General features: G+C 33.4%; 6 protein-coding genes and 1 pseudogene across 8 annotated transcripts; 2 read left to right on the forward strand and 5 right to left on the reverse strand.

Annotated features, from left to right (window-relative positions):
* Positions 1 to 14,077: 14,077 nt before the first annotated feature.
* LOC18047510 (aluminum-activated malate transporter 8) lies at positions 14,078 to 16,353 on the forward strand. Its single transcript, XM_006444034.1, has 6 exons — positions 14,078 to 14,348; positions 14,466 to 14,606; positions 14,718 to 14,990; positions 15,139 to 15,248; positions 15,398 to 15,541; positions 16,021 to 16,353. Exons 1-6 carry the CDS (start codon positions 14,078 to 14,080, stop codon positions 16,351 to 16,353), a joined length of 1,272 nt encoding a protein of 423 aa, XP_006444097.1.
* A 3,346-nt stretch (positions 16,354 to 19,699) lies between these two features.
* Positions 19,700 to 23,447, reverse strand: LOC18047512 (protein trichome birefringence-like 10). Of its 2 annotated transcripts, none has more exons than XM_006444036.2 (4): positions 22,828 to 23,447; positions 22,025 to 22,414; positions 21,185 to 21,343; positions 19,700 to 20,643 (listed from the first exon to the last, which is right to left on the reverse strand). In XM_006444036.2, exons 1-4 carry the CDS (start codon positions 23,325 to 23,327, stop codon positions 20,271 to 20,273), a joined length of 1,422 nt encoding a protein of 473 aa, XP_006444099.1. In that variant the 5' UTR covers positions 23,328 to 23,447; the 3' UTR covers positions 19,700 to 20,270. The 2 variants fall into 2 exon arrangements, with proteins under 2 accessions (XP_006444099.1, XP_024045676.1); XM_024189908.1 differs by having other exon boundaries at positions 19,700 to 20,652.
* Positions 23,448 to 26,788: 3,341 nt separating this feature from the next.
* Positions 26,789 to 28,003, forward strand: LOC18049784 (annotated as a pseudogene).
* A 12,269-nt stretch (positions 28,004 to 40,272) lies between these two features.
* On the reverse strand, positions 40,273 to 43,526 carry LOC18049786 (oligopeptide transporter 1). The gene is made up of 6 exons (XM_006444039.2): positions 43,484 to 43,526; positions 42,798 to 43,240; positions 42,583 to 42,680; positions 41,774 to 42,349; positions 41,225 to 41,489; positions 40,273 to 41,076 (listed from the first exon to the last, which is right to left on the reverse strand). The coding sequence occupies exons 1-6, from the start codon at positions 43,524 to 43,526 to the stop codon at positions 40,273 to 40,275; spliced, it is 2,229 nt and encodes a 742-aa protein (XP_006444102.2).
* A 7,027-nt stretch (positions 43,527 to 50,553) lies between these two features.
* On the reverse strand, positions 50,554 to 54,544 carry LOC18049787 (F-box protein At2g27310). Of its 2 annotated transcripts, XM_024186924.1 has the most exons (3): positions 54,286 to 54,544; positions 52,048 to 53,117; positions 50,554 to 50,920 (listed from the first exon to the last, which is right to left on the reverse strand). In XM_024186924.1, the coding sequence occupies exons 2-3, from the start codon at positions 53,109 to 53,111 to the stop codon at positions 50,875 to 50,877; spliced, it is 1,110 nt and encodes a 369-aa protein (XP_024042692.1). In that variant the 5' UTR covers positions 53,112 to 53,117; positions 54,286 to 54,544; the 3' UTR covers positions 50,554 to 50,874. The 2 variants fall into 2 exon arrangements, with proteins under 2 accessions (XP_024042692.1, XP_006444103.1); XM_006444040.2 differs by lacking the exon at positions 50,554 to 50,920 and having other exon boundaries at positions 51,859 to 53,117; positions 54,286 to 54,510.
* Positions 54,545 to 56,509: 1,965 nt separating this feature from the next.
* Positions 56,510 to 57,126, reverse strand: LOC18049788 (outer envelope membrane protein 7). Its single transcript, XM_006444041.2, has one exon. It carries the CDS (start codon positions 56,923 to 56,925, stop codon positions 56,698 to 56,700), a length of 228 nt encoding a protein of 75 aa, XP_006444104.1. The 5' UTR covers positions 56,926 to 57,126; the 3' UTR covers positions 56,510 to 56,697.
* Positions 57,127 to 57,593: 467 nt separating this feature from the next.
* On the reverse strand, positions 57,594 to 60,314 carry LOC18049789 (small nuclear ribonucleoprotein SmD1a). Its single transcript, XM_006444042.2, has 4 exons — positions 60,193 to 60,314; positions 60,007 to 60,083; positions 58,234 to 58,425; positions 57,594 to 58,121 (listed from the first exon to the last, which is right to left on the reverse strand). The coding sequence occupies exons 1-4, from the start codon at positions 60,204 to 60,206 to the stop codon at positions 58,060 to 58,062; spliced, it is 345 nt and encodes a 114-aa protein (XP_006444105.1). The 5' UTR covers positions 60,207 to 60,314; the 3' UTR covers positions 57,594 to 58,059.
* Positions 60,315 to 66,237: the final 5,923 nt, after the last annotated feature.

Consider the following 66,237-nt stretch of genomic DNA (forward strand, 5'->3'; position numbering starts at 1 on the left):
TCTTTCTGAACATAACCTTTTACTACCAATCTTTCACGATATCGCTCCACTTATTCATTGCCATAACTCTTGATCTTGTTGACCCATTTATTACCAATTGATTTTTTTTTTATATGGCTGTGGTACAAGTTCTCATGTCTTATTCTTGTGTAAAGCTTCAATTTCTTCTTGCATTACTATCATCCACAAAGTAACATCTGAGCTGCTTAAAGTTTCATAGAAAGTTGATGGCTTTCCATCCTCTATTAGAAAACAATATGCAACATTGATCTTTGTGACATCATCCAAGTGCCACACTGGTAGTCAGCCCTCACGAGTTGACTGATGAACTTCTAGGGTTTCGGACTGGACTGGACTGATACTTACTCTTCGTGCTTTGATGCTATTTCAGAAGAATTTGAATATTCTGTTTTTAGATCATTTTCAACATATACCGACAATCTCTGACCTTTTTTTTACAGTGCTATCATCATTATCTCTATTTTGCAATTAATCTTCTACAAAAATAACATTTATGCTGATACGATCTTGTAGGCCGTGGGGTCTCACAAACGATACCCATTTGCTCCATCAACATATCGTAAGAAAATACACCTCTTGAATTTTAGATCTAACTTTGGTCTTTCTTGCGTATTGTACATCACACACACACACACACACAAGACATCCAAATGCATGTAGATGAGAGTAATCAGCTAGTTTTTCAGTCTATATTTCCATTGGTGTCTTCAACTCAATTGCTGTTAATGAAGACCAATTAACCACGTAATAAAAAGTTTTGGTTGTTTATGTCCAGAATGAGTTGGGTAGACTAGTAGTCCTCAACATAACTCTTATTCTTTCTGTAAGAGTCTTATTCATCCGGTCTGTCACTTCATTCTGCTGGGGAGTATATGCTACCGTGAACTGTCTTTGAATACCTTATTGCTAATAGAAAACAAGAAACTCGCCGTCTATATACTCTCCACTATTATCTATGCTTAAGCACTTTATCACTTTATCAGAATAAACCAAGTCTGAAATGCATTTACTTATGGTAACAAATTTACTAAACTTCAAACTATACTGCTTACTTGTAACACAATGCTAATGAACTGGTAAGTTCACCGATTTGAGCCCCATAAATAACTTTCGCTCAGAGAGAATCTTCAAATCTTGTTCCGACATGTGGCCAAGTTTTAAGTGCCACATCATCACTGATTCTTCTTTATTTGACGCGACACACGCATCAACTTCCTGTAATGTTTCCCTTTTAAGCATGAATAAATTAGCTTCGATCTTTTCCGCCTTCAATAATACAAGCGCGCCTCTAGCAATCTTAATTATCTCATTTTCAACATGGATTTTACACCCAAGCACAAGAAGGACACCAAAAAATTACGTGATTGGGTTTTTAGTCTATGTTCACGAGCGAAAACAGAAAGAAAATTTTTACTAGTGAAATGAGGATTACAAGTATTGTAATATTTTTTTTGCTCACTACCCAGAACATGAATACACCAATTCTCTCACTTACTAATTACTTGAGAGCTTTATAATTTTTATGCTCTTAAAATTCTTATGCTTTTAGCTCTCTCTCAAAATGGGATTGCTTCTTTTAAATTTTTGGATGCCGAAACCAAATGAGGAGCTTCCTTTTATAGCCAAAATTGGCTATTAAAGTATTATTTTTCTTGTTAAATTTTACTGCAGCACCATCATTTTTCTTACATTTAGGCTTCTTTTAAGCCGAAATGTAAAAGCCGTGTGCCACCAATTTTGCTTCTTTTAAGTTGTTGGAGCCCTCTTTGATTTTTTTTTTTTTTTGTCCAAAAAGAGCTACTTCTAGAATTTGGCAGCCACTTTTCTTGACATATGATTTATTGGCTAACTTCAACCCATACCTTACATCATAAGGTCGTAGTTTAGAGTTGCTTTTTTATTATGTAATTATTCTTAATTAACGTATTGAGCTATTTTTACTTAAAATGTTGACAATAACGATAAAAATGGTAATTAACAAATATAGTTATTTCTTCCATAAATATTAATATGTTTTATTTAATGTGAATATTCATATTTTATTTTAGTGTTTTACAATTGAGTATCCATAAGATGACTATAAATTGAGAGCAAAATAATTTCATATAAATTAATTAAGTACTCTTTATATTTCTTAAAGTAAATACTTTAGCAGGCCAATTAGATACCAAGTAATGAAACGATAGATTGGAGTTTGAATTTTGTACCATGCTTACTATATTGGTGTTGTTCTAATGCATAAGTTTGATTATATCCTAAATGTCGTGGCATGCGATATGTTATTTATTGAGTAATTAATAATTTTTGACAATCTTTAAGTAAATTGATTGTATTATCCTACAATCAAATTGATGAATATCAAATCATTTGAGATGAATTTTGGGATGTGTAAAACTCCCAATTTTATCATATGAATATCAAATCAATTGATGAATAGCAAAACTCACCCCCCCCCCCCCCCCCCCCCAATTTATCACGTTGCCTAGATTTTGATATTACAAAAGATAAGCGGGCAAACATTGCCTAGATTTGGAGATTACCATATGATAAGTGAGCAGGCAAAAGGTGTTAAAAAAAATAAAAGATACAGTCAAAAGTAAGACCAAAACTCGATATTAAAATTGATTGTTTCTTCAAGTGAAATTTCTAAGTGTAAAATATAATTTATGTCAATATAAAGTGCTGCTTAGGTGCGGGCATATGGATGGAGCTAAAAAAAGAAAAAGAAAAACATTAATTTTTTATTTTTATTTTTTAGTATATTGGAGTTCATATTATCTTTTCTCTTTTGACAAATTGGACCCAACGGTGGAATGGATAGCGCACCATAAATGCACCCCCTGGATCCGACCCGAACAATTCTTTCCTGACTCCAAGATCCGCAAGCTATCTAATCAATATACGAAACGCTAATAACACATGATAGTAGACGAACGCACACATTAATACATTATCATTAATTTATTATTGAATCTTGGAGCCGACCTAAGAAGAATTACAAGAGTAAAAGACAATGAAAAAGCTAAAAAAATCAATTTAAAATTAAATTAAAAGAATACACTAACTGCAAAACCAAGAGAAGAGTATATATATGCCGGTCGTTTTTTTTTATTATTTTTTTTTAAGAAAATAATTTGTAATAGAATGATTGATACACTTAACTACATGATCTTGCTATAGCCACAGCGTGGACTAGTAGACGTGTACAAATATGGACCACAAAAAACACTATATACATAATGAGAAGGAAAAATCTGATTTCAATAGTTTTGGCGATACAATTACGTGCATTTCTCCACGTCATATATTTGAAATACCTTTGGCTGTAAGTTTGAATTTTGAGAAATATGCTTTACCGTGTGATGAGAAATTCACGAATGTTGATTCTGATTTTCTTTCATTGTTTTCTTAATTTCTTCAGATTTTGGGCTGTTTGGTTAGTGACATAACCAAATGAACATGAGAGATTAAAACATACATTTGAAGCGGCTTTGATTAATTAACTGTCTTGGTACGTATTTGCAATCGAATGAATTAATATCTGTAGAATGGAATAAATGACATCCTTGACCTTGAGTTCTATTTACATGAACAAAATTTTGCTGATAACGCATATTGTGACATAATAAAAATTTATAACATTTAAAAACAAAATGAAAATGTATGCAATTGCAGCTATTATTCGCCAATGAGTTATTTATTTATGGGAAATTATCCACCGTCTACTCATTTTTTTTAATTTTTTCAAATTTATTGGAATCCACCTGAAATTACATTTATTTTCACTCGTCCACTTCCGTTTGGAGACCGTTAAGAAAACTAACGGAATATTGTATAAATGACTTTTTTACCATCAAATGTAAAAGATAATTTATTCATCGACCATCTTTTTTGTATTGTTTCTTTATTTTTATTTTTGAAAAATTTGTAACCCACCCCCAAATAAATTGACATTTTGCACCGCATCCCCAACAAATTTGACTTGTTGCACCACGCCCCCAATTCCGTTAATTTTTCAGTTATTTCTAACGGCTCTGTCTAACTTTTGATTGAATGACAAAAATGCCCCTCTATGTAAAAAAACAAAATTTTTAGCTCATTTAATTTATTTATGGAAAATTATCTACCGTCCACTTATTTTTTTTAATTTTTTTTAAAATACACAATTTTTTTTTTGTTGGAATCCACCTGAAGTTACATTTATTTTTACTCGTCCACTTCCGTTTGGAGACCGTTAAAAAAACTAACGGAATATTGTATAAATGATTTTTTTACCCTCAAATGTAAAAGATAAATTATCCACCGACCACCTTTTTTTTGTATTGTTTCAAAAAAGACACAATTCTTTATTTTTATTTTTTATTGAACTCCACTTGAAGTTATATGATTTTGCACTTGTCCACTATTGTGTCGTTGTGAAATGATAATTTTACCCTTATGATGTTAGCAAAGTCTAACGGTGTCATAACGAGAGTGGATCATGAAAAAAATGTTAACTTCAGGTGATGCGCTGCAAAAAAATAAAAAATAAAATAAGATTTGTGTATTTTTTAAAACGGTAAAAATGCGGGTGGACGGTAGATAATTTTCCTTTATTTATAGTTGTTATCTTTTAACTAAGTATTTGTTGAGGAGCCGAGGAATCTTGTAATATATTTTTGTACTTTCGATTAATTCATGTTAGATTAAACACCGATCTTTAATTTTCTCATGTGAGAGCTCTCAAATCTTAATCCACTCATCACTAGCTGATCATATATCTCGATCTAATTAGTATAAGAGAAAAAAAGGAAAAAAAACAAGAGAGAGGGTGTGGCTAGGAAGATAGAGCCAGCAGAAATTAACTGCATGCCATATGCTGCCTAAGTAAAGAACTCATCGGGGTAAGTCAAAGTGAAAGAATAGCAAACCTTTATGACATGTCTATTATGCTTTCTATATATATTTTTTTTTCCTTATCACTGGTTACTTTGGTTTGAAAAAAATAAAAATAAAAGGGTTTAACTCTAGCTGGGTAAACGAACTCTCTGTATGTCATTGTCCTTATCATGCATTATTGCAAATTTGCAACTATATATTAATATCACTCGCTGAGAGCCTAACACTTATTTCATTGGTAATTTTGTTTTGCTGGACGCCAAACTTAGAACAATCTTTTTGTGACTTTTAAATTTGAAACCAAAATATTCTCAAAATCCAAAAACATGAGCGGCTCTGCACCGCTAAACAACAAAGCTATTGCCTGATCTTGACATGAACACGAAAGCATCACTTTGCTGTTAAAAAAAAACAAAAAACAAAAAGGGAATATTTCCTTAGTCTGATAAACCCCGATTTGCAGTGCTCCATTTACCTTTTGGTGCCAATTGGCATGTTTACATACTTGTGTAACACTAAAGGGGATGATTGGAATTGTCTGCATTAGAAACACTGCTACATTTTGGATGGATCAAATCCCCTATTGATCCCAAAATTTGCTTTAGCAAATGTAGATTAGTGTTAAAAATGAATTATCTGATAACACTTTCAATGATCTTCGTCCTTTTTTTTTGTCCCTTCTTGTAGTCTCTTCTTATATATTAAATCTACTTAAAAAAGTTGGGTTAATTATTGATTGTCGACATCAAAATTTAAAACTGAATTTTAGCCACTTATTTAATAAGGAGACATTAAGAGAGGAACAAAAGTTAAAAAAAATAAGGAGAGAATATCTTACCCTTCATGTCACCCCCTAGAGTCCCAGACACTAATCACTCCTTCACCAATGGTATCAAAATTAAGATGCATTGCTGGGCCGAGTAATAGAATTTACTGCTTATAATGGGTTTGAGCCCAATAAAATGAGGCAGGCTCATCTTTGGCAGTCAATCTTGTTTAACGAAAGACCGCAGGCTGTGGACCGCATTTCAGAAGCTCGCATGGTCTCATCGATATTGAACTCAAACTCATTTTCTTCTGTCAGAACCCAACACGTGACGAAATTTTATCATAATTACTTGATGTGATGTCGCCATTTTATTAAATGTGAACAACGGGTGAGACAAATTGAACTGTGAAATCAAATAGGCTGATGAGTGCTTGCGACGGTTAGTTCCTCTTGTCCTATTGTTTTGATATTTGTGTAATCTTAATTTAATATTAAAATATTAATAACTTTTAATTTTATTTTAATATTATTATCTTATGCCAAACGAATTTATCTTAATATCCTCATACCTTAATATTATTTATTTTTTGAAATAGAATATTTTTTAAATTATATTTTTTTAAAAAAAAGAAGGCCTAACTAGAGATTGAATTTCCGATGAGGTTAATGTAAAATCCTCTGTTAAATAATCTATCACTACCCTCATTTCTGTAGGCTAGAAAAGAAATTGATGAAAAAAAATGAAGAAAATGTTGTAGTGGACAGGAGAAAAAGAAGAAAAACACTTGGAGAGAGGGAGAGGATGAGGATATTAAGATAAATTCATTTAGCATAAAGATAATAATATTAAAATAAAATTAAAAGTTATTAATATTTTAATATTAAATTAAGATTACACAAATATCAAAACCGTAGGATACGTGGCGAGAGAAGAAGTTAGAAGAAGCTATCGACTGTCGCTAGCACTCCTATTGCATCAGTAAAATTTAGAATGACGAGACACCAATAAAAACTAATTTCTTAAAGATTCATATTATTAAAAAAAATTTCCCATGGTGGTTTTTTGCAATATTAACTTATTAAGGGTGCAAAATTTTTTCAATATATTTTATGTTTTGTCTCTAGGGTTTGGTCAATTGGGTTTTAAATAATTTTATTTAATTAGTCATCTGAGTCAAAATCGTGAAGGAGATAAATATTAAAAAATTGATTTGAGTTTACCCATCCCTTTATTTTTTAAAAATTATATATATAACTAAATAAAAGGGAAAAAAGAAACTTATTAAGCGTGCAAGATATTTTGCCTGATTTCATAATTGAACGATAGATTAAGAAGTGGTGCTTTTATAGTCTTATTCATTTTAGGTAAGGCACATAATTAATTTCAAACTCGCAAAAAACTTCCTAATTGAGCAACAAAAGTGAGTGCCAGAAACAATTGTCTAACTTAGCTAAAACGATTGGATTTTTCTGTGGCTAGCTCTAATGCTTAAAGCACCAAAATCCCACTCTCTTTTATTTGCAACCTAAGGGACGTGTAGTTTAATTTATTTATACCATAGTGGTCTCTCCACTTATTGTCATCTGTCTTCTCTTCTATCAATTTATCAAACTTTATCGTGTTTGTGACTTTGTGCTCTCTTTGTTAAATTCTATTATCCATTTGTTGCTCACTTCTGCAAAAACTGGCTTGATCGCACTTGAAGCTACAATTTAAATGTCCCATCATAGTTTTTTATTATACTGTCTCATATTTTTCCAATTGGTCAAAACAAACTCCAGAGTCTCATAAGGCCCACTATATTAGTAGTAGTTTTTTATTATTTTATTTAAAAAAAAAAGGAGATTGTCAATTTTCTCATACTGTAATTAGTATATACTATTTATTCCTTTGTTGTTTTTATAATAGTCAAGAATCTCCTAACAGTATAAGTTTACAATATTATCTTAATTTTTAAATATATTTATATATTTATTATAAATTAAGTAAACCATATGAATAGAAACTAAATAAAAAATTAAAATAAATTAAGTAAATCATATGAATAGAAACTAAATAAAAAAAATTTAAGTATTAAAAACAAGAAAAATATGTTTGATGTGAACGAAGAATTAATAATAAAAATTTTTCTTGCACTTTTTTATTTTATAAACATTTTCTTCTAATAAATATTTTATAAGATTTTAAAATTTAATGTAAAAAGTGCGAAAAAAATATTTTATTATTTATTCTATAATAATTTTTTATTTATCATTCAAGTTTTCTTATAATAAATTTTTATCATTTTATAATAATTTTATTATATATTTATTATAAGAAAATGTTTATAAAATAAAAAATACAGGAAAAATATTTTTATTATTAAATTTTCACATCAAAACATATATTTCTCATTTTTAATACGTAATTTTTTTATTTTAATTTTCATTCATATGATTTATTTAATCTAGAATAAATATAAACAAAATTTATTTAAAAATAAGAGTAATATTGTAAACTTATACTGTCAGGAGAGTTATTGGCTATTATAAAAACACAAGAGACAAATAGTATATATTAATTTCAGTAGGAGAGAAATTGACAAACTCTTTTTTTAAAAAAAAAAAAGAAGAAGAAGAAAATATCATCTAACAGCACCAAATTATCTAATTCCAAAACCAAAATGTATGCCCCTTCAACTCATTCAAAGTCAAAAGGCTTCGAAAATTTGCTAAGATTTTAACCCACCAACCATGGCATTAGTGCTCAATATTAAACTTTTCTTACGGCAAGGATTAGAATGGTGTGCAGGTGAGGCAATTAAAATGGAGGATAAATTGAAAAGAAGCTGGTCGAATCAAATGGTGCCATGTCGGGATCATAGACTCTCAATTGCCCTTGTTCTAAATATAAGGCCTCAAATGGATCTTTAGAAATTAACTGTGCTTTAATGGATAGTCATGATATCCTCCACCCTTAATGGTTCATGATATCTTGTCATCCCCGAAAATGGAGGGAAGAGACAAAAATATTTGAATTCGATATTGACATGAATTTTATAGTGATCTTTATACAAGTTGTGATTGGTAGCGAACAAGAATATATTTTTAATTGAATCTTATTTGTACCATAAACATTATGTGCCACAACACTTTAAAAAGATGAGCACTAGATTCAATCAAAAAATTAAATCATAATTTTATTCGTAATTGGTGTTAGGTTCCTAACATAAGTCAATTGTCAAATTTTCCTTGAAATTAAAAAGAAATAGGAAAAAAATCAGTCAACAATAAGTCAAACGGGAAGCCAAGTAATCATAAGAGGAGCACGTGCCTCTCCAAGAGACTGTCCATCTCTAATGGCCAACTGACTAATTTAAGCGAAAATATTAAAGAAAAGGACAAGTCTGAAGTGAAAACTATTAATGAATGAAACGGAGAAAATAAATTTCAATGAGTGCAAATATTCAATTTTTACAAGTGTTAGAAATAAAAAAAGAAAATAACGTAGTTAACATAATCTGGAAATAACAATTAACAAATAGAGATGAAGTAAATTATTAACTTATTTTGTTGATTGATAATGAGCATTTTTTAATCAATAATTAGGATAGAGAAAATCAATCATTTTGATTTATTGTTTTATTTTTAATCTTTTTTATTTTTCATTATTGTTTGATTCTGCCTCCTCCTCCCTGAAGCGCTAGCCAGGGAAACTTTGATAGTTTCTAAATAACGAAGGATTTGACACCGTAACACTGGAGTTTGAGATTTGTATTCAAGATTTTATATTATTAGCACTTGGGACTTGGGAGTGCGTAGAAATGAAAGAAGCATTGAGAAAGATTTAGTTATGGAAGATTCAAGAGCCGGTGATGGTGATGCTATAAACAAGTTCCTCACTTTTATGTATCAGTATGATAGCCACACAAAAGCAGTAACACATTTTAACTTTTAATTTCCTTATTCCATCATTGCATGCAAGTTAATTTATGCAACACTAACCACAAATTCACATGGTTTTAATGCAGTAGAATATTTGGCGAACGAAAAAAATGGTATAGTGATAGCGCCGCGCACTTATTCCTGACCAAAAGCGAAGACTCAGCAGAAATTGTTAAACATAAACATAATGATAATGGTTCAGGAATTTGATGGCGGTGGTCGATTGGAAGCTGTGGACCCTCCCTATTAGCTTGCCTTGATTATTCTAATGGAGCTCTGCTCCGGCACTGTGGGATCCAGTGGCAGTGGATGAATCGTCGTCATCCACTGCACGACAGATAATTTGATGTGATAGAAGCGGGACCCAACAAGAAAGGCCAATCAGAATTGCGCATACGAAATTAAAAACTAGATGGCAAGGACAAACAAATGCGTACGGACGACTTCCGTGGCACGGATTTTTGAGATATTTTATTGGAGGATAGATAGATAGATAGATAGATAGATAGATAGATACACGGATTCCAGAAGCGTAAGCTACTGCTGATCGTGGCTTTTTAGGTATGTTTGGTTATTGCTTAGACACGCCTTTCGTCATCATCAAATCAATAGCTTTCTGATATCCGCAGTACGTGTGTATATCACCGTTAAGGCAGCTTCCGCGAACGACAATGTTGGTGAAATCAACGGTCCAGATAAACGAACAAACATAACCACATCATTTTCTTTTGGACTCCTACCTCTAGGAAGATTTAAATATGGAAAATGCTACTTTTTCCGAGACAAACCTCGGGTCAAACTTTGAATTAAATCAAAATCACTCCATTTTGATTTTATTTTTTTTTGCTTGAAACGTAGTCGTTTCAGCTTAGTGAAAACAAAAAAAAATGCAGCTGTTTTTCTTCCTCTTCCTCTTCGATTCCTTTTTGCTTCCATGAAACGTAGTCGTTTCAGCCTAGTGAAAGCAAACCTAGGTTTATGCATTTTCTTCTAAATCTGAAGCCCTATAAGTTCGTTTGTAGTTTGTATTGGAGCTGTAAAATGCAGAGCAATTGCAAGACAAATTATAGACCAGTTCAACATAAATTGCAGACTAATTCAGCACAAATTGCAGAAGTCACTTGCACAACAATTCATCACAAAATGCAGAGCAATTGAAAACAAAATGCAGACAAATCTGTACACAGTTTCTGGACCAAAATCTCATTTTCATCATCATTCATCCTCAACACTAGGCATTAAGCACCCAAATCAAGTGTGGAAAGGAAAAATGAATATCAATTGCAATTTAACACACTTATTTTCTTAACATTTTATTTCAACCGAAAATTAAATAAAATGGAAATGACAATAGCTATCAAAATTCAGCACTTGCAAAGCAATTAAATTTAGCACTTGCAGAGCAATTATATTAAGCACTTGCACTAGATCAACCAAATTGCAGCACTAAAGATCGAAGACGTTTGGGTTTGTTTTGCCTGGGTCAAACGGCAACGTTTGCTTTCGGTTGATTGAAACGGCTGGTGAAACGAAGAGGAGAGGAAGACGAAAACGAAGACATTTGCTTTTGTTTGGCTGAAACGACTACGTTTTATGGAAGTAAAAAGGAAAAAAAAAAAGAAACCAAAACGGCGTCATTTTAGTTTAATTTGAGGTTTGACCCAGGATAAATAGCAAAACTCTTTAAATATTCGATGTTGATGTGCATAAAATATTATTTTTAAGTAGAAAGAGAAAATTGATCGATCAAGTTACGTATCCCACCAAATTCTACAGCAAAAACCTAATATCTTTTTTTAGTGCAGCCTCAAAGCTCGGAAGTTGGAAATGACCAGAGACCTTAATACATAGAATATGTACAACGTATTCAAATTCTTCATTAATATTTGATTAATTACTTACTTTTTGGGTATTTATTTGTTAATTTAATTTAATAAATTCATTGCTGCTGGCTTCTTTGGTAATTGGTATTGTAGATTTTAGAGAGAATGCAAATGAACTTGTGGGTTTCGCGTCAACGGGGCTTTGGTCAATGTCACTTGAGCACAGTGATCATGACGTGCACTGAAAATAAAATAAAGTATAATGCACTAACAAATTAAGGAGTGTCATAAACCAAATAAATACAATTCGATTGGTGCATCTGGATGCATATTAATTAAATTATCGTTTCTAGTTATAAAATTCTTCTCCTTGCTTTTTCTTTTCTTTTTTTTTCCTCCTTTGAATTTCAAAACGCATGCTTGTGATCCACCACCAAAAACCGCGTGGTAGTTAATTTGCCTTTTAAGTTAGTGCTTGGAAATTACGTGAATGGTACAATTTTCGTACACTACAAAAGCAACAAATCATCCACCCTAATATATAAAGTGACTTCCACATAATGAATTTCAAAATCTGCATTGCCTATGACTATGAGCTATGACTTCATTGGTGTTTGGACATTTATATATTAGGGTTGACATGTTTCTATTGAGCCGACGTATATTTATGTTCTCAAAAATCAATTGGGGCAGAAGCATGCTTACCACCTACAGCGATTTATTTTTCAGGCCAGGCTTGGGGATGATGAATTTTGAGTTGGTACAGCCCTTATAATTTGTGATAATATGATTTCCTCTCCACAAGCACGCAGGGTCTATCCTGGTTGGACCGAGATTGAACCAATTTTTCTGTTCTCAAATTAGCCAGGATCGAGCTTCCAATTTTTCTCAATTTGTTATTCTGGATGATTTTATTTTTCGATCTTCATCTTCTCATTGTTTTTGTGAAGATCAGCGTTTTGATGATAGTTTTCTTAGAATTGTCTATATATATATAGACAATTAAGAAATTATATAAAATGCACAATAGAAAACGAAAATGGAGCACATGATTTTTTTTTAGAAAATAAAAATGTACGCAGGAAAAAAATGTGCGTATATGTATATGTACATATACAATTAAAGTTTAAGTAAGAAATGACCAAAAAAGGTTCAAATGAAGGTAAATTTGCCTTTAAATTAATGATGACGTTAGATATCTATTTAACAGAATTAAAAAACAATAGGGACATGCTAATTATATGCATTAACTAAGTCATTGGAACACAATGGTTTGTATTTGGTTCCTAAAGGGGCACTCGACTCCGACCGATTGTGTTGTAATGAGTTATTTAAACCTACCAAATACTCAATAATCGTAATATCGTTTGGTCAAGAAGAGAATTCCATCCTGCCTATTTTCTTTAGATACAAAAAATGAAAGGAATAATTTCAAAGAACAATTTTGAGTTAGGTATGAGAAGAATAAAAGTAAAGATAAAGACAAGTAAAATCAGTGGACTTTTAAGATCGATTATCGATCAATATTAAGATTACTTGAATCAATCAAATTCTTAGACATTATAATGGCAGTATTTAATTTCCTTTTCATATTTTCAATTCTATATAATTGAGCCCTTATGCTTAACTGCTTATGATGAATAAGAGTGAAATTTATATTCTTCACATGAAAATAAATTTCAAGTATTTAATTATTACAGAAATATAGTCAATATAATCACGTAGCAGACAATATAAAGTGGCATAGACCTCAACATCCTCCACTATGGATAAGTGGACTCATTTTCCATTTAATCATCACTAAACTATGCAGTTTCAATCCAGTTAGTCTTGTAAAATATACTCCACTTACACAGTTATTTTCAACACTCAACTCGTTTTCAGACCAGTTTAATTTGAAGTAACAATTAATACATAAATGGGAGCAGCAAATTATATATAGCCGAAAACTGTAATTATGTAATCCCTCCAATTATTAGCCACAAAATTCATATATGTATAGAAGAATAATATAGATAGAACGGTCTTCAAGCACATGATTGCATGACACCCTAGCATGTATACTAAAACAATCGCTAAGCTTTCTGAAAATTAGAGTTAATTCCTGAGTCAAGGCACGGTCTCTTATAAGGGCTATGTAACTTGCTAATTGTTGCATGAATTAAGGCCAATTATATTAGAGGCGAAGATACGAAGAATTAGCTAGTCATACCAATTTATTTAAAGAGCCATTCTCAGCTTACTGTAGATGTCTAGTGATCGGTTGTCATACTTGGATGGGAAAAGACCATTGTCTATATCAGGAGGCACACTCATGCCATGCAAGCGTGTTCCACTAGAGCCACTTCATCAATAGTCGTCTCGATCACAAAATTAAATTAAAATAAAAAATTTTATTATGCAACATAAAAATTGCACAAGCAAACACCTGGTACTTCGTCTTCCATTACTTTACGCCAATTCGGTAATTATAAGTGCAAAAGGTCTATGTCCACTTTAGACATCAACGCAATTACTACAACATTCTCATGGGATGATTATATATATAGGTTAGCCCTCAGCCTAACTTCTCAAGAAGAAAGTGAAATTTAGCTCAAAGCAAACGGAAAAGAGTAGAGAGATCTTTTTTTTTTTTTTTTTTTTTTTCTTATAATATACCGATATGGGTTCGACTGTGATTGCTATTCCCGATAGAGAGGATGTGGCTCCTAAAGAGAAGAAGAAATTTCGAGACTTTTTTCTTCCTATTATTAGCTTTGTTAGAGAAGTAGACAGCAAATATGACTTGAGAAAATTGATTCATAGTATCAAAGTTGGAGTTGCTCTTGTTTCGGTTTCTCTTCTCTATCTGGTTGATCCTCTCTATAAGCAAGTTGGTGAAAATGCCATGTGGGCTATAATGACCGTCGTGGTCATCTTTGAGTTCTATGCAGGTTTGTTTAAGTTACACATTCGTTTTATGAGGGAATTTAAATATTAGTGCTGATCCGAGCTCTGCATGCGCTAATCTCTTAATCAATATTTCAAATTTGTTTTATAATACACTATAGGTGCTACACTTAGCAAAGGCTTAAATCGAGGAATCGGAACTATATTAGGAGGTGGATTGGGGTGCTTAGCAGCAGCTTTTGCTCAAGATGTTGGTGGGATTGGCAACAGCATTGTCGTTGGCATTTCTGTTTTCATAAGTGGTAAATATTATTCCTATAATCTTTACACACATAATTAACCGAGGCCCAACAGCATCTAATTAACTTAATTTATATAACACGTGCAAATTAATTATGATTGTTATATTTCAGGTGCAGCAGCAACGTATATGCGATTGGTTCCGAGAATAAAGAAAAGATATGAGTACGGAACCATGATATTTATCCTCACTTTCAATCTGGTGGTGGTATCCGGCTTGCGAGCTGAAGAGGTCATGCAATTAGCCCGCGAACGTCTCACAACAATTGTTATGGGTTTTGTTATCTGCATTTTCATCAGTTTACTTGTTTTCCCCATATGGGCTGGTGATGAACTTCATGACTCTTTAACCTCAAAATTCGAACACCTCGCTCGCTCCATTGAAGGTATGTAAATTTCTTCGATAATAATCAGTCAAAAAGAGATCCAGCTTAATATTCAATCAAAAATATTGATTTGTGGAATATTATAAGTTAATTATAATTGAAAGGGTTACTATATATAATTAATAATTCAAGAAGTTATTTGTTGTAGGATGCTTGGAGGAGTACTTCAAAGTTGACACCGAGAAAGAAAACCGGCCCGGTTTTAGTTTAAGCTCTTGTAAGTCAGTACTCCATTCAAAGGCAAAGGATGAATCACTGGTAAATTAACTATTCTTTTCACCCACTTCATTGCTACTCCTTAAAAACCCACTATAATTCATTATTAATAAACTTTAAGCCACTTTTGCGTACATTTGGATATCAAAACCAACTCCATGATTATTAAAAAGCTATCATGCATTTCTCAGGCAAATTTTGCGAGATGGGAACCCTGGCATGGGAAATTTAGATTGTCTTACCCTTGGAAGAAATATCTAAAAATCGGAGAGGTTCTTCGTGATATGGCTGCAAATGTTCTTTCCGTTAAAGGCTGTCTTCAATCTCCTAGACAGGTATTATTATTATTATTATTATTATTATTATTATTTGTTAGGTTAGGTACTGCTTAGTCCTATATTTTAAAAAATATTTAAAGCATCTTTGTTATTATTTCTGTTACACCTTTGCACTTATTTTTTATTACTTTTACAATGATTCTTTTATAACAATCTTAGGACATAAATAAAAAGAAAAAATATTTGTTTACCAAATTAACTTTAAAAAAAAGTTATATAAACTTTTATTTTACTTTTAGGGTCAATTTGGTAAATTAATAATTTTCTTTTTTAATATGCCTCTATAATTGTTGTATGGATATTATTACAAAAATAAAGAAAAAATAAGGTCGAAGTGTACAACAAGAGTATTTTGGGATATGTTTGAAATATAAGATACTAAATAAGCATTTATTCCTTTATTTATTTATTTTTTTCATAACCAAATGTCACAAGTTCATTAATTTATTTTTGTACGTACCATTGCATGTCGTCAGTCTTTACAAAACCTGAGAGCATCAATCAAAGAACCGTGTGAAATAGTAGGGTCATCACTTGCATGGGCACTAAGAGAGCTTGGGGAGAGCATCAAGAAAATGAATAAATGTGAGACAGCGGGTTTGATAATGCCAAAGCTGAAGTCAATCAGACACGAACTAAACCTAATCATTACTCCATCTGCACTAGCAAGCGTGGAGAAGAGTACTGATGCCCTCGAACTTGCAAGCTTTGTATTTTCGTTGATGGAGATGGTTGATAAAGTGGAAGAATTGACTAAGGAGGTTGAAGAACTTGGAGGCCTTGCTGGCTTTCATGCTAACAGTAAATAGCGAGTTTTGCTAAGATATATATATATATAGCATATATATTTTATATATGTATAGATTCAAGAGAAGCATATGCCAATTTTTGGCTCCTTTGAAACGTAGATACATGTATGTTTCAAGAAAGTAAAAGTTTCTTGGGATGAATGTTGAACTTAAAAATGTGATGGTATGTAATGTATTGAAACAAATGGAAAAAATATGTCCTCAATTGAAAAATATTGAAAATTTATTGCATCCCGTAAATATAAATATATTAGCAATGATTGAACAGTCGAAGCCTCCAAGCACCACGTACAATAATTAGAAAGCAACCTCTTTAAGAAAAATAAACAAATAGCCTTTAAACGACTTCTTGTCCAATTGAAATTAAGAGATATTACATGGAATAATAACTCTGAGGCCAAGAAAAACAATATTAAATTGACAACAGAACAAGAAAATTATGTAGACTGAGTCAAATGACCATTTCGATCCACCAATATCCTATTGCAAAGCAAAGAGTAATGCTTAGTTTTGCCCCTCAATTCAGATGCAAAGCAGCTACATAAAATAAAACCATTTGCTGCTAGAAGGGTGACTTCTAGTACTTACATAATCGGAATTATCATCCATAGCTGATGATGCAGAAATATAAAAGATTGGTAAATAAGAGAAGCCAAATTTTTTAGTAATAAATATTTTATTGAAAATTTTTTAAATGAATAAAATTAGAGTTTTGAATCCTTTTTATACTAAATTTATCAAAGTAGGCAAATTTAAACTATTATTTTATAGTAATATTCTTCTAATCTAAATAAGAAAGACAAAATAAAAGGAACCCAAATCCGAAATCTAAAACAAAAATAAAAATCCTGTAAAGTTATATGAAAATAAGAAAATAACTAAAAACTGCAAGGTGACCAGTAAATGAATGGAATTTCCAACTCGACCATAGGACAAAATAGAATAAGCATTTATGGGTTTGATATGTCTCTCCAAGTTTCGAAACAGTACATTAGACGTCCAAAATGGACAAAATTCTACTTCCTAAAAGTACCATGATCATCAAAGACTACCATCCTAAATAAATTGTGACTCTAAATTTATATATATATATATATTAAAAAAAATCACAGATTTAAAACTATAAATTAAAATTTTTATCTAATTATTTCTATTTTATAAAATATGCTCTTTGATAGACTCCAATCACTTTCTATTTTATACCTAGCTTATGACTCAAAATACATGAAGCAATGATACAGACGTTTCACATGCTTTACATGAAGAGAAACCATAGTAGTTTTCAAAAGAACAGCTACCTAATTTGTTCCATATGAATTTAATTTAACAACTACAAACAATAGAACAGGAACATTTCAACAAAAGACAAATAACTAAAGACAAATCACAAAAAGCATACTTGAAACTTATGTTTGATGGAAAAACCAAAGCCAAAAATCTGCATAAAAGTCAACACAAACTTCATTTCTATCTAAAACATAGAAAAGAGATGGATTTGCTTAAAAAATTAGCAGTGATTATGGTTGGAATGTTGTTTATATTCTGCAGAACTGTTACGAGTGTTCCCAATACAACCGTGACAAACGTTCTCTGCAACTCGGGAGAGTACACACACGGAGATCCTTTCGCCATAAGTTTAGCTTATGTTCTTGCAGATTTGGAGACTGTAACATCAGCAAGCAAAGATTATGATTACTACAACATATCACCTTATCCTAATGCATTTGCCTATGGTCATGCTGCTTGTAACAAAAATCTAACAAGTCCAGATTGCACTTCCTGTCTTGGTGCGGCCAAAACAGCAATGCTTGGTTCCTGTCCAAGCAGGATAGGATCTCGTTCAGTGCTCCACGATTGTAAAATTAGGTATGAGCAATATCCCTTTGAGGATTAAAAGGCCTACTGCTTAATCGATCTCAAGTCTTAATAGATCTGCACTTTTATCTTGTAAGTTTGTGGCTTTAGCACAAAGTGTGTGCAAATATACAAACTTATCTTTTTTAAGTGAAACGATTCCTGTTTTTGTTTAGACGCCACCTCGTCTTTGCTCTTTCCTTGTTTTATCCAATTACAGATACATGAAGGTCTCAGTACATTAATTGGTGGTTCCACAATTCTGAATTATGATCCACTACGTGTTAAATCAAAGCAACTTTGGATTAACGGGCTAATTCTCACAATGTAAAAGGAACACGTGTTCTAATCAGAGCATATGTAAAAGGATTAAGAATGTTGTTTCCGTAAGGTGAATCTTGATCTTTTCGCTGTTAGTTGTCCATGTCTTCTTAATACATCTCTATCCAATTCCATTTTTAAGTGTGCGGGTTGTGTCTATGCTTCAATTAAAATTGACCCCGCATGACTGATAATCCATCAACCCACAAGACGCTATGCGTGGGTGACTTGCAGGGCACTCTGTTCGTTTAGTGCTGAGACCATTTATTTTTCAATTTTGCTTGATTGGCATATAAAATGTTTCTCCATTTGGGTTGGGAAAATGTATCATCCTCTATTTGCTAAACATTCAGCAAATCTTGGAACAGAGATGCGACCTGTAGAGCACTAACTTTTTTGGGCATCTTTGTTACCACACCATTAATTGACATGAACAATGTTTCTATCTAATTTGAGGATAAACATATCCATTTGGTCATCTTCCCTAGCATTTCAGAAAATAACTTGCAAATTATCAACATTTTTGCGTTTATAGAATTGTGTATCTTAACCAACATAGAATTTATTGATTCGAAGATTGCTCTATCTTATGATATTTTATTTTGTAATCACTAATAATAATATTACGGAGTAAAAGATGTATCGAGTCCGGAGTCTTCACAGCTATATTTCGAGTAATAAACTGAAAATGAGAGTTTGTACAACTGTTTGTGAAAATGTCACAGAGAAATAGAACAAAGCCTCTGTTTCAGGGCTTCATATCTGAAAGAGTAATTAATTACCGATTCTTCTTCGAGCGAGTAGACTCTCGCTTGAGAAAAAGCGCGTAAAAAAGCTCATTCTAGGAATCGGGGACACCAGGCAAGCACCGGTGGCTGCAACCTTGAATAAGGATAAGCCTTGGGCCACCATCAGGATTCCGGTTGTACAAAGATGCAGACCCGTCTTTTCTCCGAGCTGTCATGCTTGTAACATTCAGCAAATCCAAATTCTTCGCCGTTAACTCATTTAAACGATTTTGAAAACACATCAGAGAACTCCAAATGAATTGGAATCCTTTTCTTGTCAAAACCAAAAGTGAAATCTAGTTTGATTTGAATTAAAGTGGCATTTATAGAATGAATTGATTGAGAATGTAATCATAATTTTTTAAATAACAAAAGAGCACACATTATATACGAAATGAAGTTCAGCTTGCATTTTACAGCGAATGGTGATATGTTGTTTGACACCTAAGAGAAGAATTTTCAACAATTGACAAATATAATCCAGACACTTAATGATGTTGAACTAAGATTTAAAAAAAAAAAAAAGATTCTATCGAGTATCCAGAATTTTCCATGTACATAAAAATTCAGTGACCATATCAAGGACTCTCAAACGTCCTTCAAATTTTTTTTTTTCTTTTTCCCCAAAAATTTACACATAATGGGAGCAGTAGTGTGACCATATCTCTCCACCATCGACTTTACATCTGCCTGTAAACTAGCTGTAAACAAACCCTTACTACGGTGATGGTCTGTTTCTGATAAATGCATGTGAATTCACCGAAATCTGGGATTCGCAGCAAATATTGTTTTGCTGCAAAACCCTACAAATTTGGAGCGGAACCTGAAAGGCCGAGTGGATGAACAAGAGACATCAATTAGAGAGAAGCCATCACCATCACTCATCAGCCTTATAAAAGTTAATTTTGCCCTTTGGATTCGAAGAATATGAGCCATTTTCTTGTAAATTTAACATTAGAGCGGCGCCTGAGGATGTTCGACTGAATTTTGTGCATGGGAAGTCTCCTGCTTGAGAAAAAGTGCATAAAGAAGCTCATTCCACGAATCAGGAATGCCAGGCAAGCACCAGTGGCTGCAATCTTGTCGGTGGAGTGGTGCTGGACCTCTCTTGGGGCCTAAAAGGTAAACAGAAGAATGGCCATCTTTCCTACGGGATGTCATGTCTGTGACATTCAACAAACCCAAGTTCATAGCTTGTGACTCATTCCTGTGCTTCAATAATGCATTGGCTACTATTTTGAAATGAATTCCAGGTGGAGCAGGTAATGGGCCCAAGTCAGGGAGCTTTTCCAGGTGACAGGAACCACCAGAATTCCAATTCCCATTTCTGTAACATCTAACTAATATTTTTAATGATCAATCATGGTTTCACATAATATAGCAGAGTTGGTGCCCAGTCTTAACTAATAATAAGTAATTAACCATCTAACATACATACACACTGCAGAGGTCATAACCGACACTCCATTCATTTTCCCTTGTGAGGTGATTAAATTTGGATTTCTAGAACCTTACTAGGCAAATCTTTAAAGGTTGTATTATTGTTAACAGCTTATATATAATCTGATGTTTCCAGCTAAATAAATAAATAAATAAATAAAATTATTCCAGAAAATGTTCAGAACCTCTTGATTTAATTTAAATGGTAAAGAAGAAAACTGAAACAGTATTGCCTCATTGTTATATTGTCTACTTCAAGGCATTGTGTTTAGAAGAAAGATGATATCATGTGCTGATGATAAAAGCAGTGTAAATGCCAGGATATGCATAAATAAAATCATGAAGGAGCTTTAAAGCTCAATGAGACAATAAGGAAAACTTATTTTGGACATTTTGGACAAAAGGAAAAGAAGAGAGTTGAGCTGAACCTGAAGTGCACAGGAGCATAGGTCCGAAAGAGAACTTGGGTCTTGTCCATATTAACCTGACTGCCAATCCAATGAATCAATGTCTCAATTGCTTTCTGGAATGCAGTTTCAACACTCATCTTCTTCTTTAGCTCCCCCCTTTCTTCAAAATAACAACCCCTAAACAACAGGAATCCAAAGATCAGGCATCATATTATACATAGAAAAATGGTAGGTCTCCCATCAATATATTCTAAGAAATTACTGAACTAAGCAGCATTCAGTTTGTCACATGCGAGGGATGCACAAGAAAACATAAGCAGTATTATTTGCAGTATTCACACCCTGATAACATTTTCATATTGTGAGTTGCTTAAAAGTAATTCTTTCAAATGAGTTATCAAGGAAAATTTGCCAGATAGAAGCCAGAGAAAGTGACCTTAAGGTGTTCTGTACATGATCAAGATAAAACAAGCATATATTTTGCGCCATGTGTAATATATTGGCAATTAAGATATATCTTTTCTATTCCCACCACAAATAGTCATCGTCATAATATAACTCCTTAAAAAAAATCCTAGATAGCATAATGTTAATACTAAGGATCCTATCATGAACTTAAGATTAATTTGCAGCTCAAATATTCATCAGTAAAAAATGTGAAACATATGTTCTCCTCCCCCAACGCTCAACGTTCACCTTTAGCTTTCTAACTACCAGAAAAGCTACTAATAAGAATTCTACATTTGATGGTGAGGAAACTATGAATATCCATATGTCAATATGTATAAGACAAACCAGCTCTCACGAAAGGAAAAGAAAAGGAAAAAAACAGAAAGCCGTAATATAGATAATGCATACTCTCTTATAGTCTTCTCAAAATTCCACCAGTGCCCTGTGTTAAAAATCAGTACGTCTGCATCTCTCCATTTACGAGAACTCCAGTCCAATTGATCCACTTTCAAAGTCAGCCTCACCTCTTTTGGAGCCTTGGCTGGAGGTCGGCTCTGAACCACTAAAAATGGAGACCTGTAGTATTCAACTGTGCAATTATAGTCCTTGAACAAGAAAACCAAAGAACCTTTGTGCTTCGTGATCGGTTCCCCATTCACCTCATAAATTGAAGACTTGTTGGTAACAGCAGAGGCTAGCATGCAAAGTAGGGACTCCCATTGGTTCCTTCCAATTGAGTCACCAACAAATGCAAGCCTCCTGTTTCGTAGCTTTTGCAGCATATTCCTTGCATCAAATCTGTTCTCAACACAAAAGGAAGACAATCAAATTGGATGCAAGTTCATAACACAAGCACAGTTCTACACATTAGGAGTAGTGAAGGCTAAAAGTTTCGTGCAATGTGTCAATACAGGGGAGACGCTCAAACTGCAATATTCCAAATCAATTCAATAGAAATCGAAATATGCATCAATCAGCATAAAGGAGAACAGCATTCAAAGAAATAAACCCAGCAAGAGTGCTTAACATAGCTGCAAAAATCACTCTATTATTAAAATGGTAACAGAATTCTTCAAGAACTTGCATAATCATAAGTCCGAATTATATGGCACATGTACAAAATAACATTTCCATAAAGGGCAGAAATTGACTCGTACACTTTCCCAGCAACCAACAGAAACCAAACATACAACGACAAAAGATAAACAAACCTGGGCAAGTTACAGGCTTTAGGTTGCCAACGCCACTTGGTGTAAAAATTATCAGGCCTGCCATTCTCTAAACAACGAAACCCTTCATCGAGGAACAAACAATCTGAGCTCCGATACAGTGGATAGTTATCATCCCAAACCCAGTTACCATCAAACACATCACAGAGCCCAGCACCTTCATCGAGAAATCCTGGCCGTTCATTCACACCCAAACCCAATGGTTCTTCTGCTGCTGCTGCTGCTGATGATGATGATGATGAAGGAGAAGAAGAAAATGGGACAGCTAGTCCAAGCCAAGAAGGATCATGATAATGCAAGCGTCGAGTAACAGTCCGGTAATCCAGGTAAAAGAAACAGCCAATGAATATAGCAGCCACCAAGATGAAACCAAGAATCCCCAAAGAAGGCTCAAGAGGGTTCAAGCGCTTGAATTTCTTCCAGAAATCCAAGTGGGTCATTGTGTCTGATTCCTGTGCTACTGGACTTGTGTTCTTTCTCATTTTTTCAAAAAAATAAAATATATTTTTGATAATTGAAAGGGTAGAAAAAAAACTCCTTCATTCAAAGTTCGAATAAAAGGTAAGAAGAGAATAGAGAAAATGCCATGTGGGGACTAAAAAGCCAAAAAGAAAGAAAGAAAGAAAGAAAGAAAGCATTAATGGCCAGAGCTAATGTAAGTTAAGCTAATAAAAAAATTAAAAGTAAAATAATTTATAAGTTCTGATTTTTCTAGTTGGCTGAGAAAGAAAGAAAGAAAGTTATTTGTTAATCAGTCACATTCGAGCATGAAATGCATTTAGTCATTCTTAAATCTTAATTGCCTTTTGACACTCGACACGGAGAGACAATGGTTGCAAGCACTGCTGGTTTTGACAATATGAATTCTTTTGGGTGATAATTCTGAGAAAGGAAGTAATTATTAAAGCGAATTGATTACAAATGTGAATTTGAATGGGAATGTGCTTGTTACTGTTAGTCGTGCGGTCATGGGATGAGAAAATGGAGGCCCCGACAAATATACTGCAGTCAGACAAAAGTAGGGCACGAATTCCTTACAAATAATATATAACTTACAATAATTTAAAAGTAATGATTTAATCAAAAATAATAACGTGTAAAATAATTACGAGATAGAAATACCTTAAAATAAAATTTCTTCTTTTTTTAATATCTATAATATTTTTTTTCTCCTCATTATCGTATAAACTGATGTCGACGTGATTTATTATTTGATATATGACATCACCATTTTTGCATTTGCTGAATTGGGTTTTTTTTTTTTTTTTTGGTGTTGTTTTTAAATACTTTTCCATGTTTGCATCAAAATGTTAATTACGGGTTGACACATGCAATGATATCATGGCGGAAATTTTTCTTGATATTGAATTTTGTTTCCATTGTATAAACAAAAAAACAAAAAAAAAAAAAAAACTTAATCATTCAACATCGTTTCGGATTTTTGTTTTGTTTTGTTTTGACATTTTATGGTGACATGTTAGAGATAAGATTAGTTGGTTAATTTGACTTGAGAACAATTTAGTGCCTTCCACATGCCCCCACCTTAATATTTGTTGACAAATGACAGCCGCTATTCTGGCTGTGACAATTTTGATCAATTTTAATCGGGAGGCGACAATTGAAAACGGATTAGAAGAGACGATTTTTTCCCCATTTTAAATACAACATATAATTAAATTAGTTCTGTTTTAGCACGCATTAATTTGATTAAATAGGATGCAATAGGAATATTCCCTAAAAAAAATGAACGAAAGGTAAGAGTCCTCCACATTCCACAACCGTGGGTTAGCTGACACGTATAGGAATACCTAGTCAGTGAAATAGAGCAATTTTCAAAAGGTTTTTGCTACCTTACATGCAATGTAAGGTACAGCCTCTCACAAGGCCGGTGGGTCTAAGTAGGATCCACAACTGAATTTGTGAGAGGCTGTACCTTACATTACATGTAAGGTAGCAGCTCCCTTTTCAAAAAGATCACCCGACGCTTGGCTGAGCAGTTAGCATCCGTCTTTCTCTCACTCTTTCTTTCTTTTCTTTTTTTTTTTTGGCCGTTTTTCAGTTAATATATGACCACTCATGCATCTAATTTGTTTGCCTAAATCTAAAACAATTTCTTTACAATTTTATTTTCTTTCATTTGTAGATTAACTAATTTCATTTTTTTAACTATTTTTAAACCACAAATTTCAAGTCAAATGATTCTCATTCATAAACTTATCAATAAAATAACTTTTTATTGAGTGCTGGAAAGGGAATAAATAAGAAACTATGATTTCAAGAGTGAGAAAGCTGCTTAAAGATTAAGAAATAAAAAAAAAAGAATGTTAATTTAAAGTATGGTTTTAGAATCAAAGTAAATATTACATGAAAAGGAGTTTTAAGAGGAGTTTTAGAATCAAAGTAAATATTGGGGGGGGGGGGGGGGGGGGGGGCAATAATCCAACTCGAAGTTAAAATGCCCAGTCTATTTGCTCGTAGCGTTACACTTAGCAAAACAGTAGAGTTTCTAACACCCATCTTTTAAACTCTTAAGAAATCCCAATTTACACTTTTATCTCTTTTTTAATGAAATTATAATAAAAGACATAAAATGATAATAAAATTTCAATTAAATCACAATCATTTATAATAAATTTTCTAACCATATTTTTTCATAAATAAAATTATTGTTATTAGATTATTTATTTCTTCATTGTTTCAAAATTATTTTGATTTTGTCGACAAAGTTATCTGTATCATATATCAGGATTAAAAAATAGTTAGGTCCATGATTTGTAAATACATTTTAGTTTAATTAAAATTCATAATTATCCTTTTTATGTAATTTACAGTAACCATAGAACCATGATAACCAAAATCGGGTGATACAAGGATATTGCAGGGGTGCGAAAAGTATCACTCTTAGTGAAATTCCAATCAGTTGGATCTGGCTGAAAAGTCCAGACAACAAGATATGAGCTATCCAAGATTTGGGCTACTCAGACAATGGACCACTAACTGCATGGCATATTAAATACTCCACTAAATAATTCACAAAATAGCATTATTTCCTAAGGCGGGGTTAATTAAACTCATCAAAATACAAAATATACCCAATTTTTTATTAAAAAAATTTATTACACAGTTACCAATTGTGTAAATTACTGTGAAGTGCAACACAACAAGTTAAATGAAATAATTCACTCTTGCATCCATTTCATATATATAATTACTTTAATAAAATTTTCATTGAAATTAGAGAATTTTGATAAATATTTTATCCTTTTTTTCAACAAAATTTGTCTGCAAAAAGAAATCCAAAGCCAATTGTAATAAAGGCTACATCTAAACTTGACTGATCAGTCTCTGTATTCGATGTTTATTTTTTTTATTTAATTTTGTAATTTGAAAGGTCAAAATTAAAACTTTGAGAGAGAAAGCTTTATTCCTAATATTTCTTTAATTTGTATAATTTATTTATTTTTTGTTTGACGCCATTTTTATTTGCATATTTGAATCAATTTTTGTTTGACTACTAAAATAATAACCACACAAATCAAGCAAGTTGATTCAACAGATCGTAAATAAAATTTTGATTTCATGTTCTTGATTAATGGGTTTGTAAATAATTGTAATGAGTTTATTTAAAATTATTATTAACATAGGAAATTGATTTTAGAAGGTTAGTTTTGGTATTTAGGTGAATGTGAAGAGTATAAATTTAATTTTTTAATTTTAATAATAAGTATAATAAGTAAATGAGTTTAAAGAATATTATAGTGGATTCAAATAAGACATTAGCAGTTCTTAACTTACATGCTTTCATTCTAACAGTATCCTTCGTCATCAACCATGCCCCTCTGGGAGAAATCTTGCTGATTGATTCACACTTTCCCCATCTTCCTTCCCGTTCCACCGGAAAATTTATTTTCAATGCAGTGGAATTAATCTGAAGGGAAAAAAAATGGTTGGGTCACAATCAGAGAGAGAAGACAAGGTCTCATTGGAGCTCTCTGAAGAAATTCTTCAGAGCATGGAAGTGGGCATGTCTTTTAGAGATTATATGGAAGAATTAGTTCCATGGATTTTAATAAATAGTCGAGTTATTTGGTGACTGCTAGTGATGATGAATCTATACGTCTGTATGATGTCACTGCTGCCACATGTTTGAAGACAATTAATAGCAAAAAATATGGCGTGGATCTTGTTTGTTTTACTTCTCATCCTACAACAGTCATATACTCCTCAAAGAATGGTTGGGATGAATCTCTACGGCTTCTTTCCTTGCACGATAACAAGTACTCGCGTTACTTCAAAGGTCACCATGACAGGGTTGTTTTACTTAGCCTGTGCTCATCTAAAGATTGCTTTATCTCCGGTTCTCTTGATCGAACTGTTCTGCTCTGGGATCAACGGGCTGAGAAATGCCAGGGTCTTTTGCGTGTTCAAGGAAGGCCTGCTGCAGCATACGATGATCAAGGGCTTGTGTTTGGAGTTGCCTTTGGAAATACATAAGAATGTTTGATGCTCGCAAGTATGAGAAGGGTCCTTTGGACATCTTCTCTGTTGGTGGAGATATATCAGATGCTAATGTCGTAAAGTTCAGCAATGATGGGAGACTTATGCTTCTGACCACTATGGAAGGACATATTCATGTGCTTGACTCATTCCGAGGCACACTTCTATCCACTTATAATGTGAAGCCAGTTTCTCGCAATTCCACATTGGAGGCATCTTTCAGCCCTGAGGGAATGTTTGTTATATCAGGTTCTGGTGATGGTAGTGTACACGCTTGGAGCGTAAGGAGTGGGAAAGAGGTTGCAAGCTGGATGAGTTTTGATACGGAGCCTCCTGTCATAAAATGGGCACCTGGAAGTCTCATGTTTGTTACTGGGTCATCTGAGCTATCATTTTGGATTCCTGATCTGTCTAAACTGGGAGCTTACGTTGGAAGGAACCGGGGGTGCATGGATTGAACTACTAAGATGTTACGCTCTATTGAAGCGCTTCCTAACCACCCTGGGAAAGGTTCCTTTCAGTTTGCCCTCTTCATATTTCTTTGGCAGGCAACAACATGAGCAATCACCTCAACTATAAGGCCTCGCCTGGGCACTGCCTAGGCAGCTTTTTGAGAAAACTAGGAACTTTATTTGTCATTGACATTTGTAACATGATAAGTTATTGATCGCTTTGTGTTGTGTATATTACCGAAAAGAGTATTTCTAGCTTCAACCATGAGTCCGTGATATCAGAATTGATTCTCAGAAATTTGCCTCTTCTTTAGCATTTTTGTTAACTCAAAGAGCCTGCTCTGGCTGGGAAAAAAGATAAACCATGCCCCTCTTATCGCTCTCTCTTTTTCTCTTTTCTTTTTCTCACTTTCTAGCATTTTTATTTACACGCAATAATTTTCTCACAACCAATTATCAGTCTCTCATTCCTAGTCATTGTTACCCCACATATACTTCCTGATTACCTGCTCTTTAAAACCGAAACCAAATAAATAAATAAATAAGTGCCGGACAGAATCAATGTGAATAACATTAATACTGCGTTTATTAAACTGGAATCAGAATGAGCTGAAATCATAATAGATAGGAATGAGAATGGGTTGAAATGGAAATATGGAATGAAAATCAGAATAAATTGTTTACTTGAACTGTAAGAATCGAAATCGGAATGAACTGGATTGTCATAAATGTGTTTAAGTTGTCTTGAAATCGGAATCAGAATAAGTTAGATTGTAACAAATTACTACAAAGTACTTAATGAACTATTGTCATAATTATTATGTTATATTTTAATTATAGTCATTATTCATTCAAAAATTATTATTTTTATTAATTATTGTCAATAATATATTGATATATCAATTAATTGTAAAAATTATTAATTAATTAATTAATTATAATAATATAATTATTAATTATTAATAATTATTATAAATATATATTAATTAATAATATTAATATATTAATCATTGTGATTATTTATTCAAAAACTATAATTATTAATATAATATTGTTAATAATGTACTAATATATTAATTAATAATAATATACAAATTAATTATAATAATTATATTAATGATTCTTATGATAGTATATTAATTAATTAATAATAATGATATATTAATTATTGTGATTATTTATTCAAAAACTATAATTATTAATATATTGTTGTTAATAGTGTATTAATATATTAATTAATAGTAATAATTATATTAATAATTATAACAGTATATCAATTAATTAATAAAAATATTATACGAATTAATTATAATAATTATATGAATGATTATGATGATAGTATATTTATTAATTAATTATAATAATAAAAATATATTAATTATTGTGATTATTTATTCAAAAATTACAATTACTAATAATTATTATTAATAATGTATCAATTTATTAATTAACTATAATATACTAATTAATTAATTATAATAATATATTAATTAATTATATATTTGGCTTTTTTATTTTTGATATTTATATATTTAATTTAAAAGCGGGACATTTTAGGAATATTCGAATGTCAGTGGGGGCAAAATGAAAACTCTAAGGAATGAGAGTAGAGATGGCAAAACCCCGGGCCGGGTCCGGGTATTGCCATGACCGGACCCTGCCCGGATGCAACCGGTCCGGGTCCGGGTTCGGGCCGGGTTTTAATCTGGGTACCCGAATTTTATATTTTTTTAATATTTTATGTGTATATATTTTTTATTTTTTGGTAATTTTATAAATTTTAAATTTATTTCAATAAAATTTGACATGAAAATATAAACTTTAAGTGTTTAAAACTTTATATATGTATAATAAATAAGTCAAATAAATATAAAATATTTAAAATAATATATATTTTATAATTTTTTTAATAAAATCCGGGTTCCGGGTTTATCAAGTGATGCCCAAGACCGACCCGGCTTCATACCCGGACCGGGTATTACCCGGCCCGCAATGCCCGGGTACGGTCCGGGTCCGGGCCGGGCGGGTATTTTTGCCACCTCTAAATGAGAGATTGATTCTCACCTCTCCCATGGGAATCAATATCTCATTTTCCATCTCCAAATAATGGTGGACCCTACGATTCCGATTCCTGCTCCATTTTTACGAAGTAAATGTTAATTATTCTGATTCCCAAATTTGTAAAGTAAACGCAGCATGATTCTGCATTTATTTTTGTTTTTTGGAAAAGTTTCTGACAACCTATAAAGAATCATGCATGACTCAATATTACAAACCAATAGAAAGAAAAGAACCATAAATATTAAATTTTACGCATGATGTTTTGAGAATTCATCTTACCAATTACCAAGAAGAAACTTTACCAAGTTCCTTAAGGAAAAGAAAAAATAGGTTGCTATTGTATTCCAGAAAAAGAAAATTGTGAAAAGAAAAAAATTGAAATAATTAGTAAAGTAGTCATTTGATTTTTTGTTTGAATGTTATATGAATGAGGTTGAACTGATGCAAGGTTATATATAATTTCAAGGTTTGCTTTCTTTATTCGTGCTAATTTCTTTGGATTCTTATTAATTAATAAGGAATCTTCCGTTATAAACTTTAAACTGTAATTTATATTTTGAGGCATTATTTTTTTTTGTGTTAACTTATGAATTACGTCTGTTGCTTTCGTATTAAGATTTATACATAATTTATTAATTATGGTTATTAATTTTCAGGCAGAATTTAGTTTTTGGTATATGATTGAATTAGATGGTGCAATATATTAATTTTTGGTATTTTCATTAATTTAAGATTTGAATAGCATTTACTTTATTTTATTAATTTAAGATTTGAATAGCATTTACTTTATTTTTACTGCAATATTTTTTTATATACATTTCGGCAACCCCAAATCAAAATCATGGTTCCGGCCTAGTAGTCTCACGGAATCCCCCACCCTCAAAACAAAGAATTCATGAATGTACAGTAAAATTATATCGTCACCCCACTTTTAGCCAATCGCATGTACAATGAGTTGATGCCACGCTGAACCGTTCAATTCATCATATTTTTGAGTTTGGCCAAGTTTCATAGGTAGCGATTAAAGGAGAAGAGATGACGAATACGCATGCTTTGTGCAATTGGTATAGGAGTTTAGAGAAACGACAATGCTCAAATGCCAAATATGTTCTATCGCTTTATTTTTCACAACCTGAGGAACGTGATGCATTAATGAAAACTAAATCAGCAATGAATATTATTGGGTTGAACATTACTATAATCTGATCACAAGCAATTTTAGCATCGAGTTTAACGTACAAATTGCCTTCATGTGGGGTTCTACTAGCCCCATTCCGTACAAACCTGTGTGGGCTTAATCCTCTTCGTCCGAGAGGAAGTTTATACACAGTTAATATAACAATGTTCTATTATTATTTGTATTTTTTTTTCATGTTTTACACATTGCATTTAATGGTAATATTCATGTATAGTTCACATTATAAATAATTTTACAAGTTGCAACATTTACAAAATGGACTAAAATTTCTCGTGTGATTAATTGTTAATGAATTAATTTGTAAGTAGTGAAGAAATAAATCTTAGCTATGCATGAGCAGTAATAGCCACAAAACTCAATGTCTAAAATATTATAAAATAAGCGTCTACAAAGTACAATCATCAACAATTTTATAATATAATCAACTTTCCATATTGTATAAACAAACAGATAATTTTAGGGTGTGGCCAAGTTACATCGTAATAGGGATGGACCGGGTGGTCATGGGTTGTATTGAATTAGGTTTTAATTCGGTAATGAAAAAATCAATCAAATCTAACCAAATAAGCATGTCCAATCCAACCCAATTCAACATGACATTATGTTTGAATAGCTATTAACTTCCTTTTAGTAAAGATTTGAGTTTGACTGCTAAATTTAGAACATTGAAAAATGAATCAATGGCAGATTTAATAGAGAGAAATCGAAAAGAGCATATTTTATAAAAGAATAAAAAAAGGTTCAAAATTAGATTTAGCAATTTAAAGTTTAACAATTGACAGTTGACATTAATTTTTTTTAATGAATTATATTATTATTGGGTTGAGTGAGGTTATGTGGGTTCATATTAATGAACTCAACTCAACCCAACATTAAGAGGATTGAATAAAATTAACTTAATTAACTCATATAAATTTAACTGGTTTGAGTTGGATTAAGGACCCATTTGAGATTGTTTTTGAGAGATTTAAAAGTGATTTTAAAAATTTAAAAGCTAATTTTGATATGTGGTAAAAAAAAATCAAAATCACTTTTGTTAAATCAGTCCCTCTTACCGTTAATTTTAAAAAGTTGGGAAGAAGTAGCTTTTAGATTTTGATTTTGAGAATCAATTTTGTCCTTTAATATAATTCCATAAATATTCTTACAATTATTGCCTAAACTCAAAATTGTCCTTATTTAAATTAAAAATAAAATCAATATTTTAATTATTTTTATTATAATTCACTCATTCCTTTCATTTACCCTATTTCTTCATTATATTTAACATTACATCAAAAGTTCTCTATGGCAATATAGTCTAAATTTTATTTTTAGTTAAAATTATTATAATACACAATTAAAACCAATATACTATATATTTTATTTTTTGTTGAAATTATTATAATACACAATTAAAACCAATAAACTATATATTTTATTTTTAGTTAAAATTATTATAATACACAATTAAAAATATTGTATGTATATGTTTTTATATGTGTAAGTAAATTTCACCTTACATTATGTGCATTTTAGTCATTTGTTTTCTCACAATTGTTTAACAGTAAAATTTACCAAACATCAATAACTTCTTTCAAAACTCATAATACTTTTGAAAATAAATTTTACCAAACACTTAACTGATTCTCTTTACAGCTGATTATTTCTACAGCACAACTAACTGTAATTATTTTAAAAAATTACAACATTCCCAAACTAACCCTAAGTTGAGTTGAGTTGAATGGGTTAGATTAGGTTTACCCATCCCTACATCACACCCAAAAACAATAATTCAAAAATGATATCCAAACAAATTGTATCTGAGTTTGCAAGTGCCACTTCTGGGTTGTGTACGTGACAATATTGTAATGCAAACTTAAATTGTCCATAGTTTTAATAGATTCATCTAAATTACTTATATCACATGAAGGGACTCTAGCACTATTTTTTCGCCTTGGATATATATGGACTTCTTTTTGTTTCCGCGAGGGGGGGGGGGGGGGGATTGTTATTAATAAGAATTAATTACTACCAGCAATTTAACATATATTGAAAACATACAAACTGGAGAATTAAAAGAAATTACTCCCTTAGTAGATGTGGTGAGAGCACACATGGTTACTTGGAAAATTTCTTTATTGTTTATTACAGTAAATTTCTCTATAGTAATACTCTATATGAAAATAACCTCTATGTAGTCGTAAAAAATTATAATCTCAATTTGAACTAGTTATAGATAAGAATAAACTTCATATCATTATAAGTTATAATTTTTCTAAATCTGGTTTTAAGAAATTTACCTCCACATAGTAATAATCATATGCATATTATAAAATATATATGCTTTGTTACATAAAATGTTTAGAAGAAGTGAAATATTTTTTCTAAAATTATTTGAAACAATGATTTATTCTTTAGATTTGTTACCAAATCATTGTATAATATTTATAGAATTTACATTTAGAGGAAAATATTAAATAAAAATACAAAAACATTGAGACATTTAAGATGACTTGTGTATTCCAAACGCTACATAAATATATGTACTAATTTTTTGAAACTATGTCTTTCTCTTTTTTCAACATCTATATATTGGAATTGACATTAATTATCAATGTAGTCATGTTTTAACTTTTTTTTTCTTTTTAAAAAGCTAAGGGGAGGTGGGCAAGCTAAAATACAATTTTTACCCCCCTTACCACCCCCAAGAATCGAACCCAAATTTTAGTAGAGGCTATAACTGCACTGCAACTAACCTGACCACGCCCTTAGGGGCTAGTCATATTTTAACTTCATATTACTTGCGCTAAGGACAATATCGAGACAATAGTTTTGTGACTATATATCTATTGTGCTATCACCTCCTCATAATAATAAAATTAGTTGGTCACAATATTATGACTGTAGAGAGATTTTATTGTATATCTTTCTCAATGAAACTCAAGTGTTATCTGTCTTACCCTGTGCCTGTCCATTCTTGTGTGAAAAAATACAATGTGCATCTTGTAGTTGTACTTGGAAAGTTCATGGATCTTCGTCGTTAATTAAAGTGCGTAATGTAGTAATTGTGAGACTCATCACTTGTTCTACCCGATGAAGCTGATCAGGCTTCTCCTCTAAAGTTTGATCTTTTATCTAATTGATACAACTCGCAAAACAACCCACTTCAGATTTTAAAAGGGGTTGTGTACTAATTGCCCCCGAAGCAATCATAACTGCTCAAACAGGAAAGAAAAATAGCATTTTGATTTATCTGCTAATAAGCTTTTTAAACAAAATCCAGTCACAATTGAAATTTGAACAAAGGACAATTAAAATCCAAACGGATGTTGCTTAAGTATATCACTTGGGTTTTATCTTGTTATTATGATTTCAATTCCATGTGTGCCAATTGCCAAAATATAAATTTTTGATAGTGTGCATTTTAAGAAGGGATATCACGAGATAAAAAGTGGGAGTTTTATTAGAGCAATACGTGCATTAGATTCCGATTGCGTCATATTCGTTAACTAAAGTGATCATCATGTCCTGTCATGAGTATTACTGATCCAGCATTACTTATTCTTAATCCATATTTTATTTATTATAATATGAGATGAGAAACACATCTCATCCCATCACACAACCGTACAGGAGATTACAATAAGACATTGATTTAGTGGGCAGGGGGTTCTTTACTAAACTTAACATTTTTACTTGTAGGTTTAGTGGTGGATGGACCAGCAATGCCGGCTGCGGTCCCCGGACAGCAAGTTTTGTCGACTTTATTGCAGCATGGGCTGTTTGCAAAGGCGGCTGTGCGGGCTGGACGAGGATCGGCTGCTTTGATCGCTGGACAGCAAGAGGCGTCGAGTTTGTTGCAGCAAGGAAGATTTGCAAAGGCGGCTGTGGCTGGACGAGCAATGCCAGCAGCGGCTGCTGGACAGCAAGTTTTGTCGACTTTATTGCAGCATGGGCTGTTTGCAAAGGCGGCTGTGCGGGCTGGACGAGCATCGGATGCTTTGATCGCTGGACAGCAAGAGGCGTCGAGTTTGTTGCAGCAAGGAAGATTTGCAAAGTTGGCTGTGGCTGGACGAGCAATGCCAGCAGCGGCTGCCGGACAGCAAGTGTTGTTGACTATGCTGCAGCATTGGGGACCACCGGAGGACCAGGTTGGACGATCATCGGCAGCAGGTGTGACTGGAGCTGGACAGAAGACAGCAAAAACTATGAAAAGGCTTATGAGATTGCTTAGGATTTGGGATGCCATGATAGTAGGAAGATGAAAGATTTCTTAAAGAGTGCTAATTGTCTGTGGCATTCACTGGAGAGTCTTGGTCACTACTCCTTTACTTATAGCCGAAACAGTAAAGCAGACTTCAGATTAATCCTTCATTTTACTCTATTTTGTCATTAGACTCGATTAGATAGGTGCTGCCGCGGGACTCATCCAATTTAATTCGGTAGGCTTTATTTAAAATAAAAAAATTAGTGGGTTTCGCAGTGTACCCACTAAACTAGTAAGTTTTTATTAGCCAAACACATCATTTTAATATGTTGAGGTGGTGACCCCTAACCCATGTAAGTAATTCTCACTCTTTAAACAATAATAATCAGAGAAATCATGTTTGGATGGTGTGCCTACAAAATTAAAGCTATCACTTGGGTAGGGTTGCTGAGTCCCACTAATTTTTAAGAAATTAAAAAAATTATTGGATATTCATGAAATAATTCTTTACAATTCACTATTTGGCATATGTATATTTTAATTAATAATGCTAATATGCATATACGAGAAGTTAATAGTAAATGGATAAAAAGCATTGCTTCACGAACATCAAAAACTTCCTCAAAATTCTATCAATTTAAGTTGATGGGTCTCATTAAAGGACTCATCTAACTTATCTGCTTAAAAGATATTGAGGTAATGCGTTTTGACCCACTAAATTTCTCTCTCTTATTTTTTTAAATAAATAATATATATACATTTACTTTGGGCTGAATCGCTATAACAGTAAGAGTAAAGTTACTGGCATCCCTTTGTTATCCTTATAAAACTTCACTTGAAAATTTTATCACTCATAATACTTTTTAATATGTATATACAGTAACAATAAGAGTGCAAAAAAAATGAAATATAGTACGAAACTACTTTGAGTTATAACAATAAAAAAATTTAAATAAAATATTTAGAGTAGTGCGTTTAAGAAAATGATATTTTTGAAAATAAAATAACTATAACAAAAAAAAAAGGATTCATGAAGAGATTAGCTGAGTGCCAATGGCCAATAGTCCAACTCTAATAGTAAAAGTCCAATTTACATAAAAACAAAAGGAAAATTAAATAGCTTATGTTTCATTTAGAAAAAAAAAAAAACAGCCTTTACTTCATAATTTGTCTTATTGTCATTTCGATCGATCCATTATTGCAGCCCTAATTGCAACAGTTTCTTTTTCTGTATATGAATCATTACAGTAGAAATAAATCCTTATACGACAATAAATTAAACAAAGAAAACGACGTGATGAATTGTTTTGCAATTTAATCTAGTTTGAGATACAAGACATGGCCGATCACATGACAAATTTCAGTCATGCACACTTTTATGAAAGAAAACAAACAATGCATGGCTAGAGAATAAGGGTATGTCCCATAAATGTTTCTTTGGACTGATGTAAGTAGTTTATCATAAAAAACTAGCCAAATTTCCCTAATTAGTTTCTCACATTTACTCCATATTCGTGTCTCATTTTTTTCAATGGAAAAAGAAATAAAAATAATACCAGTTGTTCCAGATTTCTAAAAAGAGGATATATGTATGTATGTATACATGTGTGTCTATACTCAATTTCTTATTCGAGGAAGGGACGAGAACGAGGTGGAATCCCCATCCCCTACCCATTGCCCCATTTCCTTGTATTCATTTTTAATTTTGATTTTATTTCTATAATTATTAATAAATGAATAATGAAATTTAAATTATAAAATATTAAATATCAGTATAAATAAAAAATATCAAAATATTTTATACAAATCTGTTATAAAAATTTTGAGCCTACTTAATTAGTTATAATCCTGAATTACTATTCGACCAGAGTTTATTCTAAAGGTCTTAGCTCAAAATTATTTTAGATTATGAGTCATATTGCTTATATTATTTTAATGTTATTAATAAACATAATTAATGCCGTTATTAGTTTACCAAGAGTGGCTGGACTTTGCAAACTTTCAAAGTCTATCTGTGCATCTAATTAGATGCAATTGTTGTAATTGATTCACAGTTTTACATTTTTATATTATTGTTTCAGCTCACTTGTCATTCGTCTTAGTGGTGCAGATTGAGGGTCATTAAGATTTATTTGATTGAGGGAGAGTGAATTTTTTTTTTTTTTTGAAAAGAAAGTAAACCTTTCATTAAACTAAACTTTCAGCCATATATAACACATCAGCTGGGAAATTGTTTCTCCAGATAACAGATTCTGAGCTACACAAAGCTCTTTTAGCTAAAAAATGGGCAAAATCATTACACTTCCTTGGAACATGTTGGAAAGATATCAATTGGAGGGAGAGTGAATTGGTGCGCCAGATTCCGTAGTGGACCTCAAGAGGTTTTAAAAGGTTCATAGCATCCTCAACGCAGCTCATGGAGCTTTGAGGATGCTCATGGGGAGCACAAGACATACAACACCGTAAACATAAAGGACAGATAATATTTATGTGGTTTGACCTATAGTCTACAGACTATCTCAACAACCCACCAACTATGTAAAATATGATACTATAAAGATTCTTTATATGAAAAATGAAAAGAAATAATAAAAGGTCTTCCTAGTGCTTTTTCTTCGTAGTCCATGTGGCGCTTTTAAATTGACTTGACCAATTTTATCCATCAGCAATTATGGTCTCCATAAGTTTGTTACTTATCTATTGTCCTTGATCAACCAAAATCATGATTCGATCGACTTCTGTTCTCAAGTGAGTTGGTGAGTAACCAACAAATTTGCATGTGATTTTGTAGAGTTTCATGGTTGCTTTTTGCGTAAGTAAAAATCGACCCGTGAACGTGGAGAGTTTATCTTTTACCATTTCAGAATTTGATTGAAAGCAATGGTATCTGAATTTTGATTAAATAAGAGATAGTTGCATACTTACAACTAACGGCTGTTCATTAGACTCAATATAAATGTTTGCTAACAAAATCTCGTGATCATTTTTAAATTTTTGAGACTTTTTGAGTTTTGAATCTATTTTTTCAAAGTATTCAACTAAAATGGTATTTTAAAAAAAATTATATTTTTGCAATATGTTTAATGACATAAAAATTTAAAAAAATAATTGAAACTCAAATGAATTATAAATTTAAGACCCATGTACGTATTAGTGGTCTAATTGCAGGACGTTTATGTAAAATTATCACATCTAATACCTAATACTATGGGTCCCATATTCATTCTTGTTGGGCCCAATTAATTGATGAACTTCAGTTGAAACATTCGATTACCATCAATGCATGCCACATATGCCTATTTGCAGTCTTTTAGGTCTTGTTTAGTATTGAGATGCTGTAACTTTTAACTTACAACTACTATAAAAAAAATTATAATTATGAAACAAAAGTTAATAATATGTAGCAAATATAAATTTTAAATAATAATTTTGATAAAATTAGTAAAAGCATAATAGATTTTCTATCATATAAGTAAAAAATCATATCAATATAGTTTCCAATCTGCAGCAGTTAGGTGCTGTTTGTTTTTTGGTCTGAAGTCTGAATTTAACTTTTTTTCAGACATTTATTTATTTTATGTTGTTTTTTTTAACTTATCATTTATTATTAGACAATTTTATATGAGTAGAAAAATTCCACTTTTATCTTAAGTATAAAGTTTAAATGAAAATTTTCAATTTCAAATCTAAAAAATACTCTTAACAATTCATGTATTTCCAATATTATGTATAAACCTAATATTTTTATATTATTTTTGAAGTTATTTTTTTTAATTGCTTTAAATTTTTATTCACATGATAACATTAACTAAACTGAAATATTAAACAAATCAAATTATGTCCATTGTGATGAATCAAAAATAAAATAACAGTGTTGACTTTATAATAAAATTTGATGTTATCATTACATTTTTTAATTATAAAATTAAACTAAGATCAACAATGATAATTTTTTTTAATGGTACCAAACTAATCAACATGTGAAATTATAAATTGTGAAGAACAAATATATGTACCACTTAAAAGGATATTTAGTCAAACTAGTAGCTTTTAGGTTTTTCTTTTCAAATGTTGAAAAATAAAAAACAAACATGTCATTCAGACATTTTTATTTAGATTTATTAAGACTTTATCTAAATTCAGACACATTCAAATTTCAAATAAAAAAAAACGGAACCTTAATGTTTACTAAACACTTTAATACAATATCTTTTAAATTAGAGCTACCTAACTTCAATCCCAAACATACTCTTAATTTGCTTGTTTAACCATTGAAAAAAAATTAATATCTATTAAAACAAAGTGAGACATGGTGCCTAGTTCTTCAGCAATCTATCAATCAAGTAGATGTTTTTGGAACTGCTTATATCACAATTAAAATAGAGAACCGGATAAGTCAATTCCAGATTAGTCTACTAAGAACATGGCAGTACTCACGATATTAAGGAGCAAAATCAACAATCAAGGAAAAAAATAAAATTTAAAAAGTCTAGCTAGTTCTAGAAATGACAGGATATGAGTGATGTTTATTTTGTCAATTTTCCCGTCTTGGTTCTATTGTGATGTTTATTTTGTCTTATATTTCCTGAGTCGTTCATTTGTAGCCAAGACTCATTTATTTGTGCGGATGATTTTGGCTGCAAATATATATATATATTTTTTTGTAGCGAGTTGATAATCTAATTTCCATTCCCAATATCTAGAAACTCCCGAATGTATACTATGATATAAAGATTTTTCCCACAAACTTACAGGTGTTTAAACAATTTATTGAGGTGAGTTCAATCCAAATTACGTGCTTTTAACGAACCGAACTCAATAACTAATTCAGTAGAAAACAATCCATAAAACACAACACAGCAGAAGTTTCGATATATGTGGCTCCATAAGTCTTCAATAAGCACATGAACTTACTAAATGAATATATGCGAGGCAGTCCATCAAATCAAACGCAATATCTAATTACAGAACCCATGTACTGTTCTTTCTTAAAACTTTCTTTCGCATACAAACATGCATGCATTAATAAATTAAGGAGCTGGACAGCCATCAACAGAAACTCCAGGGGCCGTAGGGCACTGTGCAAGGGGGCAATGATCTCCGGCATCTAAACCCCACCAGTTAACTCCATAAATGTCGCTCATCCCAAGACATAAACTTGTTAGGAGAGACAGAAAAGCAACTCCCACATCGAGACCATTTGATAACACATAATTGTACTTTGCCCACCAATCTTTGTATTTCCTATACACTACCAAATTGTAGACAAACCCCACTGTCACAAAAGACAAGAAACTCGTAGCACCACCTACGGCCACTGCTACTTTGCCCCCGAGTAAATTTGAAACGTTGATGTCTTTGATCCATTTTTTCTCAGGAAAAAACTTCGACAAAACCCAAACCAACAATGGGCAAATTAAGCCAATCAAAAAGAAATAGAATAGTTTAGAGTATAAGCCATGAGGATAAAACATACGCTGCGGACCAATCACGCCCCAAACTACAGAGGTGGAATAGGCATTATTCTTTGAAGGACATGTCCATGGACTGCCCTTGGGTAAATTTTTGGGGTCGCAGATATGCTCAACAGCTGACAGCAGCCACCATGATGTTGCAAATCCAACAACGGATGAGACGAATGTTCCAATTATTTGTGCCACAAACATTGACTTAGGAGCAATCTTCATGTAGTGGGCCAATTTTAACTCGCTGATGAACGCAAGAGCAAAATCCTCTGCGGTCACACTGTACGCTTTGAATACCATGTTAGCTATTGGCTTGCCAGGGTATATGTACCCTACCAGCATTTCTGAAATAAGGTTCAACGATATATACTGCATGAAATTAAATTGGAAGTAATGATTAGTTGATGACACACAATTGAGCCTGATTTATACACACACACACACACACACACATTTAGAGCAGTAAAGAGTTGAATATCAATTACTTAGATAGATGGCTTATTAAGTAATTAATTACTTGGCCGGTTGTAGCTTGCAGTACTCCAAGTGGGAGAACAAAAATCAAGATCAAAAGACATGAAAACAAGATGCCCCAGTAAGGAAGTTGCAACTGATCCCCAAACGCTTCACAAGATAAAATTGCCAAACCGACTGCTGTGATCAATATTGCTAAGTACCAACACTGAGGAACTGGTTTGTACTTCTTCATTAGCCTATTGTGGACATCTTCAGTGCTGTTGTTGCTGCTAACATATGCTTGCTTAAATTGTTGCCATGCATCTCTACGAAAATTAAAAGGAAATTAATTATTTAATTTCTGCAATTAATGTAAATGAGAACATATTTACAAGGCATTCTTTGTTAAACTCATGAAGTTTGAAATTTTATTAGTTTCAAATTTTTTTTAATTTTCTTATTTTTTTTTAAATCTTATGTCTAATTTTTAGATATTTGCTTCTAAATATTAAAAAAAAAACAAGTTTTAATGACTTTTATTTAAATGGAAAATATCCGAAGTAAATATTATATTATAAAATATCTCTAAATGAGATCAAGCATACGTTACCGTCCATAAAAAGCTATAAAATGACTGAGCGAGGCTGTGACAGCGGCAAATTCGAATCCAAGTGCAAATAGGTACACAACACTTAAGTACAAATTTGAGTAACCTTGATATGCTTTTGAGTTGAACGTAAGATCGGTGTCCTTGACAACTTTGGAGACGTTATAAAGATGACCATATTTGTCAAAAAGTCGGGTAGAGGAAAATGGAAAATGCCTGGCATTGTTAGAATTAGTGAAATAAGCGATTGGCGTGATGATGTAGAGGAAGAAGATGAATCCAGTTGTCATATTAATGATTGTAGACAAGGGGTAAACTAATGGATTCCCCGAGTAAGCCGCTATGGCATTCCAGTCCAAGGCAAATGAACCAATGCCAAAGCCATTTCGACCAGAACCAATAAGTTGAGCTGTCACTGAATCTTTCCACAACCAACAAACAACTGAGAGCGCACCCAAAGAAGGAAAGAAATAGCCTGGTACGATTGCATAAGCAAAACTTGTGACGGCTGCCAATATAAAAAACTGAAATTTCGTAATCCCTCTTTGAGGCCTCGATTTCATGACTTCATGTATTGACCTGAAAGCGTGCATGAGAACAACACTAGCTTACAAAGTAAAAGAAGCCTCCAAAAACCTAACACCCATTAATTTGTTCACTTTGAGAAATAATTTATGTCCATTGAAGGTGTACATGGAATATAAGCCCGTAGAAACATGCTAAAGAATGCACATGTCGTATATATCATAAGAATTTCTGATTCAGTGCATATATAAGTGATTGAGCGAATGTAAATACAAAAAAATACGTACCTGTAGAGAAATACGTCAACTAAAGTGAAAGGATACCACATGTATGGATTATTTACCAAGAACTTCATAAATATTCCTGCAAACCCATAACCTAGCATCTGCGAGATAGATTCATATAGATAGCTAGCCAGTGATTAATTTTGAAATAAACAATACATAAAACATCAAAATTAAGAATGACTATGGGCATGCAATTAGAATTTAGAATTAATTACCTGACTTGTCAGAGTCAGCAGTAACCCTACCCAGAAATTCAAATATTTGTGATAAAAGACTTTCCTGACCGTCAATATTGTAGCACTGGAAGGAACACTTAATCCTGATGTAGCCAAAACACAAAGAAGTACATGTTCTTTAATGTTGAAGGGCCCGGGATTCATGGAGAAGGTCCAATTTGTTCCCGGAACTTTCAAAAGTGTAGATGGAAGCGTTGATGCCATCAATTTTCCGAGACCCAAAAGCAGTATTTGGATGCAAGTAGTTGAGAGCCCGATAGGGTTTTGACGATAGCTAAAGAATTCTTTCACAAAAGCTAGAACCATGCAAGTAATTGGTCCTATGGCCCACGTTCGAAATGTTAATGTGGGGAGAGTCGGGTCGTCGGTAATAGGGATTGTAAGTCTCACTTGTTCTATCGGCGAATCATTAATTTCATCCTCTGTGGCGTGTCATTAGATTAGTAGTACCCATAGCATATTGATTTCTCTTGTATATGAAAATTAAACAGATTATAGAAAAACGCCATCATTTACACAGAAAACTAGCTATATTAAATTTCTATGTATCTAATTAAAAAACAAAAGCAAACCGTATATATTCATATATATATATATGCACTAGTAATTCAATGAAAACCATTTTGATGAGTTTTCAAACAAATAATTATTGATAGAGAAGATACCTTCACCGCTTTGAATTTTCTTGTTCTCCATGACTAAACCCATTCTCTCAGGGAAGAGGAAGATAACCCGATTCTCTATGTTTTTCTCGTTTTAGATCATATATAACAAATTCAAATTTAGAAAAATTCTTGCTAACTTGTTAATACTATCACAGCATTCCTTTTTTTTTTTTTTCCTTTTCCTTTTCCTTTCAACAGACGTATGTGCAACTAAAAATTTTTATGGAAAGTATGCGTGGGAAATTTGAATACCTTAAATATAATTATTTAGAAAAATACGCACACAAAGATTTTATCAATGGAACTAGCTGGCACCCACTATTTTGTTTACTTTCTAATATACGAAATCAAGAGTAAAAGGAATTTGCCGAAAATTAAAAATGAAAAACAATTAAATTGCTAATCATGTACCGAGATATTATACTAATAAATGCTAATTACTAATTAGAATGCAAATGAAGAGGCGTAAAATATGAATAACTGAATTAGAATGAAAATTGGTGAGGCGTTACTTGCAATATCTGCCCACCAACAATAGTAATTAATTGGAGCTCGAAATGTGATTGACAGCAAGGAAAGTTTCGAATTGATTGTGGGGATAGAATCCTCTCAAATTAAGAATAAATCAGGAGTAGTCAGCGGTGCTGTTAAGTGCTAACAGTCTAACGCCTTATAAGTTTTAATATATATGCTCGTTTACAGTACTAGAAAACCCAAATTTTTTTTAAAAAAATTACCTAATCCATTAACAATAAGTACAAACCAAACGGTTTATATATTACAAATTCAAGTTTAACTTTTAATACTTGTCAAATCGACCCGAAATGCCACCCTTAATTCATAACTGTACATTTTAATTTTTTAATTTATTTATATTCCACATTGTTCTTATCTTTTATTTTAACTTGGTATATTTATTTCTCAAACTTTTATTTACTGATGATTCAGAAAACATCATTTCCTTCTTTAAATCAGAAACATCAATGGTTAAGTAGGAGTGCGAAAATTATTCAAAGTTCTTGAAGGTGGACATTTTATTTTCAAACCAAATTAGAGGATAAAATCAATTAATATGTATCAGTAAAATGAAATTACATTTTAAATAAAAAGGTATTATGTTGAAAGTTTGCGAGTCATTATGTCCTTCTTAAAAATAGTAAGGGCCTTAATTTTATTTGTTAAACACATTTATCTGTTTTTTAACTTATAACGTGCAACGCACAAGGAGAATATTTTGCTTCCTTTTTAGAATGTTAATTGTTGTAATTGGGCTGTCATGTTCTCGTGAAATGGGCCACCATTTATTGCTGATATTTTCAACCAAAAGAATAGTCCTTTAGATAGGAGATTTAAAACTCGGGTAATTTTCAGAAATCTTTCCTGAGATTTGATATAATTTCACTTAGATGGTGAGTTTAATTGTATTTTCATTTATCTCCTCTGCTGTTAGTATACATACGGTTTGACCATTAGTTGACTTGTAAAATTACTAGAATATCCAAACCACTTAAACAAAGCCTAAGATTTGGCGCCAACAACTTCAAACGAGTGCTTTTACCAATGAGTGTGTTTATGGGCAAAAATAGGGTACCATACATTTACCTCCTCTTCTCTCCAAATTCAACCTAGGTCTTGACTTTTTCGACAACAATCGACGGTGGGTGGACGGGCTTTTGACAACAAATTGATCTCCAGCAGCGCGTGGCACTACCTCTGCCAATTTTGGCCGTAATATTTCTGCCAAGTTACCGGTAATCTTGGCTGTGCTTATATTGCAAACTCCTTTTGTTTCTCATTTTAACAAAATAAAAAATAAAAAAATCATCATGTTCATGTGTTTTTTTTTTTGGTGAGAAGGTCTATCTCTAGTACGAATGAATCTCTCTCTTGTTTCCCCATCACCTTTCTCTCTCTGGAAAGGTTTTTTCCTCATTCCATTATTTTTTAAAAAACATGTAGAAACAAGAGCAGTTAAGTAAAATACACACATATATTGTTGTTTGTAATTTATAATATAAAGTAATAAAATATTATTTTCGTATTTCATATATAAATAAATGAATATTATGACACAAAAAACAGAAACGGTTTGCTCTCCCCATTTTGGCCGGATTTTCCAGAATAAGTTGCAGCTCTTTGTACTATGACTCTCCTCCATCTATATATTCTACACACATTACACAATACTTGCTTCCCCCCATTCTCCATTAATCAATTAATTTATATGTTTTTAATTTTACAGGAAAGGAACAAACATTTTCTCAAGCCCATCTACTCTCTTAATTAATTACTACTATAAGTACTCAATATTTAGATTAAAAAGTTGGATTCAACCCATCTCCTTCTTTCTTTTATATAAATCATTTTTCTTTTTCTTTTTTAACCATATTTATTTATACCGAAATAAAATGATGTTGATAGCTAGATGAGTGTAAGATTGATTATAGATGAGTATTAGGATTGATTGTTGTGTAAATATAAAAAAACGGTTTAATTAAATTGGTAGGTAAAAAATGACACATGAGGTGTTCGACAAAATGCCTATTACGGTTTGTTTGTCTCATTTTAAGTAGATTAGGTATAATGGCACATTGATGGGAAGACAAATTTTGTAAGCTCATCATGTAGCACGAAAAATCTGCGAGAAAGGGCTTAAAAAGCCATTTACGAATTCTGCTGGTTGCACGCATGACGGGTGTTGAAACGCACACGCGATGAGCTCTCGTCTCATTCGCGTTTCAGCGCCCATCGCGCGCGCAACAAGCACAATAATGCGCGTGCGATGAGAAGCAGTCATTGCGCGGGCTTTGCTTCGTTGTCGCGTGTGCCCCATTTTACGTGGCCATTGCGCGCGTGACATGCGGCCATTTATTTTTAATTTTTTATTCAAGTTTCTTCTAAAAGAACACGCGGTGATGGATTTTATTGGTAGTATTTTTATTTGGCGCATGCAATTGGTCTGTAATGTTGTGCGACAAGTTCTTATCTCCCGTGCGACAAGCTTGTCATACAAAATTGCCCTCGAAGATGTTTATGTGTTTATTTGTAATATTTTGAGCTATGATTTTGATTAATGAATAAAAAATTGGATTTACATATATAATGGCCAAAAAGCCGCGGTCTAAGCATAATCCACCCGATCCAAGAAAGGAACCAGACATGATGAAGATTCCGGCATCGAAACATTTCCCCGGGCATATTACAAATACCTCTAAATTTGGAAATGTCATGGAAGCCATCAAGAGGAAGTTGACGAGACAACAATTAAGCTTATTGAAGAAAGACATTTTTGGCCAGTTCACAAAAATGGATGCCTATGTCTTCAGTGGTGCAATTGTGCACAACGCATTATACCAGGTTGAACACCTACATTGATGGCCGAAAGACACGAAATCAAAACTGTTTGCAGACATTGATATGGTGTGTGTTTCTACATGGTTCAATATAGTTCTGATAATAATAATTTCAAGATTTTATGATATCTTAACATTGGATAGGAATTCTTATCGCCATCTACAGGTTTTAATTCTAATTAACTTGGAAGACAACCATTGGGTTTTAGCCCGGGTAGACTTCCGGCGCAAGCAGATCTCTATCTATGACTCAATGAAGCAGTTTCGCGAGGACAAAACGTATGGTCAGCTATTGAAGCCACTTCAAGTTATCTTTCCCCAATGGCTGGAAGATGTTGGGTTTTACGACATCCGGCCAAACTTACATAGTGCGGAACCCTGAAAACTGGTAAGCGTTGATGACGTACCTCAACAACAACCCGAAAGCGGCGATTGTGGATTGTTTATGTTAATGTTTACGATGTACTTAATGTTCAAGCTACAATTTAATTTTGACAGTTGGCATGGACAATATTTTAGGAGGAAGATTGCCATTGACATATTTAACGGTGATATTATGTTATAAATGATATATTAATCTTTTATATTAATTATTGAATCTTGTGTCGACCGAACTTCCATTCATATATTTAAGATTGTTATTATGTCTGTTTTGATACCTTGTGTTAATGAGTTGATTGTTGCTTGGTGAGAATCATGAGTTGCCTTCTTTTTTGTAATTTCATTGAGATGTTGGTCGGTGAGAATCTGTGTTGTGTTATAGGTTGATAGTAGCTTGTGTCAAATATTGGTGGTTTGGTTTTTATAGCAAAATTGAATCCCTTGCTGGTGGAGACTGGAATGGTTTATTACTGAGAGAAGTAAATTATATTTTTGTAGTTTTTGATTTCACCTCCAGACAAACATCCTGTAATTTGGGGAGACAACATTTATCTCCTGTGTGACATGTTGTTGTCTCCCCAAATTACAGCATGCTTGGCTCGAAATTAAAGAAACAAACATTCTGTAATTTGGGGAGACAAGCATTGTCGCACGGGAGATAACATCTTGTCTTCCCAAATTATAGAATGCTTGTTTCTGTAATTTGGGGAGACAACAACATGTCACACGGGAGATAAATGTTATCTCCTCAAATTACAGGATGTTTGCGTGTAGGTGAAATAAAAAACTACACCAATATAATTTACTTCTCTCAGCAACAGACTAAAATTGAATCTATCAAGTTGTTTGTCACCCAACCGACAACACAAATAACAAACATTTTAATTTGTGCTGAGACCTAAAAAACGTTAATATTAATTAATTGAATTGGAAAATAACACTAATAAGAATGACACCATCACTTAAATAACAGTCACATGTGTATTTCTGCAGCTTACAGTTGGTCACAATCACAATTTGACTGAATTTGATCAGCCTATACATCTAGTAGTCGCCCATATACACAAAAAGAATAAAAATAATAACTACACTAACAGTGTGCCATGATAGATAGCTGCGTTATACTTTATACATGGCATTGTCACTGTGTTAATATCACATTTATACAAAATATACAAAAATCTTCTGTACATTCATCTGCAAAGACATCTCTATCGTCATTTGTTGCCATCATCCCAACAAAATCTTCTATTGCCGTCACTTGCTCAATGTGAACCTCATCATTCAAATCAGGGAGAGCAAACTCATTCTCATCCGCTAAGTCAAAGCAGTCCATTTCAATTGACCTTTCGTCTCTATCATATGTGAACAAGCACACGTTAATAAGTGAAAGTAAAGTAATAATTATGAATAATAATAATAATAACATTGCTAAACAACAACAACAGCAGTTACAATAATAAAGAAAAAATGATAATAGTAATACATTTTAATGTTTTTCATGTCACATGCATGTCAGATAACAAATAAAAACTGAGTACGTGCGACAAAAAATGTCCACGGGAGACAACACTTGTCGCCTAAAAATATAAAATGTCTGCATGTGAGACAAGAGCATGTCACTGCACAAAATACAAAAACATTGTTTCACTTGTCGCCAAAAATCTTATTTGTTGCATAAAAAAACAGAAATTGTGTTCGTGCAACCAAAAAACTGTCGCACGAGAGACATACAGTTGTTGTCCAAAAACACAGAATGTATGTGCGACAAAAATATATCGCCGCACAACAGACAAAAATAGTGTTTTTGTGCAACAAGACTTGTCCCTCGTGCAACAATTTTGTCACCTAAAAACACAAAAACTCAATACGGGCGACATCAGTTCATTGCACATGCGACAACATTGTCACCCAAAAACACAGTCTGTATTAGTGCGATAAGGTCTTGTCGCATGGGAGACAAACTTGTCACCCAAAAACGCAGAAACTGTGTTTCTGCGACATGCGCACACAAACACTGCAAATTCATAAACATATCAACTTAAGCAAACTTTGGCGGGAAAAATAAAAATTACAGCTAAGACTACTTCTATTTTACACACCCATTTGAATAACAATAACAAATTTTTGGCTTTATAGCCTTATTACGCTATGTATAGTGTAAATCACAAACATAAAATAACTAATAATTAAATTTTTTCAACTCATGGCCACATATGGCTAAACTCATTCTCCTTTTAATCAATTTTTCCACCACCAACCCATGAACAAGACAAATCAAACACAACCAACAACCACTTATAAAACTCCAAAAACAAGAAAATCAAAGGCATTTAAAAATTTTAGACTTTGATAAAATAACTAACCTCTTACAAACTCCAATAACAGTGGCATCTTCCGGCCGCCGTTGATCGTCATCGGTCGATGGCCTTATCCGACCACCTATATTTTTCTTCTTAATGGGTTATGTATACTCTTGATGTGTATTTCTTTTTGTTCCAGCAAATGAGAGTAGGTGAGTGCAGTGAAAATTGTGAGAGAATGTCATCCATTGCTTTTTTGTGCTGGGGAAAGAGAAGAGAAAGAGAAATGCACTCTTTTACACAATGGATATTGTGTCTAATCGGTTAATACAATTGTCCAATAAATTTTAAACCATTTTTTTATTGTTATTTGATTTTTTTTATAATTTCACCTTATCTTTTACATATTTGCCCTCGTCAACTAACGGTCAAACTGTATGTATACTAACGGCATGGGAGGTAAGTGAGAATACAATCAAACTCGCCATCTAAGTGAAATTATATCAAACCTCAGGGGAGGTTTCTGAAAATTGCCCTTTAAAACTCTTATATTTAGTAAAGTGATATTAGAGTCAAATTTTGATAGTCGAAATGTGGTGGTAGAACAATTTAGATGTGTCTGAAAAGTTTTAGATCCGACGGTGGTTTCGTCCAAACGGAGATTGTTGAATTGCGTCCTACATTAACTTGTTAAAGGAAGTCAACTAGGTTTATAAGTACAATAAATCCCTCTATCTAATAGGTTAATTTTTTTGAGAGAAATACCTAAATATCTTGGACCTAGTCCCCAACCTCTAGTATCAGAGCCTGAGCCTGAGCCTGAGCCTGGACTTTAAGGGTTTTACCAAAATATACCAACTTTTGGGCAGAATTGCTAATGATTCTAGCAGGTAGTCCAATCGTCAATTTTCAAATTAATTGTAAATCTAGTAAACAAATTAAATTCATACTCAATGCATATCTGCAGTTGCGTGGTTACGTGTTTCGAGGGAACTTTTATGAAATTTTTGGTAAATAATCCTTATATTTGGTATCCTTACACCTTACTTGATGTAGCTACCTTTCTAACAGGTTTTCTCGATCGTGACTCTCCATACATAATAGAAATATTGAGGTCAATGCACTATTACAAGGAAACTAATTACAACAAGCAAGCAGGTGTGGTTTTGACATTCCGGTCAGTGCACAAAGTAGAAAGTGGAGCAAAGGCCCAAAGCGGGGTTGACAAAGTTTCAACGCTTTACGGTGGCAACAGTCGCAGGCTTTGCCTATGCAGTCATAAATACCAGGCTATTTCTTTCCTTCAGTAGGTGCTTGTTTTGTTGGTTTCGGAAAAAACTCCGTCATAGCTCAGCTAATTGGTTCTGGCCGCACTAGCTTTGGCATTGCCTTGGTTTCGCCTGGAATGCAATATCTCGTTACATGGGAAACAATGCTAGGCATTTTCCGTTTTCTTCTTTCGACATTTACGATAAAAGTGGCCAAAACAAAAGTTCTCAATGAGAATGACCTTACATTCAATCGGAAAGAGTATCAAAGCTACTCAAATTTATGTACAACTGCTACTCTCCCATTAATGGTTGGGTTTGAATTTGTGGGTATTACAGGTATTATCACTCATTTTGTCGTTTTCCATGCGAGGTACACAATGGCACTTATTGGCACAATGCTTGATTTCTCGACTGACTTAATTCCCATTTGCATTTCTGCACTAAAAGGATCAATAAATTTAATGCAGTAGATATCTTGTCTACGGAGGCATGGCATATTTGACTTCAGAACTAAGTTCATCATATATCTTGCCTAGTCCATTCCAGTAAAAATTTGCTTCTAGATTGTACTTACAAATAAACCTCCTAAGTTGAGAACTTGTGAATGGGTGAATCAGCCCAGTCATCCTTTTGCCTTAGCAGTTTTGTTTGATGCATATCTACAACATCCTCTTATCAACAAGCTAATTAGAAAATGATATTCAAGTTAGTAATCCTCCTACTACAAGTCCACAATGGCCTGAGATTAACAATACTTGATACTTTCTTCATGTAAATGCAGTCTATAAAGCTTTTTCATGATGCCCTCATAGAGGAACCCTGCAAGAGACTTATCAATCAACTTAAAGACAGAGGATCCTTAAGGAGTTCACAGGGCACTGACTAATCTCAAAGCACAAGCATCAGCCATTGATCCATCCAAGTAAACTATCTTATCCTAACCTTAAAAGATTGATCAACAAAATAGTCATATATTTAATAATAAAAAAACCAATCTTTGGGTCAATAATGTAGCTATCAGAAGCAATAATGTGGAAAAAGACATAGGTAGAGGAATCTATTTTCAAGTCAGAGACCAATATCTTTTATTAATTAAGGCAAAATTGAACTTTACATCTAAAAGAGTACAAAGGCTCAGTGTCTGCTAAAGCATTTTCAGCTATGTTAAGATCAGAAAAGGCAAATTAATCTACAAAATGCAGTAACAGAAAGTAATGAAGGCTGCAATGCCACTTAAGATACAAAGTCTGTCTAACCTGCTTTCACTTCTCATCTTCTCCTCTTTTAACTCGCTTTGAACTTTTGAGTATAAATGACATGACTCAAGAACTTCACTATAGTTTTTGCTCCGATGGCAGCTCAAGGCCTCCTTGAGAATGAGCAAACTGTTTCTTCCATTAACATGAGCACCTTCCATGTCTTCCAACTGCATGCTCAGCTCAGTCAACTTGAGAGTTGTCTGTACACCCTCCTCCTCAGTATGAACAACTCTGAACTTCATACTTAGTATGCATTCTACCACTTGACATGGAAGAATATCTTTGGCAGGAAGAACAGATCCAAAGCGTATCACAAAATCCTTGTCTGTTGGCCAATGTCGTTGGCCCCCAAGAGGGCTCCAGCTAGCTAGATTAGCAGCTTGCTTCATCTTTTTGTTTACAACAATCCAACTGAGCCGTAGTCCATCACGAAGCTCTTTCCACAGCTTTCCATCTTTTCTCTCTTTTTCCATGGAGAAAATTGGAGGAAGACCATCAGAAACCGAAAGGGTTACTTCACCTTCACCATCATCATCTCTAGCTGCATAGGTGGTCAGAATATCAATTCTAAATGGGCAGTTATAAAACCAACCATTAAATCCATTAGCATTTGGGATGCCCCATAGAACCTTTGAACATATGGCTTTATCTTTATATCTGATATCTACAATAGAAACAAAATCTGATGGCGAAATAGTTTCAAATTCATCCATATCACCATAGTATTCAGCTTCAGTCCATTCTTCTGGGTACTCAAGATATTTATTCCAGTGATACTCGCTGACTTCCTTGTTAACTATTAGAGGAAAACAATCTGCATAGAACTTTCTAAATCCACCAATTGAAGCTATCAAACTTTTGACATCCTCCCTATTGGTTGAAGGCCACATAGAAGAACATACATTTTCCCACAATCTCTCTTCTCTTGATATGGAACAAAATGCAGCACAAGTACATGCTGCAGTAGCCAAAGTTGGGCCATCGAGACGCCTCAATATGTCATAAAAGAGATCGGTGCTCAATGATGCTGTACTCTCAACTGATGCAACTGATGTAGCCATAGACCTCTGATCCACCAAGTCAAATAATATGCAATCAGGTCAATAAGTAATATTGATATAGAATAATAAATAGCTCAGCAAGTGAAGACAAAAGCATTCTGGAATAAGAAAAAAGATAGAGAAAGGTAGAAAGAAACAAATAAGGAAGGACAATAGTCAATTAAGAATTGCAGGTCTTGCAACAAAAATTCAGTACAGGTATAGTTTGTTATTAGTGCAAAGTCTTCACTAACTCTCCTTAAACTACACAAAACCTGCAACTCTTCCATCTCAACAATGGAGCGAAGAGAAAATAATAATAATAATACTAATAAGTCTTGTTGAGCAACAATCATTACAAGCATATGTTTCCCAACTGCCTAAAATAGTATACCATTTCCAACTTCTCTGCCTCCCCAACAAATACAGGGCCATCTAATTCGTCCAAGAATTCCTGCATCAACCATTTTCCTGTTTTTAAGGGCCTATACCACTTTTTTTCCTTCAGTTTGGGACTATTATACACTTAAATCTGTTAGGTAAACGACAGATTCAGTTCAAGAAATTGGTTCTCCCTGAACCCTTTTGAAATAACAGAAAATCAAGAGAGGTACCGATTGCCACGCCCAAACAAGGAGCAATTGGCTCAAGAAATTGAGAGTAATATCAGCGACTCACAACATGACAGGTGATTGATGACCACCTGGAAACTTTGATGACCTAAATGCTTGTAATTAGTAACTGACACTCATCCCACCACCCACGCACACAGCACAGATAAACAAGCACAAAACTCTGCAGATTCGGGCGAGGAGAAAATAGAGAGGCAGACAGATAATAATGCCAGAAACAAATACTGCCGGTGATGCCTTAAATAACGCGTATTCAGGAGTTACCATATTCAATATATTGTGTGGAATCATCTTTTAAATAAATCATACAATACTACACTGAAAATTCACAAATGCAGCGGCTTCTCGAAATGAAAAACCATTTAAGATCAATCAACAAATGAATCAAGCACATAAAACAAACGCAAATGACCCAGTACAGAAGATCAAACTTCCATAAAAACCGTCTAATTAATGCATCACTAATCCATTCAAGTTGTGAGCATACAAATTATGAAATCTCAAAACCCAAAAAAAAAAAAAAAAAAAAGGGGCCATAAACGCTAGGCAATAAGTTCACTGACCTCAAAAATTAACCCGGCAAACCCAGATGGATCAGATGACAAATCCAATCTTTTAAAGAAAGCAAGTCGGACAAAAACGGTTTTTGGGTCACTTTCTGATCTAATCAACTGATTTTTGTTTAATTATGGAAATTTCCTCGGCTGCCGTGCCATGTCTGTATTATTGTGTGAATCATGGTTTTTTTTTTATTTTGGGTTGCTATCCGATGTGAATTTGATTATATTTTCTTCATTGATTTTTAAGTAGACTGTATTTCCTCGTCAGAGGATATCATATACACACATTAACCTACGATTTGGACCCACCACGTTTATTTGTCTATTTTTTTTTAATTGGATGTTGACAAAATTAAGACATTTTCAAAGAAACTTAATTCCAAATTTAATCATTATAATAAGAAAACCAGGAACAAGCTACCGTTACTTGATTCCATTTCCTGCCACGAATACAATGAACAGTTTTTTTTTTCTTTTTTTAGTAACTTTTAAATTTTAGTCTAATTTGCCTACTTATTTTATATTTTAATTATTAAATCATATTATAATGTATGTATGTATGTATGGTCGTTGGTTGCATTAAGAGACCAATATGTATATATATTAATTATTAAGGGGATTTGAAATTGAAATGAAAAAAATAAATAAATAAGCAAATCTATGGCACATTGCGGGGAAGATGTTTGTGAAAACGCCAGGCCACTGGTAATCGCTTGTCGGTGAGGGATAAAGCTCAGTACCAACCAATCAAGAAAATAGAACATCATTTAAGATTTCACGTGCTTGTTTTTGTACTTGAAAGGAGCACATTCACCCTTACCAAGAATTTGCGTTGCCTGCCTTGACCTGAGGAAGGGGCTGCAATTGCAATGCAAGCCAAGTAACATTCAAATTAAGGTAAAGAAAAGAAAGGCAAAAGAGGTAATCAATTAAAAAACCAAAAAATAAATAAAATTAGACTTCGTGATCAAGTCATGTGATCTGCTTTGATTGATTTCATGGACTAAAAAGTAAGCAAAGAACGGAAAGCTTTAGTTGACCTAACAAGAGCCAAGAAGGTGTTAAAATTATATCGGATGGTATGTTATTGTAAATGGTTGAAACTGCCTTATCATATCAAATTTTACAGCAATTGAAACAAATTGAATTAGACTTTTTTTTCAAATTGAGGTGCTATAAATTTCAGTTAGTTGTAGAAAAAAATTGAAAGTATAAAATAAAAATTAATAATATGTAATAAATATAAATTTTAAATAATAATTTTGATAAAATTATTAAAAATATAAAAAATTATATTATATAAATAAAAAATTATATCAACATAATTTTTAAATTATAAATTTAATACTGTAATTATAATTTTTAAATTATAACTGCACCCGTAATCATCGAAGGACAAAACGATTGTGTTGTACCCTCCTAAATATTATATGTATAATATCCATGGCCATGGAAGTGAAGTGGAAACGGGGTATTGGAGCAGCGCACGAGGTGGGGCCTACTGCTCGAAAATGACAACGCCTCAGGGGTATCAATATTATACGTGGGGTTGCACTTGCACTAGAGGTGGTAAAAATACCCGCTCGATCCGGACCCGAATCGTATCCGGGTGTTGTGGGCTGAGTATTATCCGGTCCGGGTATGAAGTCGGATCGGTCTTGAGCATCACTTGATAAATTCAAAACTCGAATTTTATTAAAAAAAATTATAAAATATATATTATTTTAAATATTTTATATTTATTTGACTTATTTATTATACATATATAAAATTTTAAACACTTAAAGTTTATATTTTCATGTCAAATTTTATTGAAATAAATTTAAAACTTATAAAATTATCAAAAAATAAAAAATATATACACATAAAATATTAAAAAAATATAAAATCCGGGTACCCGAATTAAAACCCAACCCGGACCCGGACCCGGACCGGTTGTATCCGGGCAGGGTCCGGTCATGGCAATACCCGGACCCGGCCCGGGGTTTTGCCATCTCTAACTTGCACCCACTAGTAGCAAAGATGCGTCGGGTCATCATTTTATTGGCAATTACAGTAAGAAGAATCCCTTGGAAATATATACTTTTTGTATGTTTTTCTTCCGTCTTTTTAATTGTATGTGTGTTCGTCATGAACAAAACAGGATTCAAACTTAGATTCATAAATAATGATACAATAAAAGCAACAAATGATTCACGTACTACTGCGAGAGAGAGAGAGAGATTAATTGACGACCCATAAATTCAAAAGTTTCTGATTAATCATAATCATAACAGAATTAACATTGAACATAGAGAGTTTATATAGCTTCAGTATGGAAGGGGAGGTAGGAACTCAACTGCTAAAGCTGAATAGAGAGAGTAATTGAAAGGAAACACATCGCTTGGATACTAATAATCTAATAAATTTGACCTTTTAAGCCTCGGATGGTTCGTCCTTGACTTTGTCCTTGTCTTTGTCGTCGGCGGCATCATCGGATTCAGAGGAAGCTTCGTTGCTTCCTTCAACGGCGTCGTCGGGATCGCGAGCAGGATCGGATTTGTCCATGGCGGCTCGAACCTTGTCGAGGAACGGCTTCAAAGCCAACTCAATAGCCAGCCACCCAAACGCTAGAGCACCAACAACGGTCAGCGCTTTCTTCATCTTCTCCACACCCCTCCTTTCCTTAAACTGCGCTGCTTCTATTTCTATCTCTATGCCACTAGTTAGCTATCAATTTTGTCTTCATTTTCTAGGTCAAATTACAACAAAGGGTATTTTAATTTTGTCTTCGTTTTCTAGGTCAAATTACAACAAGGGTATTTTTCCCCCTTTCTTGCGTATTTGGAAAGGAAGCAATACACTAATTCCCCCTCCCTCCGCCTCCGGTTTAAAATTCGAAAATTCGGTCCCCCTTTGTTTGCCTTTTACCTTTAGCCCTATTTTCCTCTTGGGCTCTGCTAATTACGATCACATTATCATTAATTACCAGTGTTGTATTAAAGGATTTAGCTTTAGTGCTGCATTGAATTTTTTATTAATCTTGTAGAAATATATAATTACTAATTATTGAATAAGAATATAATAAAATACAATTAGTAATTATTAAATAAGAATACAAAACTAATTAAAACTTAGCAGCATATTACTGTACGTGCAAGTGTTATAGAAGATCATAAAAAATTGAACGCAACTCAACATTTGGACCTAGATCCTAAATCCTATATTAAAATATAAGAATTTCTGAACATTTGATTTGCTTCTTCAAGATATACAGGGTATTACTTAATTGATAAGAAAAATCTCACAAAATTAAAGACTACGTGCAGACATAATAAATACAGTCAGCTCAGTTCAATTTTTCCAGTCATGCAGATCACAGTAAAATGCGTAGCCCACGCACTTAGAACAAAACATTTAACAAAAACTACAATAACTTTCTAGACATTTATGAGTTAACTAAATAAGCCGTGCCCAATTTGTGCTATGGTATTTAAGTGCTCCGGTAAGGGATAACAATCCTTGGCAAGTGCCACACCGAAAGCTATTTGCCTGTTAAGATTTCCTCAATAAGTATTAGATCACACGCTAATTAATCAGAGTCTTTTTTTTTTTTTTTTTTGGGTACCATTATAAGAAAGCAAAAACAAAGGAGTGATGCTTCGAATTCTAGATCAAGTCACCCTGGTGGAACAATATTAAAAGATAACATCACTCCTTTCCATGTCCCCACACACTCCTACAACAAAGATGTTTACATGACCAGGTGCTCCAAAAATTATAACCAGTGCAACATATCTAACGACCACGGCCACGCCCGCGACCACGTCCACGGCCCCGACCACGTCCCACCGGCCTCCCTGAATTTGGAAAGAATTAGAAAGATTAATATCATCAGGAATCATGAAAAGAAGCATACACAAAAAAAATGAACACATGAATGAAGCTTAATCTGAGAAATTATGTCAATACCAGCAGTCGGCTTCTTTGGCTTGACCCTAGGTGTCTCTTCAACCAGCAATGTTTCAAGATTCAAGCTGTCAGGAAGGATATAATAACGGATATTGTTACCCCTCACACTTAGGTGATCCAAGTTCACTGGATTTTTCCCCTTCAGCGTAAGTTTCACTGTTTTCAAATGTGTGTTCATACTGATATCCACACCTGTAATAAAACAGTCAAATCTCCTGTCAGAACAGTTTCACCATCCATCCCCGTGCACAGAGTTAATAGTATTTCACCAAGGAAAACTATGCAATACAACTCTGCTCTAGTTATTATGTCACTCAAATAAGTGCTCAGAAAATATGAACATTTACTACCAAAGAGAAAGTCCTAAAAGGAAAGAAGAGGGGGGGGGGGGGGGCGCTCATGAAAATAGTACGAGTATGAAGGTTCAAGGTAAATGCAGCAGCTGCGTGTGTGATTCCATGTCATGGGGTTTTGCACGTGTGCAAAGGATGCATGTAGCACAGAGAGAAAGGAGACCCCATTCTAACAAAGGAAAATTGTACGAACATTTTCTACAAGGGCAAGAACTATGAGAAAATCAAGAAGGAAACAGGTTACTCAGGTAATATGGCATCAAGTGCTTATGACATTGTACAAACACTTCTCTACAAGGGCAAGAACTATGAAAAAATGGAGAGGGAAACAGGTCACTCGGGTAATATGGCATCAAGTGCTTGTAAACAGTCAAAAATGGCAATCTTGCATTGGTGCTACACATAATCTTCAACTTCTAATTTAAAAAAATAAAATCTCCAATTCAACCAATCACTACGTTTACCCTTTTAACTTCTTTTATGAAAGAAGGTTTCCCCACCAAAGAAACAAGACAAATCCCGGTTACAAAAGAGCAGCTTTGTCAACTCCTTCGAAGTTGATTGACCGCAGGACATGCGGCTTCCATAAGAAAGCTAGTCAATGGAGTTTTTACACTGAGCTATAAAATTTAAAAACTTTCACTTACCAAAAGCAATTTCTCAGGATTGTAAATCCTAACTTATTAAACGTCCTAACTACTTAAACCTTACTTCATCGACTTTAGATACCATCGACAGTTTATAATGTATTAAGGACAACCTCGGAAGCAATTTCCTTCCATAAAGGGTAAGAAAACCTCTAAATTTCTGTTAAGAGAGAAAGCAAGGCACAAAATCCATCAACTTGCTGTGATAAAAACCTGTAGATGGGTATGGATAACTAAGGCAGACATACATCTCTAACATGAAAAATTTAAACATACAAAACTAAGCAGTTAAACAAGGTATTATCCTAATATATAGCAAATTCCAATGCTTCAATTAAAGAAAAGACAATATACATATCCTAGAATGGGATATCCTACTATCATCTATACTAATCCGTACTGTTTACACGAAAAAAACAGACAAGAGCACTAGGTTCTAACTCATACTATTATCTATACTAATTTAAGTCTTATAGAAGAATCATGACTCGCAGTTTATCAACTAAATTATATACCACACTGGAAGCCAATAGAGGGGAAAAAATGAAAAAAAACCCCAAAATGAAGTGGTAACTCCAACTCAATTGTTCATAATCGAGGCACAACTAGTCTAGCAGTTAACAATTTGTATTCTAATCGGAAATTAAGCATATATGTAAAAGAAATAAACAAAAACGAAAAATAAAAGGCTAGGGTTTAACAAAACCCTAGATGTACTAAACCCTGAAAAAGGAAAAAGGAAATGAAGCAATAATAAGTGAAGAGAAAATAACCTGTGATGGTTCCGTGAACAATGGTTCCGTTCTTCAGTTCAATCGACACGGTCTCATTGTTCAACTTCATCAAGAACCTGTTTGATTTCCGATTTCAGTCACGAGCAAATTTTTTTTAAAAAAACAATAATAAGGCGAATCACAACAGTAACAATAAAAGGAGAAAGAGTAATTGTTGTGACCGACCTGACGAGCTTCATTTTGGTGAGCAAGACGAAAGCTAGGGCTTTGAAGCAAAAGCGGAGAGAAGAAGATTCTCTGCTACTAGGAAGCGGGAACGTTGTGCTGCACTCTGTGGATCTGATTTAGGGCTCGGGTGTGTATTAAGGCCATTTTAGCCTGGCAAAACGGCTCCGTTTAAGTCAGAGTCAATTTGTCTTTATTGCAAGACACTATAGCTCTTCCACCTCAATAATCCTAATATGAAATTTGTGGAAAGAAAAGTAAGGATGGAATATTTATGCATTAAAGATTATTTTAAATACTTTATTATTTTATACATTCATATATTAAATTATTTAAAAAATTAAATTTTACTTTATATATTTTTTAAAATTCTAAAAAAATATGTACTTAAACTAATAAATTAATTAACTTTATTTACTCGAAACACTAATAAAGTTATTCAACACACTCAATTTTAAGAGATTTAACTCATATTTATTGTAATATAAGCTCTAAAAAAATTATTTAGCATAATTTCAGCTATTATTATTTTTTATTATTTATGTTCAATATTAGATTTTGCCTCCAAAACAACTTGCAATGGAACATAATAATTAAAAAAAAGTACTCTACAAATACTACCAAAAAAGAAACGAAGACAAAGAACAGAAAAAATCTCACATATTTTGTAGTAAAATTTTTTTAAAAATATTTATTTCCTGTTTTATTTTCAAGGCATTGAGTAGTGAGTATAATATATCAGCATTCAAAGTCATTGTGTAATATAAATTTATAAGAAATTATTATTAATGGAAATTTACATTATGAACAATTTTGTAATAAATTCTTAATTAAAATTAAAGTGTGTATAGAATAATTTTTAAGTACGAACAGTCCCAGCCTAAAAATAAATAGGCTTTGAATTAGAAAATCCCTCCTAATTTATTGATGCAATGAAATCTTTCACATCTATGAGTTTTGTCATACTGAAAATGTTGCAATTCTAGAAAGTCAAAGCAAATTTGAAGACGATTAAATAAATATTTTAATAAAAACGATATACAATTTTGAACGAATATTAAAATATGGGACTCGCCTATCGTGCAACAGTGGCACCATGCCACTGCTTTTGTCTTTTCTGTGTAAAATTTCATGAAGCCCTTTCACTTATTCTTATTTGAACTTTGAAGCCCTTTCACTTATTCTTATTTGAACTTTGCTTCAAAAATATTAAGTTCATTTCTCCCAAACCCGTGAATCCTTTAACGGCCGATCAACGGCAAATCGGCTCCTCCGGTGGCTGTGGTTGGTCAGAAAAGACATAGAGAATTGTGGAGAACAAAACTCAAGTGGTGGCGTCACCGGAAACTGGAGAAACAACGACGAATTGAAGCGGGGATTCTGTGACTTTTCACGGCTTCGATCGGCAGCTTTCCGAATGCTTTACGACGACAAGGATGACATGGAGATGACCGGCATCACACGAGCTTCCGATCGGTACCAACCTTGGCCGGTGGAGTTGCCGGAAATGGAAACAAAATCCGGGTCGGGTTCGCGGGTCGGGTTGACCCGGTTATTTTTGTGACAAGGATGGTGTGGAGATGACCGGCGTCGCACGATCTTCCGATCGGTACCAACCTTGGCCGGTGGCGTGGACGGAAATGGAAACGAAATTCGGGTCGGGTTCGCCGGTATTTGTGATAAAAAGAGGGGTATTGTGATAAATGTGTAATATAGAAGAAAAATGTATAAATAACAAATAGTATAAGATGCTAATTATAATGTTTATATGGATGCAATAGAAATTAATTTAATATTTATGAGGTAAAGTTTAAATAAAAATGAATGAAAGGGGTTCAATGAAAATTTACAACACAGTTGGCACAAAAGACAAAACCAGTGGTACGGATACCACGGTGGTACCGTAGTTGGATCCTTTGTTAAGTCATGACAATCTGAAATTTTTATTATTTTTTTTGGAAATATTATTAGTTAGTGGATATAGGAGGAATATCCACCACAGCCATCGAATCGAGTTAGTGACCATACAGAGTAATTACTTTAATCAGTTAAGCAGAAATATAAATTTATATGTATCCTGAAAACAATCCCACAATATCATACATAAAATCATACATCTCAAATGAGTTAATTTACAAATATAAATATCAAACTCAATTCATAAAAGAAATCAAAATATATAAACAAATAAAAAGTAACAAACGGGGAACAAATTCATAATCGTGGCACCCTATTCAAACCAAATAAAAACTTAAAAAATTTGTCACCAACGACTTGGATATGTAGTATTCTTTTAGTCAAGCAGTGGAAGTGAAGTTGAAATTGGCGCACGTAGTTTGCCTGCCCAAGAGCGCAGAGCCGAAGCCTGGCCTTGATGTTGCCGAATCAAACTTAAGAAGCATGTCCTCCTACTGGTGCCCTCCGATGACAATGGAAGTTGTAGGTTTCGAACCGCCATTAACAAACCCTGGACAGTACATATCTTCATTGACCTGCACCATCGAGTTTGCATCAAAGATGCGCCATATCACATTTTCATTCTCTGCAAAACAAGTTGGATGGTCAGCACGGATGCCCCCAAACGCGTGCCAAGTATGTTCCTTGAGTTGAAACACACATCAAAGGGTGCCACGGATGCCACCCTAGTGGTGTTTCTAGCAGATTAACGCCTCTGTTACTGCCTTAAATATCGACTTCTCCAATGCAGTGTAGGGATTCACAGTGCTGATTTTTGTTCCGCCAAAGCCCTGGCTGTCTATTGACAGCAATGTTGAGTTCAATGGGACGACTCTGTCATCGACCTTCATTGATTTCACTCCAATGAAGAATTTGTTGATGTCGAAATCTGATCTAGTTGGTTAGCGACTTAATATCAGACTCTTGCATCAGTATTAAATTTATTTGGTGGAGAATGGGCTAGCCAATCGTCAAGACTACTAATAATTAATGTGCGAATACCTAAAATCACATAAGACGGTAAGAGGTGCCATAAATTTTTTTCAACGTGAACCCTCGACGCTTAAGTTAGTAATCAGCCTTTTTCGGAAAAAAATTAAAAAAAAAATAATAAAAGAATTAAAAATTGAGAAAATTGATTTTTTTTTTTAACCTCCCTTACTTTGGATTTTTCAGGACTTTTATAAGCATCCGAAATTATCGCACCATCGTTGGCATTACTGGGTTGAATGCGTCGCTTGAATCATGTGTTGTTGTTGCACCCTGGCCTTGGTGATGAAAAGCAGTCGCCGCAGCTGTTGGATCTAGCCACTGAGCACTGGGCTGACTTACACCTCACTGGGCGGTACGCTGAGGACGAATAGTTTTGTCTGCAATCAACCCACATGAATTGGCCGCCTAGATCAACCACCAGGTTTACTGGCAACAGTGAGGTTCTCTGGTTGATAGTGGTCACATACTGAAGTGTGGAAGCATCTTTTGTGACGGGAACTACTAGAGCTTTTGGCCTGAAAGATTTATGAGCGAAAGAGGGAGGAGCAATGGAAAATAAAATGAGACCAGAGAAGAGAATGCACACTAAATTCGTAGAGAAGATGCCGTTTTAATTTGTTTGCAAGAATCAAAAAGCTTGTAGACGTTGGAAATGAGATGAGCGTGGACAGACTGTGGCAATGCCGCCTCCATTTATAGTTTCTATAATTCATATTTATTAATTATTAATATGCAGAGCATGCGGTGGCTTGGCTCTGACTACTGACGTGCTGAGACCAGACGTCTTCCAAGACTGCTGTAATTTTATACCACTGGATCCAAATCCATAAATAGGGTCCCGAATAATAGTCTTATATACATTCAAGCGCGGAGTCGATATTTCTATTCTTTATTTAGAGCACTAGAATAAATATATCCAATAATTACACCATGTGTATATGACAACATTGTAACATAATTTATATTTTCTTCCCAGATAAAAATCATTTATTTAAAAGATAATTCCTCTAGGTTTTTGAGTTGTGGATTGCAATAGCTACCAGTCTTTTGAGAAAGTAATTTTCTTTGCTTGAACAGTGAGCCAATGAACACAAAAAAAATTGTTGTGTAGAGATAAAAGAAATATTGTAGCAGAATTAGATGATTGTATATTTGTATTAATTATACGATGTTTGAGACTTTTAAAGCTTTTAACAAACTTGTCAAAGGGATGTCAAAAATTTAATTAATTCTAAACTTCATATCATAAGGTTACATTGAAGATTTTTCGGAAAAGAGAAATAACTTAAGATTATTGGGAAAAGGTTAATAATTAAAGAAATTTGACTTTAGTGAAAGGAAATTGTTTGAACCTGTGTTGTGAACCCATCGAATCCTCAGTTGGGGACTTTTATACCATATGCTCGCGATGGTGAGAATAGTAACGTGTGACCCGCGGGCATTTGGAAAGAATTAGAGACTTAAGAGTACGTAGTTGAGCCCATCAAAAACTTTGGATCAATAATATCCTGTGGCATTAGACAAATGCTTTCGCATATAAAAACCGAATTTAATTTTTTTGTTCAGCGTTGTTCATTAATCACCTCCAAAGACTGTATAGTGTCAACCCGAAAGTTCGAAGAAATACAGATGTTGAGTGGGCCTAAAACTACCCAAAAGTAAAGCCATTAGCTGTCTAAATACTCAATGGCTCAATTCCAAGCTCTGTAGTTCACATCACAGCACATTCACCGTCATCATTACAGTTCACATCCCCATATGGGGCATTCCTCGGCTGTATCCCTCGATGATGATGATGAGCATAATAACTTGGTGGTGTAGTGAAGGGATGAACATAATTTGGCACCGGTGGTGGCCCATAATGGGGCATCGGCTTCATAGGCTTCTCCACGAACCCATTGCCAAACCCTGAATCCCCAGCACCATGACAACATCTTTGAGTTACATTATTTTTCGCTACATGTCCATTACCACTCTTTGTATTCAGTGAATTGCAACGGTTTGCATGACATCTGTATCCTTGTTGCTCTTCATTGTGCAATGCAACTTCACGCTGACCATTCAGGTTGATTTTCATGGCATGATCATTGTTAGTAGCATGGCTCATGTCATTGTTATGGTCCTTGAAGGTTAATTTTATGTTTTCAGAGTGGCGTAGACCTATATGTTTTAGTCCTTTAATCTTGGCCAGGTCTTGCAACTGTGCATGGTCAAACGTAATTGCTCGAGGGCTGCCTCCTGCCGGTGCTGCTGGTTGTGATTGTAGTGATGGTGCATTTTCATTTTGCGGCTTTTTGAGTAGCTGCTCGACGTGGGGATTTTGATTTCTCCTAGGGGTTTGTATAGGATCCCATAAAAGCTCTGCCCTTTTCCCAGCCTTTGCCAGCTTTGCTATGAACAGGTGTGGGTCTACTGTACTTGAGACTGCCACTGTTCCCTCATTTGCATCTATGCTGATTGTATGCACGCCTGCAGAATGACAAAAGACACAGTTCATAAAATTGAAATTTGCAACGTATTTCTCTTTAGGGGAAAACGGGAAAGTTACCATGAATTTTCTTCAACACTTTCTTCACCCTCCGCTGGCAAGTCTCACACTTTAGTTGCATTTTTAGAACACAGGTCTGCAATGCCAAAATACTTAACAGATAACATTTTTGTCTCAACCATCACATCCATATGATTGTATGTAGAGATTGATATGCTTTGAATGACAACATGTACCTGGGGAGAAACCTGATTGTTGTCCATTGAAGTTGACTTTCAGATCTCCGAAAACAAATGCTAGTTGTTGGTGTGCTCACCAAATGCCAGATACTTCACTGCTGTTCTTAGAAAAATGCCGATGGGGATGCCTTGAACAGTTTTCAGGTTTAAAGAGTGATATCTATACGCAAGTAATTTTGGTCTTAAATTTAGAAATTAATTATTGATTTAGTGTCATGTAAGAAATTTAATGGAAAATTTTCAAGGAAGATATTCTGTATAAATGCCAGAATTCGTATTGATCTCTTTTGAGTTATGATATTTAGATTTGTATGAAGAAGTCACATCTTGATTTGCTAGTGCGACATCCAAATTTTAAGTTTCAAAATC

Source organism: Citrus clementina, unplaced genomic scaffold (genome assembly GCF_000493195.1).
Source record: "Citrus clementina cultivar Clemenules unplaced genomic scaffold, Citrus_clementina_v1.0 scaffold_3, whole genome shotgun sequence".
Taxonomy (NCBI): Eukaryota; Viridiplantae; Streptophyta; class Magnoliopsida; order Sapindales; family Rutaceae; genus Citrus; species Citrus x clementina.

Bases quoted from the DNA above. Each gene is read 5' to 3' on its own strand.
- LOC18047510 (XM_006444034.1), top strand. From the start codon at position 14,078: ATGGGTTCGACTGTGATTGCTATTCCCGATAGAGAGGATGTGGCTCCT. The intron at 15,249-15,397 runs GTAAATTAACTA...TGCATTTCTCAG, and splicing joins AGGCAAAGGATGAATCACTG to GCAAATTTTGCGAGATGGGA. The intron at 15,542-16,020 runs GTATTATTATTA...GCATGTCGTCAG, and splicing joins GTCTTCAATCTCCTAGACAG to TCTTTACAAAACCTGAGAGC.
- LOC18047512 (XM_024189908.1), bottom strand. From the start codon at position 23,327: ATGAGAAAGAACACAAGTCCAGTAGCACAGGAATCAGACACAATGACC. The intron at 22,415-22,827 runs GTTTGTTTATCT...TGTTGAGAACAG, and splicing joins AAAGCCTGTAACTTGCCCAG to ATTTGATGCAAGGAATATGC. The intron at 21,344-22,024 runs GTATGCATTATC...CCTGTTGTTTAG, and splicing joins TTTGAGAAGACTATAAGAGA to GGGTTGTTATTTTGAAGAAA.
- LOC18049786 (XM_006444039.2), bottom strand. From the start codon at position 43,526: ATGGGTTTAGTCATGGAGAACAAGAAAATTCAAAGCGGTGAAG. The intron at 42,681-42,797 runs GTAATTAATTCT...TCTATCTCGCAG, and splicing joins TGCTGACTCTGACAAGTCAG to ATGCTAGGTTATGGGTTTGC. The intron at 41,490-41,773 runs GTAACGTATGCT...TAATTTTCGTAG, and splicing joins TTTATAGCTTTTTATGGACG to AGATGCATGGCAACAATTTA.
- LOC18049787 (XM_006444040.2), bottom strand. From the start codon at position 53,111: ATGGCTACATCAGTTGCATCAGTTGAGAGTACAGCATCATTGAGCACC.
- LOC18049788 (XM_006444041.2), bottom strand. From the start codon at position 56,925: ATGAAGAAAGCGCTGACCGTTGTTGGTGCTCTAGCGTTTGGGTGGCTG.
- LOC18049789 (XM_006444042.2), bottom strand. The intron at 58,426-60,006 runs GTTATTTTCTCT...GTTTTATTACAG, and splicing joins TGTTCACGGAACCATCACAG to GTGTGGATATCAGTATGAAC. The intron at 58,122-58,233 runs GTATTGACATAA...TTCCAAATTCAG, and splicing joins GCCAAAGAAGCCGACTGCTG to GGAGGCCGGTGGGACGTGGT.